Here is a 61180-nt window from a genome sequence, read left to right as displayed (position 1 = left end):
GGTTTTCCTCTTTATTTTACCCCAAGAGGAAGGGTTGCCTCCTCCACCAACTTTGCCGTACCAAAGGTCTCCTTCTCTGCCTCAGTTGCCGTTAAGGACTTCATCAGAGCCCCGTTAGCCGATACTTTTCAGGGTTCCTGTAAGGCCTTCGCGGCTACCGTAGCGGTTCTGGGCCACACACGGTCCCCGCTGTACTTCACCCTTACAGGCTATCCCCAACTTCATACCGTTACCCGTCCCCCACGGCGTAGACGAGGGGTTGGACTTATGGGTGACATTATTATTATTACAGCCTGTATACAGCCTAGTGCACACCCACCGTATCACAGGATATAAATGGCAAGTTTTGAGAAATTTGAATAAACTATTTTCCTGTGATGTCGCTGCGTGCACACAAAAATTGAACTCAACCTACGTTCGACTTTAGTACATCTAATCTGAGAAACAAAGTAGGTATGGGTTAAAAGTTTGAAGTGTAAAGACAAAATTGTAGTTTTATTTATATTTAACTTATATCATACATTCTGACAGAAGTTATCCATCATTTGCTCCTGAATTTTTACAAATTTGATGATGGTGCGGGTACAGTTTGTTAATAGAGTGCGAAGATGTAGGTCAAGGAATTAATTCTCTTCTAATCAATTAGTTTACCTAGTCGTCTTCTCAGCAACAAAAATTACCAGGATGTCTGCAACAAAGGAAAGAAGTTGAAATTAGAGGTACATTTCAATATTATTGTTATTAACACATGCATCTGAAGAAGGTGTAAATAAAATAATGTAGGAAAAAGGACGGATATGGTGATGTGAACCAAAGACAAAGAACATGAACTATTTGCAGGTAGGGAACGGTGAAGTTCGATTGTCATTACGAAGCTCTCCTCCACTATCAATCAATCAATCAATACTGATCTGCATTTAGGGCAGTCGCCCAGGTGGCAGATTCCCTATCTGTTGCTTTCCTAGCCTTTTCCAAAATGATTTCAAAGAAATTGGAAATTTATTGAACATCTCCCTTGGTAAGTTATTCCAATCCCTAACTCCCCTTCCTATAAATGAATATTTGCCCCAGTTTGTCCTCTTGAATTCCAACTTTATCTTCATATTGTGATCTTTCCTACTTTTATAGACGCCATTCAAACCCATTCGTCTACTAATGTCATTCCACGCCATCTCTCCGCTGACAGCTCGGAACATACCACTTAATACCAATATAAATGGTCCGTTATTGGACATTATAAATTTTCCAGCTAACTCATTCCTGGTTGCCAGCGTTTCGCCCTCGTGTGCTAGGCTGGGCTCATCAGTTGGTACCTAGCACACCTACCAAGACGCTGGCTAGTGCATACCGTGGAGGCCACTGCGTAGGCTGATTGTAGCCACCGGCAGTGCCAATGCACTATGAGACACTTCGTCTCATTATCAAAAATTGATGCCTGCTTGGCCATCAGATGATATAGATCTTAATTCCCATAGGGAATCTGAAATATTTGTTCCAAATGAGTAAATTTATAATACCAATATATAACTGATGACCCCAGCCTAGCACACGAGGGCGAAACGCTGGCAACCAGGAATGAGTTAGCTGGAAAATTTATAATGTCCAATAACTGACCATTTATATTGGTATTATAAATTTACTCATTCGGAACAAATATTTCAGATTCCCTATGGGAATTAAGATCTATATCATCTGATGGCCAAGCAGGCATCAATTTTTGATAATGAGACGAAGTGTCTCATAGTGCATTGGCACTGCCGGTGGCTACAATTAGCCTACGCAGTGGCCTCCACGGTATGCACTAGCCAGCGTCTTGGTAGGTGTGCTAGGTACCAACTGATGAGCCCAGCCTAGCACACGAGGGCGAAACGCTGGCAACCAGGAATGAGTTAGCTGGAAAATTTATAATGTCCAATAACGGACCATTTATATTGGTATTATAAATTTACTCATTCAGAACAAATATTTCAGATTCCCTATGGGAATTAAGATCTATATCATCTGATGGCCAAGCAGGCATCAATTTTTGATAATGAGACGAAGTGTCTCATAGTGCATTGGCACTGCCGGTGGCTACAATTAGCCTACGCAGTGGCCTCCACGGTATGCACTAGCCAGCGTCTTGGTAGGTGTGCTAGGTACCAACTGATGAGCCCAGCCTAGCACACGAGGGCGAAACGCTGGCAACCAGGAATGAGTTAGCTGGAAAATTTATAATGTCCAATAACGGACCATTTATATTGGTATTATAAATTTACTCATTCGGAACAAATATTTCAGACTCCCTATGGGAATTAAGATCTATATCACATACCACTTAGTCGAGCAGCTCTTCTTCTTTCTCTCAATTCTTCCCAACCCAAACATTGCAACATTTTTGTAACGCTACTCTTTTGTCGGAAATCACCCAGAACAAATCGAGCTGCTTTTCTTTGGATTTTTTCCAGTTCTTGAATCAGGTAATCCTGGTGAGGGTCCCATACACTAGAACCATACTCTAGTTGGGGTCTTACCAGAGACTTATATGCACTCTCCTTTACATCCTTACTACAACCCCTAAACACCCTCATAACCATGTGCAGAGATCGGTACCCTTTATTTACAATCCCATTTATGTGATTACCCCAGTGAAGATCTTTCCTTATATTAACACCTAGATACTTACAATGATCCCCAAAAGGAACTTTCACCCCATCAACGCAGTAATTAAAACTGAGAGGACTTTTCCTATTTGTGAAACTCACAACCTGACTTTTAGCCCCGTTTATCAACATACCATTGCCTGCTGTCCATCTCACAACATTTTCGAGGTCACGTTGCAGTTGCTCACAATCTTGTAACTTATTTATCACTCTATAGAGAATAACATCATCCGCAAAAAGCCTTACCTCCGATTCCACTCCTTTACTCATATCATTTATATATATAAGAAAACATAAAGGTCCGATAACACTGCCCTGAGGAACTCCCCTCTCAACTATTACAGGGTCAGACAAAGCTTCACCTACTCTTAACTCTCTGAGATCTATTTTCTAGAAATATAGCAACCCATTCAGTCACTCTTTTGTCTAGTCCAATTGCACTCATTTTTGCCAGTAGTCTCCCATGATCCACCCTATCAAATGCTTTAGACAGGTCAATAGCAATACAGTCCATTTGACCTCCAGAATCCAAGATATCTGCTATATCTTGCTGGAATCCTACAAGTTGAGCTTCAGTGGAATAACCTTTCCTAAAACCGAATTGCCTTCTATCGAACCAGTTATTAATTTCACAAACATGTCTAATATAATCAGAAAGAATGCCTTCCCAAAGCTTACATACAATGCATGTCAAACTTACTGGCCTGTAATTTTCAGCTTTATGTCTATCACCCTTTCCTTTATACACAGGGGCTACTATAGCAACTCTCCATTCATCTGGTATAGCTCCTTCGGCCAAACAATAATCAAATAAGTACTTCAGATATGGTACTATATCCCAACCCATTGTCTTTAGTATATCCCCAGAAATCTGATCAATTCCAGCCACTTTTCTAGTTTTCAACTTTTGTATCTTATTGTAAATGTCATTGTTATCATATATAAATTTTATTACTTCTTTGGCCTTAGTCTCTTCCTCTATCTCGACATTACCCTTGTAACCAACAATCTTTACATACTGCTGACTAAATACTTCTGCCTTTTGAAGATCCTCACATACACACTCCCCTTGTTCATTAATTATTCCTGGAATGTCCTTCTTGGAACCTGTTTCTGCCTTAAAATACCTATACATACCCTTCCATTTTTCACTAAAATTTGTATGACTGCCAATTATGCTTGCCATCATGTTATCCTTAGCTGCCTTCTTTGCTAGATTCAATTTTCTAGTAAGTTCCTTTAATTTCTCCTTACTTCCACAGCCATTTCTAACTCTATTTCTTTCCAGTCTGCACCTCCTTCTTAGTCTCTTTATTCCTCTATTATAATAAGGTGGGTCTTTACCATTCCTTACCACCCTTAAAGGTACAAACCTGTTTTCGCATTCCTCAACAATTTCTTTAAACCCATCCCAGAGTCTGTTAACATTTTTATTTACCGTTTTCCACCGATCATAGTTACTTTTCAGAAACTGCCTCATACCTGCTTTATCAGCCATATGGTACTGCCTAACAGTCCTACTTTTAAGACCTTCCTTTCTATCACATTTATTTTTAACTACCACAAAAACAGCTTCATGATCACTAATACCATCTATTACTTCAGTTTCCCTATAGAGCTCATCTGGTTTTATCAGCACCACATCCAGGATATTTTTCCCTCTGGTTGGTTCCATCACTTTCTGAATCAGCTGTCCTTCCCATATTAACTTATTTGCCATTTGTTGGTCATGCTTCCTGTCGTTCGCATTTCCTTCCCAATTGACATCTGGCAAATTCAGATCTCCCGCTACAATCACATTTCTTTCCATGTCGTTTCCCACATAGCTGGCTATCCTATCAAATAATTCCGAATCCGCATCAGTGCTACCCTTTCCCGATCTGTACACTCCAAATATATCAAGTTGCCTATTATCTTTAGAAATGAGCCTTACACCTAGAATTTCATGTGTCTCATCTTTAACTTTTTCGTAGCTTACAAATTCTTCTTTCACCAGAATTTCACCAGAATTTTGGCTGATGGAAGGTATTTCAAATACGTATGCTCCTGCAGCATTTTAAGTTCCTCCAAAATTGGCTTTACCAGCAGTAATAAGTCTATTTTTTTAAATTTACTTTACGTTGCACCGATACAGATAGGTCTTATGGCGATGATGGTATAGGAAAGGGCTAGGAATGGGAAGGAATCAGTCGTGGACTTAATTAAGGTACAGCCCCAGCATTTTCCTGGTGTGAAAATGGGAAACCATGGAAAACCATCTTCAAGGCTGCTGACAGTGGGGTTTGAACCAACTATCTCCAGGATACAAGCTCACAGTTCTGCAACCCTAACCGCATAGCCAACTCGCCCGGTCCATAAAAAGTCAAACCTTCAAATAAAGGAGAGAATTGTGCCATGATTCCGCTGCTAATATTCCCTCCGTAACATATTTTTAATTTTGGACATGACAATGTCAGGATTAGGTTGGAAGTTTCAACACAGAACATTGTGGTCGTCTGATGAGAAGTCGCGTACATGCAAGGCAAGGGGTGCGGAGGGTAAGCATGGCTGCTGCGCATGTGCCAGTCTCAAGTCCTGACAATAACATCAGTTCCATCCACAGTGGTTCTTGTGAAACTAAGGTGCTGCTATGAAGTTTCAAATTGGTAGTGCAACTGTGCTTTAGTTACACATTTACTATAAATACTGCATAATGAACAGTTTAATAATGAACACGCATGTCTTTCAGAGAGCTCGCACAGTTTATCACGACTAATGTTTGTAGCTTAGTGTAGTATCTGTTACTCATGCCGTGCCTACAAGCTACCGCGACTTCTTGTGAGACGCAGATAGTACGTACCCTGCAATAGATATTGTCGTAATAATGTATCTAGGCAGTATGGGTTTAAAATTACATTGTTGGCATTTTATTTCTCAAATTCATATTTGCACATAAAGTCGAAGTACAATGTGTCTGCGCAATGTTATGTGAAGTAACATACAGTACGTTATGCGTAAAGAGATCAACATCAAAATTGCAGGCGAAAGTTATATATACTCATCGCACTTTTTACTTATAAGTGTCCTGCACATGCTAATGGTGAATGGGCTGCCTAATAACTGATATTCACAGGGGTTTTACTGCCTGCAGGTTAGTTACATCAGAATGTGAAGAGATAACAAACAGACGACCACTCACTGCATGTTCCTCAGTGCTACCCGTCAAATGCGCCCCCTCGTTTTCAAACGCTCCATAGTAGGCTGGTGTTTGGTACGGTGGCACTACAGTTGCTGTCAACATATCGACAATGATGACAATGATGTTCTGTTTACTCTCTTGACTGCGATCATTGTGTTTTGGACATTAACTGAATTACTACGATAATAATCAATGTTAATTTTTTGCCTGTGTTCAATGTATTAGTTATTTTAAGATCTTTATATCTTGCCCTATTTTACTATTTGGCTGATGATGACACTTGTAATGTGTCAAAACCAGTCCCAATAAACAAGTTGTGACTTCTTTTTAGTTCAACTTACTACGGAGTATTGAAAGGTGGATCCTTCTAATATTGTATATCTTCTTAATGGCTGATGTGTTCAACAATGATGAATACACAGCCATAATTTTAATCTATGGAGAATATGGTCGGAATGCAACCAAAGCTCGCAGATTGTTTGCACAGGAGTTTCCATATAGCTACCTGCCTTTCTGTACACTCATTTTACTGAACAGAGTTGCAATAAAGAGCTAATGGATCATTCAAGGCACATATAAGGAACTTTTTGGTAGAGTGGAATGTCTGTACATGTATAAAAATGAGTTATTAAATTTTATTTTTGCCTCTTTAACGATTTTACAAATGCACCCTCTTACAGAAAGTGTGTAGTAAAATGACTGCTAATCCAAAATACAGCACATTGTAGTGCTCCTTTATAAATCAGCGATTAGGCATTCCATTTATCATTAGTGTGTGTAGAACACATAAAAGTAGAAAGGATGAGGATGGAGGGCCAGCTGGTATATCCGAGCAGTGCGTCTTGAGAGAAATTTGAGCTCTGCATTTGGTAGCTGGATGAGTTGGCCTCACAGCCGGCTGTCCTGAGAACGGTTTTCTGTGGTTTTCCATTCTCACTATTAGGTAAATGCCAGGACAGTTCCTATTACAGCCCACAGCCAATCCTTTCCCATCATTCACCACACCTCAAATCAGCGCCACACATCTCCTGGCCAAAGAGAGGGCATTGTCTTCTAAGTGACCCACTGTACCTCTTCAGGGTACCAAATTAAAATTTTACAAACAAAACAAAAATCTATATTTGTACCACAAACAATCATCGGAGCTTCAAAGGCTGTACAGAGCCTCTTCGTAATCACCAGGATGACCAGTATTTACATTTATGAGTTCTAAAACGTTTTTCACCACTGCAGGAGTAGATTTGCTCGCCTGGAGATCCAGTAGCACAGAACTCTCCTCACATCGCTCAGTTGCCTTAACTTTGAGGTGCTCCCGATAAGCCATTTGACGCTCGTTATTGGAACCTGAAAAGCTGCTCTATCCTCTCAAATGCAGTTTCTACAATTTTGAAGCCATTTATTGTCCATATGTAGTGACATTTTACGAAAGGAAAACAATGTTCACACTTCTTCACAGCAAAAGTTTTGCAAATGTTTGCTATACCATTGTAGAGTCCAGAGCTACACTAACCGTTAGCCGCGCAGCTCGGTGCACTTCTACATCACTCGATGACGTCATATCAGGATCGGACTCTTGTTGATAGGTACATTGTTCCTCTCTCTCTTTACTGTCAGATATTGAACACTGCCCTCTCTTGTCTAGAAATTTTTTCAATTTAAAAAATTTCATTTTTCTGTAAAGCTCAATGACCCAAATGCAGTTTCAAAATTATAGGCAAATAAACTTAACCATAATAGGTATTTGTATTTGTTCCTGTTCTGACTTGTCTGAAGCTATTAAAAATTATTTAAATTACTGAAGTATTTTAAAAGTTTTGTCCACCTTGTCAATACACTTTTATCATTGAAAATCATTTATTCAAACTGATAAGTGGAATGTATTATGTTCCCAAAATACATTTCAATAAATAATTTTCAATGATAAAAATGTATTGACAAGGTGGACTAAGCATATACTATTTTAAATAGTTTTGTAATAGCATTGCAGATAAATTCAATATCAAAGTGGGATTTGGACGTAAAGGTCAAAGAATCAGAGATACAGAGATAAGAAAGGATTGGGAATTACGTATGTGTGTATTTATGAGCAGCATCTGTGAATGGATAGGACAAACTGGATGCGGCTCATACACACCCGCATGGCTTGCTGGAGTGAAGAAATGATGATGAAGATGATGATGATGTACTTAAGAACAGATGGTTACAATGCGCAGTCATGTCACAATAATGTCAGAAAGTTAACAAGTGATGTAATGGAAGGATTTCCAGAAGGGAAAAGATCTCCAGGAAGTTCGAGAATGGTACTGGAAAATTATCTTGGTGAACTAGATGTAAATGTGGACTGTTTAAGATAGCAAGGAATGGTAACAGATGGAGACATGCTTGTAGGGGAGCGTCAGATCTCCATGGTCAGAGCCCGCCTGGTGACCATAATGACACCTGCAGTCTACTGACTTTCCTAATAACAATGTTCATCAGTTGCCCGTTTTCAATAACTATCGCTTTTGGTTCAGAAATATTCAGTGTAAGCTTGGGAAAGGCACTGGCTTGCTGTATCAATCATAAGCGCTGCTGATATTTTACCTTTAGGTGTTAACGTAATAGATGCCCGCCTGGTGGCCATGTTTGTTAAGGCATTGAGTCTAAATGATCTGACACCATGATCAGCCAGTTCGAGACCCGGTGGTGGGAAAGAAATCTCCACCAGAATGTTGGCCAGCAGGGTAAGAGAGGTGATTGTATACAATTTCTAATCACTATATTGCATACTAAAAGCTTGGATTCAGTTCCAAACCTCTCATCAGTGTTTATATGAAGTGACGACATATGACTCTGTTGATGGTGATGCGTCGTTGAGATGGGGTACGTTAAGCCTTGAGCACACTCCTTGGTGTTATTCGATAGGAGAGGTTATGTGCCGAGAAATGATTGGTGATTTGTGTACATGCTCTCTCTCTATTATCATTAGTGCAAACTCTTATGTTATTTTACATTGGTACTGAGTTTACTGTGATCCTTAAGAGAGGTATTTTTCATGTTTTTCTAAGAATGAAATGTGCTTGTTGCCTTTTTAAGTTATTATGGCAATTTTATTTTGTACAACCTATTTTGCTTACATGGTTGTTACGAAACAATGAGGTTGAGGTTCATAAAATTACTATTTTCTAAATTAATAAGTTCCCTTTATTAAATTTATCTTTTGGATTGCTTTTTTTGAGTTATTTATTTCATTCCTTTTTTGGAAGTTCTGGGTTCTGTAGTCTCAGTTTAAAATTTGAATGCTATGTACATGAATGTTTGGTATGTAATCTCACACTAACGATGGACAGAAGGGATACTGACTTGTCCCAGGCTGATTGCACCCTGTCTAAAGGAATATTAAAAATATTCCTAGTTTGCGTATACACTTATTGAAGTCGCATTGAGACAAATTAACACCTGAAAATATAGTTAATAATGCTAACCACACTGATTCATTCCTACCATCAACATCATGTTTGGACACAGGAGTTAATTCTAAACTGGGGAAATATTATCGCCTTAATTATAGAGAATGTGATTTGGGAATTTTTCTGCCAATAATTCATTTGAACAGCAAAATATAATGATAATCTGGGATTATGTTCCGCAAAGCATACTATCTTGTTATTTAAATCGGAGATCCAAATGTAATGAGTAACTGGCATCCAATAAAAATTTATCCTATTTTAAGAAGGCTCATTGAAAGAAGTCTGGGGAGAAAAAATAGACTTTTTATCGATTTGTCAACCCAAACAAGAGGTTTTATGTCTACACCAGGTATATTCATAAATTCATATGTGGTCAACATTTGTCTTCAAGACGCGAAACTAAGGAAAAACAATTGTTGCATCCCTTTTCTAGATGCATCCAAAACATTCGATAATATTGGTCGTAACCATCTGGATTATGCACTAAATTCGACATCTGTTCCCAATAAGCCGAAGTATTTAATAATATATCTTTTCAGGAATAACTCGATTCATGTGGAAATAGACACGACCAATTGAACTCAGTAGCGGCGATTAGGGGGGGCGAGGGGGGGCAGTCGTCCCCCTACTTTGTGGAGAAAACTTTGCATTTGTATTCCATTTTAGCTGGATGAAACAAGGAATGATAGGAATTATTAAAACAAGCAATTTGTACAAGCCTTGTTGTTTTATCAGCTAATTATTTGCTTTAATTAATTAATAAGGAAATTATTAGTGGAAATACGCAACAAAGTCGTTCACGCGGTTAACCGATTTGTATAGCGCCAGTGGGGACTTTTTATGTGCTGTGAGGAAGGGTACGCGCGCATTCGTTAGTCTGGCAGTCTCTTTAGTGTCTGTTAGTTTTTTTAGTTTTTAGTCAACTACTAAATGATTTTTAATTATATAATCACGCCGTATGTCTATTTAATTGTAATACATATGTAATATTGTTCCTCTCGTGAAAGTATTATTGTATAGTATTGAATCAAAATCTCAAATAAATATTATCAACTCATTCCATTTAGTAGCTTTCTTTTCCAGTTTTAACGTATATACACCCACCCCCCCACCCACCCCCGCTATATCCCACAAACTCGGGTACTTTGTTGTCTTTACATTTTTGCCCCCCTACTTCTAATTCCCAATCGCCGCTACTGATTGAACTAAGGAAATTCAAGTTTGTAGGGGAGTAGCTCAAGGATTGCCTCTATCGCTCTTGTGTTCAACCAAGGAATTAATTAAGGGATTTCTTTTCTATTTGCTTACATCACACCGATGCAGATAGGTCTTATGGCGATGATGGGATTTACCTGCTGTGAAAATTGGAAACCATGGAAAACCATCTTCAGGGCTGCTGATAGTGGGGGTTTTAACCCACTATCTCCTGGATGCAAGCTCACAGCTGCGCGTCCCTAACCACATGACCAACTCGCCCAGTTTAAGGGAATTAAAAGACTTACAACATGCTACTCAATTCAGTTACAATCTTGTTGTAAGATCTCGACAACATGGCAGCAGTAGGGTTTGCTGATGATATTGCGTTAATACGTTTGTTTGTTTGTCCAGCCCTCGTTCCGTTTCTCTGTGGGTTCGGGCATGAGGTGAGATGAATCTCTCATGCAGGATTTTATGACTCAATGCCCTTCCTGACATCAACCTCATCAGAGGAGTTAATGAGATGAAATGAATGATGTGACTTATTATAGTAGGAAGGGAGAGAATGAAACCCAGTGCCGGCACATAGCCTACTCCTGGCATATAGCACACACGGGTCTACTCAAGGCTTAACATCCCCATCCAATGGACGAATCACCATCATCAGTGGCATATGCCCTCACTCCATATGAGCACTGCAGAGAGGTTTAGAATTTAATCCAGGCTTTTGGCGTGCAATCTAGTGATTAGAAATTGTATACCACTGCCTCTCCTACCCTACCGACCAACATTCTGATGGTGAAATGTTTTCAACCAACGAGACTTGAACTAGCTAACCATGGTGTCAGACCATTCAGGCTTCTGTGCCTTAACAACCATGGCCACCAGGCAGGCATCTATTGCCTTAATACCTAAAGGTGAAATATCAGCAGTGCTTATGGTTGATACAGCAAGCCAGTGCCTTTCCCAAGATTACACTGAATATTTATCAAAAGCGATACTTATTGAAAATGGGCAACTGATGAACGTTGTTATTAGGAAAGTCTGTGGACTGCAGGTGTCATCTATAGGTAAGTAGGAAAACATTAAATATTTGGTTGTGTTGCCTTTGCTGGTGAGACCAAGTGTTTAGAGTGCACTATGTCTTCTGGTTTGGGCTAGAGTAATTTTGTTACTTTCATTGATCTGTCTCAGTCGTATCTTTGGCTTTGACAATATGAAAGTGACTGAGGTATGGGTGATGTTAGTGATGTCGTTCCTTATGCAGCCAGTCCCGGCTATGATTCGTTTGGAAATGTTGTTCATAGGGTTGGTTGGAACATGCATTTCAGTGGGCTTGGCAGACTGATTTGTGATAGCAACTTCTGGCTCAGTAAACAAAGCAACAGGAAACTAGTTTACTCTTCATTTCCCTAGTATGCTTCTTCATTGATGCCTAGGCCATCCATGTCAGCTAATTGTGGAGCTGTTGACGATCCAACCAGCCGGTTTTCTCTTTTTTTGAGGAAGACAGAGATGTCTTCAAAAATAGCAAGTCCAAGAGAGCATGCAATTTTCTTTTTAAACGCCATGTAATGCAAACTAAACTGAGAAGTTGAGTTACTGTTTATTATCAAAGTGGAATAGAAACCACTTTATGGAACCTTGCACAGAAATAGTGGGATGGACACAGCAAGGTATGCATAGACCGCGTACCGTGCATCTTTTCTTAGCTCTAAACCAAATAAAAGCTTTTACTAGCATTGGTGAATATGGACCTAAGACCTATATATAGCGACTCCCATATTTTCTCTGCAATTACTTAGAAAACACCAATTCCTTACTGCTGCATGAGTTGATGAATGGCGGTGTGTGACGGCCCATTCGAACGGCAACCCAGAGGTGGCCACACACACAAGAATTATAAAGAAGGTACATACTTGTCAGTTGTTATTGAAGCACTCCTGTATCGCTTTGGCAATGAGGCAGGAATCATTCGTACTTCTCGCTGCTCTACCTGCAAATAAAAAGAAAATCTTGCACTTAGAACAGGGATGCCTAAACTATGGCCCGCAGACAAAATAATACATTAATAATACGGGTGAGGACAGATGAGGAAATGCCTGCTGGTATTTTTTTAGAACTACATGGGATACAAGTTTAACTTTGGTAAAATGGATGGCACAGTACCGGCTGCGCTAGACTATAACACAGTTGGTAGACACACCGGGGCAAGCAGCGGGCACATCAGTGGACCGATTAGCCATCACATGTTGCTTGCATTACCGACAGGACAAAATGGATTTTAAGCAGTGGCGGCTGGTGGTATCTGAAGCTGGGTGTTGCACCAAAATTTTCAGTGTCACATTTTTATAGCGTACAGAAATAACAAGAGAGTCTATTATCATTAAGTAATGAACTACATTCCTACTAAAACTGAAATATATCTGGCAATTTTAACCTAGGAAATAAGAGGTTAATTATATCCTGTAACTACAGTTACTCTCATTAATAATATTTTCTGTGCTACGTCCCACCAACAACCTTTTTGTAGTTTTTGAAGGCACCAAGGTGCCAGAATTTAATCCCACAGGAGTTCTTTTACATGCCAGTAAATCTACTGACACAAGGTTGACGTACCACCTTCAAATACCACGGACTGAGCCAGGATCGAACCTGCCATGTTGGGGTCAGAAGGCCAGCGCTTGAACCGTCTGAGCCACTTAGCCTGGCACAGTTACTTTTGACTAACTTGAATTGAAAATTTGCCCTAAGCAAGATGTTGGTAATATTGTGGGTGGTCCGGTATGGCGTGGAAAATAAATTACCCAGCAAGTTGATCGCACGGTTAACGTCGCCTAGCTATGAGCTTACATTCGGGGGATAGTGGGTTCGAACACCACTGTCGGAAGCCCTGAAGATGGTTTTCTGTGGTTTCCCATTTTCACACCAAGCAAATGCTGTGGTTGTGCCTTAATTGAAGCCACGGTCGCTTCCTTCCAACTCCTAGCACTTTTCAAATCATATCAAATCAAAATCACTTTATTTGCAAATGAGGTGTCTACCCTGGTGGCAAATGGTACACTAAAATACATTATTATCCAGCACTAAATTTTAAATTAACAAGAGAAGAAGACATTGTCCTAGAATACAGTATTATACAATTTGCACTAACATTTTTTTTTATGAAGTATACAGCTCGTCCTTAATAATTTTATATTGTTTACAAAATTCTACTTATAATATCTTCTATACTTACTTTTCTATCCCATCCTTGCTGTAAGACCTATCTGCGTCAGTGCAACGTAAAGCAAAAATTGTAAATTGAAAAAATGGAAATTAACTCTGTGAGAGAATAGATAGTAGGAATGAAGTAATCTCCACAGAGTGGTGCTATCTAATGGGGACATTTGGAACTGCTAGTCTCGTGCAACTCCCTGAGACCAATGCCGGCAAGGATGCTACCTGATGCCCTAGGAGAGCACACCCCGTAAGTTTGAATCAAAGCCAGCGGCGTTTAATGGTCCGTTACAAAGCATTAGTACAGCGAACAATCAAAGATGGCTGATTTTAACATGTTTTTTAATATATGTTAGGTTTATTAAACTAAAACAATAGAAGAAAAGACAATAAAATTAAGTGTAAAATTATCGGGAGTTCCGCAACACTGCAACAATACCATGCACCGCCCCTGATTTTAAGAGAATTATTTGTGAGTGCCACAAATGGAAAACCAATTGTGTGAACTCAGAATGGAATGTGTGTTGATCGTGGAAGGTCTAGTGACTTTGTAATCATAGGTGGAAAAAGAACATTAGAGTGAAGTATCACAAAGGACGGACTGACTGACTAAATAAGCAGTCACAGATTTAGCTTGCTACTGTACCTGGCGGCAGTGCACCATACGTAAACAAGCAGTAATTCCTGGCATTGCCGAGTGCAATTGTATTTTAAACATGTGATACTAGTGTCATTAAGTTGCACAAAATTAATTATGACTCTTTCATTCACTCCCTACTGATCTGCATTTACTACTGCCGCCCATGTGGCAGATTCCCTATCAGTTGTTTACCTAGTGTGTTCTGTAAAGGTTTTCAAAGAATTTGGAAATGTATCAAAAATCTCCCTTGGTAAATTATTCCAATCACCAATTCTGCTTCCTATAAACGAATATTAGCCTCAATCTGTCCTCTTGAATTCCAATATTATCTTCTTATGATCTTTCCTATTTAAAAACTACATTCAAGCTTAATCATTTATTAATGTCATCCCATGCCATCTCTCCACCGACAGTTGGGAACCTACCACTTAGTCGAGCAGCTGGTCTCCTTACTCTTAACCCAAAGTTTGCAATGCTTTTGTAACACAGTACTTTAGTATGATTTAAGAACTTCATCGTATAGATGCATATTGATACAGTTAAACTAAGAAACAAGTTAGGTTTTGGTCCACCCAATCAATACACATCACTTTACAAGTGAAAAACTATTTAATTAAAAAACATATTAAATATTAGGGACATGTTTCATCTCTATTGAGATTTCATCAGCCATAAAATCACGTGGTAGATAGCAAAACATTATTCAGAAATTGAAACAAATGGAAGAACCCAATACCTTTTTAAGGATTATTTGAGAAACGCAAAAGATATATAAGGGGCTGCCTGGCCGAGGCGGTAAAGGCGTGCTTGGTTTGCCCAGAAGGACGTGGGTTCGAATCCCCGCCAGGAAGTCGTAAAATTTAAGAAACGAGATATCCACTTCTGGAGGTGCATATGGCCCTGAGGTTCACTCAGCCTACACCAAAAATGAGTACCAGGTTAATTCCTGGGGGTACAGATGGCCGGGCGTAGAGCTAACCACTCCACCCCATCACGTGCCGAGGTTACGAATGGTGGAATCCTTTACCTTCCACCCCTCCAAGGGCCTTCATGGCCTGTACGGAGATGACTTTGCTTTGCTTTAAAAATATATACATTACTTACACATTTTACATTATTTACATGATTTATTTGCAAGAAGTGTGTAAATAACGTATATATATTTATATATCTTTTGTGTTTCTCAAATAATCCTTAAAAAGGCAATGGGTTCTTCCATTTGTTTCAATTTCTGAACAATGAGCTTTGTAATCTACCAGGTGATTTTATGTCTGATCAAGTCTCAAATAGAGATTAAACATGTCCCTAATATTTAATATGTTTTTTAATTAAATAGTTTTTCACTTGTAAAGTGATGTATTGATTGGGTGGACCAAAACCTAACATTGTTTCTTAGTTATACAGTAGTTTTGTTAAAAATTGCCCAGAACAAATTGTGCTGCTTTCTTTTGGAACCTTTCCACTTCTCAAATCAAGAAATCATAGTGAGGGTCCCATATAGTGTAACCATACTCTGAATGGGGTCTTAACAGTGATTTACATGCCCTGTCCATTACCTCCTTACTATCACCCCTAAATACCCTCACAACTGTATGGAGGGATCTGTAACCTTTATTTACAACCTCATTAATGTGTTTACCCCAATGAGGATCTTTCTTTAAATTAACACCTAGGTACTTACAGTGGTTTCCATGAGGTACTTCCAATCCATCAACACAATAATTGAAACTAAGTTGACTTCTCCTCTTGGTAAAACATGCAACCTGATTTTTCAACCCCCACCATCATACCATTGTCTGCTGTCCATCTCACAACTTGTCGAGGAGCCAGGCTAAGTGGCTCATATGGTTGAGCGCTGGCCTTCTGACCACAACAGGGCAGGTTCGATCCTGGCTCAGTCAGGTGGTATTTGAAGGTGCTCAAATACGACAGCCACGTGTCGGTAGATTTACTGACATGTAAAAGAACTCCCAAAGGACTAAATTCTGGCACATTGGTGTCTCCAAAAACCATAAAAGTAGTTAATGGGATGTAAAACAAATAATATTATTACCTTGTTGAGATCCTGTTGAAATCGTTCACAACCCTGTAACTTAGTTATTACTCTGTACAATACATTATCTGCAAGAAGTCTTATTTGTGATTTCAGTTCTTTATTCATATCATTTACTAGCAGTTACCCGCAGCTTCACTCGAACGGATTTCGTAATTTGATAAAAGTAATTGTTCCTCGGTACTGTGCTAAGATATTAAAAATCCCTAAAGTATAAAAACTCGCCAAAAAATTGTGTTTCGTGTATCCCAGAAACTCTTTGTAAACCATGTTTGTGGTACAGCCTTTTCAGGCTAAGATGACCATGAGACATAGACCTATACATGTGAGAAACAGCCTTCTCTCAATTGAAGAAAAAACATGTTATTTTTCTTTTTAAAGGAGATTCCAAACACCTATTTCCACGTCTGTAACATCTTCAATCTTTGAGATATAAGTATCCCCATAAAAAGAATTCAACCCCTTTATCAGGCCTTCCCCCTGCCCCACGCCCATCTTAATGGATTTACCGAAAACAAAAAAATGCATATTTCTTTATTTTTAAAGGAGACTCCAAATACCAATTGCCATGTCTGTAACGTCTTCACTTTTTGAGATACAAGTATCCTTATAAAAAAATAATTCAAATCTTTTCTCACTTCTTTTCATCCCCGTTATGTACCTTTTCCAAAAGGAAAGTACAGTACATGGTCCTGTATTTTTAAAGGACTTTCCAAATACCAAGTTTCTTGTCTGTAACATGATAAGTTTTTGACATATACTGTAGATATACCAGTACTCATTTTAAAAATTTGCCTGCTTTTTCAATTCCTTTCAGCCCCTTGAGTGGGTTTTCCAAAAACAAAAAATACATGTTTCTTTATTTTTAAAGGAGATACAAAATACCAATACATCTTCAGTTTTTGAGATAAAAGTATCCTCGTAAGAAGAATTCAACTCCTTTCTCACCCCTGCACCCCCGCCCCTCAAGTTGATTTTCCCCCCAAAATGCTGTTTCTTTATTTTTTAAAGGTGATTCCAAAAACCAGTTCTCACGTCTGTAACATCTTTAGTTTTTTTTAGATAGATGTATTCTCATACAAATAATTCAAGTAGTTTTTCACTTCCTTCATCCCTCCCCCCCCCCCCCCAATCCCCCAAGTGGATTTTCCAAACAAAAGAATACCTATGTGTTTCTTCATTTTTGAAGGAGATTCCAAATACTAATATTCACGCCTGCAACATTGTTAGTTTTTGTGAAATAAGTATCCTCATACAAAGGATTCAACTAATTTTTTTAATTCTTCCACCCCCTTAAGTTAATTTTTTACAAAAATTAAAAATATGTATTTGTTTATTTTTAAAGGAGACTCCAAATACCAATTCACATCGGTAACATATTCAGTTTTGAGATATCAGTATCCTAATAAAAATAATTCAACCCTCTTTTCAGTACATTCTACCCCCTCTGAAGTGTTTTTATTTTTTCAAAATAAAAAATAAATATTTATTTATAAAAGAGATTCCAAATACTTATTTTTACGTCTGTACAATGTTACATTTCTGAGATATACTGTAGATATAGTCTTTTCTTTAATTCACCCCCTTTGTCACTCCTGTTGACATAGTTGGTTTAATTGGATTTTCCAAGAAAAATGCATGTTTCTTTAGTTTAAAACAAGATTCCAGATACCAATTTTCATATCTGTAACATCATCTGTTTTTGCGATATACTCATTTAAACAATTCACACTCTTAGTTTCAAACGTCTCTTCTGTATAGTACTGATGAAACTATCTATGTAAGTATAGAGGTCTGCAATTCCCCTTTTGATTCAAATTCTGTTTTCTTGTATGGGGCTGACAATTTTTCTAAGAATTTTACATTCTTGTTTTTCAATATCTGCAATTTTAGAATGAGCTCCTAAAGTTAAGGTTTCTGGTGCATATAGAGCTTTCAGTAGAATAACTGTTTTGTAATGTTTCAGTTTAGCATTATTATTATTATTATTATTATTATTATTATTATTATTATTATTATTATTATTACTACTATTATTATTATTTATTATTGCGCTATATTACTACATATAGCATGATACACAGTATGTCATTTTGGTACTATCACAACACTGTATTAGACTATTTCAGAATACTGGATATACGCTCCTTATACTTATTTTTATCATAAATCTCTATACAGTACTTCACAACACTAAGTTTTCTTCCACAGATCAAACAAAGAAACCGTTTTCCTCTTTTTTCTAATGGTGTTTTTCTGAATGAAATCCGGAGCTGAGTACATCAGTTCAAGAATAGTGGAATACTTATATGTAATGACAAATGGCTTTACGTCAAAAAAAAAAAAAAAAAAAAAAAAAAAAACTGAACCTGTTTTTGGGTTTGAATCTAGTTTCAATCTTCATCTTAATGCTCATATCCTTCCGTCTCCTCCTCTCCTTAGCCCTTTCTCACTTCTAGAAGAGCTGTAGTTGATTCAAAAATGCAGTGTGTCGTTCAGTTGTTCATCATTTTGAATGAAGTTCTCTCCCTTGCAGTGAACGTTTCTTGCTGGATGCAAGTTGAATATCTACTGACGTGTTTTCAAGCGCTCCATTCCTTCCACCATCTGTATTATCCCACTCTCCAAACACAAACATCAGTTTGTCCAAACAATGACATCGATCATACCAGCACTACAAATGCACAAATATTGTATGTAGGACTTCATCAGTTCCTAAAAAGTATTTTCCGCATTGTACAAGTAGATTTTAAAGAATACCTTAATATTTCATTTCCTTTTCTGTGTTGAGGAGATTCCGGATTATACAAAAGTAAGAATATTATAACACCCTAAGCGTTGCCAGGACCAAGAAAATATTCTGTACTTTTTAAGTTTCCTCAAGTTCTGCTTTGAACATGTTTTTTACTGTATATGAATGTACAAACTAGATGTTAAAACATAGAGCTGATGATGATCGGGTAGAAGTATCATTCTGTCCACTTACCTGCATTGAGACACTCTAGTACTATTTGTGCTCCCCTCTGGAGTCTCTCCTCATCCCCCTCATGGACTGCTTCATAAAACGGAAGCACATGATCCACGTTATTCACCTGTCGCCAGTTTTGGATGTCATAGTAGTGGTATGTACAGTACTGGAAACACTGTAAAGAATAAAGTAAGAATACAAATTAGAAGGGCAGGTTGTAGCCTTACATGACTGTTCATCATAATCTATATGTTTCATTTCCATATTGATTATAATATTCACAAATATGAAGTTTTGAAGCTTCCACCTAATCAATATATATATTTAGCCTATATATTATTGTTCCACAGCACCGGTTTCAACCTTGTGTAGGTCATCTTCAGCTGACAATCATAACACAATAAGAATGTCACATGATATGGGTAAAACATTGCCATTACGAATGTTCTAGTTTAAATAATCGTCTACATTAACTGACATAATGATTTAAACTTAACATTACTATATGTACATGAATGATATATGTTAAAATACATTTTTCTTAGATTTTAAAGGGGTCACATAGTGTGGGTAAAATTTTCATCAGTTTGCAAATGTTTTTCGTCTTATTTTCGTTTATGTTAATCGGTATGAGAGTTAAAACTTTGCAATACTATTATGTATGTAGATGATATACGTTGAATATACAATATTCCTAAATTGTGAAGTGTCCACTGTTCTACATGAAAACTTATGACTAGATGAATAAAACATTTTGAAGTACAGATTAATTCTTGTGGCGTGTTGTATATGCGATTATGTTATGATATATGATCAGCCATGTTCGTCTACTGGTGGTGTAATACAAAGAGTTTCTTAAGGTAATATGGACACTTATGTTGAAATCAAGGTAGTTGTCCGGTGTTTAGTGTGGCACTTCGTCTATCTATACACAAAGCTTACAGTTTATGTTAAGACTGGTTGACCATAAAATTTGATGGGATACAGTATAAAAATGTAGATAAGTTGTTGTTCTAGTGACGTGCTTCCTTTATGTTATTTGATTTTGTCAAATGTCAATATGTATTACTTGATTTCAACATATCTTATGTTTTATGGTTAGTGTGAAAGCTTCTTTCTTCACTTTGTGTTGTTGGACGTATTTGTATCTGTAAATAGAAATAAAGTGTAAGAAATTTTGTGTCTGCCAAGTTGGAATGTTTGTTAAATATTGGAATGGGTGTGCATGTACTTACTGTAGATGTTGACACTTTGATGTGTGCTATTCGGGAGCACGTCAGGCACTGTTCCGTGTTTGTCTGAAGTTGCTGCTTATGGCTGCAGAGGGGAAGTTTGGAGGGGTAGGAGGAGCAGCTATCGAGCAAGTACGAGTGGAACGGGAGATGTCTTCTGGCAGTTCTTTTATGTGTATTGGGTCTTGTTTTTTGATCCTTTTTAGGTATTTGTTTTTTAGGAAAGGGATAACTGCATCGAAAAGAATATTAACTTTATCTATAATTTCATTTAAATTGAAGTTTGGATTGACATATTGATCTAGGATGATATAAAATTCTTCCATTATATTGAGTAAGGGGCTCTTGAGGTTAGTGTTAGAATTTGCATTCGTTTTCAATGTTTGTAAATTTATGTTTGAAGTTTTCAATGTGTTGTTGGCCTATGGCTGAGAAATGACTGCGTTTTATTGCGTTGATATGTTCGTTGTAACGTATCTGAAAGTTCCTTCCAGTACGTCCGATGTAACTGGCTTCACAGTTGTTGCACTTCATACGATATACTCCTGAATGGTTGTATTTATTATTATTGTTGATTGATTTGGAGTTGTGTAGAATATTGGTCTCATTATATGTAGTTCTATAGGCTATTTTTAGATTTCATTTCTTGAAAATATTGGTTGTAGGATATACGTGGGTGTTGTTGAAAGTGAATAGTACATAGTCTTAGTTTTGTTTGTTCTGATTAGTTTTGATTTGGATTGATTTTTTGTTTTGTATATGGTTTTATTGATCATTTCTCTTTTGTATCCATTTTGTCTGGCCATTTCAGGAATCAGGTTCAGTTCTTTGTTTAGTTCTTCTTGTGTTAGTGGTATATTAAAAGCTCTACCGGTATATATCATACTCTGGTATGCTGCTTTCTTGTGTGCGTTAAGGTGGATGGAGTCTATTTTTATTGTGTTGGACGTAGCTGTGGGCTTCCTATATATTTTATATGTTAAATGATTTTCGTGCCTGGTTATAGATATGTCTAGGTAATTTATAGTATGGTTGTTTTCTGTTTCCATCGTGAATTTTATGTGCGGATCTATTTCATTTAATTGTTCTAATATTTTGGTTTCATTGGTATATCTATTGTCTATTATGTCAAAGATATCATCTACAAATCTACACCAGAAAAAGATATTGTCTATTTTGTTGATTTCTTGGTATTCTAAGTAATGTATGTAGATTTCGGCTAGTATGCCTGATGTTGGAGATTCCATTGGTAAACCTTGTTGTTGATATATGGTATCATGAAATTTGAAGTAATTATTGTTGACAGCGAAATGAAGTAATTTTATAAACTCTTCTATTTCAAGGATACTGAGTTTACTGTGGTTTTTAAGATTAGATTCTATTATTTTTATGGTTTTTTGTGTGGGTATGTTTGGGTGCATGTTTAATATATTGTATGATGCTAATCTGTGGTATTGTTTGATTTTTATTTCTTTTGTGATATTATAGAAGTCTATTGAATTTTGTATTGTTTTTTTTTTTTTTTTTTTTTTTTTTGGGCTAAAAATACATAGTGTCTTTTAAGGAATCTTTGAATGAATTGTGACAGTTTGTAAGTTGGACTTGGTCTGTAGTTTATTATTGGTCTCATTGGTATGTTGTCTTTGTGAATTTTTGGGTAGGCTTTAGTGGTCGGTAATCTGGGGTTCATTGCGATGAGTTTTGCAGTTTCTTGCTCATTTAGAAGAAAGTGAGTGTTTTTTAGCAATGTTTTAAGATTTCTTTTGATACTGTTAGTTGGGTCTTTATTTTTGATTTGAAAGGTGTTAACGAGAAAGCAAAGTTTGGTTTTGGCTATGTATTCGATTTTGTCCATGATGACAGTAGTATTGCCTTTATCTGCTTTAGTAATTAGTAAATTGTTCTGTTTAATTTTGTTTTGGAGTTTCTTTATTTGTATGTTGTTCATAGTGCTATTGTTGCTATTGTCGTTACTGATTCTGTTGATGTATTGTGGTAATCTTTTTCTAATTTCATATCTATCTTCATCACGCTGTTCGTAAGGATTTTTATTTATGGCATGCTTGGTTTCCGTAATGATGGTAGTGATATTCTGGAAGGCTGAAGTGTTTCCCCAATTATGTTTTGGTCTCTTACTCAGTATAATGCATTCTGTTTTGTCGAAGATCATATCTGTTAGATTTTTCATTGGTGGATGGAATGTCTGTTGGTTGCTGTTATTAGGTCTAATAGGGGAGTTGTTGTTAGGAACATTATTTTGTGTATTGTGACTTTGTGATTGGTTTTGTGCATTTCATTTCTTATTTTATGTATTCTGTTTTTGAATGGCTATATTTGCTAATTTTTCATTGGTAATTTGTTGAAAATTGTTCCAATAACTGTCTGGTAGGTCATGGGAAGCTTTTAGATGTTTTTCATAAAGTTGTATGTTAAGGTGTTGTATTTTCTTATATAAGAATTTTATTTCTTCTTTCAGCCTCATTTTATTCGTCTAATCTTAAAAACCACAGTAAACTCAGTATTCTTGAAATAGAAGAGTTTGTAAAATTACTCCATTTCGCTGTCAACAATAATTACTTCAAATTTCATGATACCATATATCAACAACAAGGTTTACCTATGGGATCCCCAACATCAGGCATACTAGCCGAAATCTACATACATTACTTAGAATACCAAGAAATCAACAAAATAGACAATATCTTTTTCTGGTGTAGATTTGTAGATGATATCCTTGTCATAATAGACAATAGATATACCAATGAAACCAAAATATTAGAACAATTAAATGAAATAGATCCACACATTAAAAAAAAACATGAAAACAGGAAACAACCATACTATAAATTACCTAGACATATCTCTAACCAGGAACAAAAGTCATTTAACATATAAAATATAAAGGAAGCCCACAGCTACGTCCAACACAATAAAAATAGACTCCATCCACCTTAACGCACACAAGAAAGCAGCATACCAGAGTATGATATATACCGGTAGAGCTTTTAATATACCACTAACACAAGAAGAACTAAACAAAGAACTGAACCTGATTCCTGAAATAGCCAGACAAAATGGATACAAAAAGGAAATGATCAATAAAATCATATGCAAAATAAAAAATCAATCCAAATCAAAACTAATCAGAACAAACAAAACTAAGAAAGACTATGTACTATTCACTTTCAATAACACCCACATATATCCTATAACCAATATTTTCAAGAAATGAAATCTAAAAATAGCCTATAGAACTACATATAACAAGGCCAATATTCTACACAACTCCAAATCAATCAACAATAATAATAAATACAACCATTCAGGAGTATATCATATGAAGTGCAACAACTGTGAAGCCAGTTTCATTGGACACACTGGAAGGAATTTTCTGATTCGTTACAAGGAACATATCAACGCAATAAAACACAGTCATTTCTCAGCCATAGGCCAACACATTGAAGACTTCAAACATAAATTTACAAACATTGAAAACGAATGCAAATTCTAACACTAACCTCAAGAGCCCCTTACTCAATATAATGGAAGAATTTTATATCATCCTAGATCAATACGTCAATCCAAACTTCAATTTAAATGAAATTATAGATAAAGTTAATATTCTTTTCGATGCAGTTATCCCTTTCCTAAAAAACAAATACCTAAAAAGGATCAAAAAACAAGACCCAATACACATAAAAGAACCGCCAGAAGACATCTCCCGTTCCACTCATACTTGCTCAATAGCTGCTCCTCCTACCCCTCCAAACTTCCCCTCTGCAGCCATAAGCAGCAACTTCAGACAAACACGGAACAGTGCCTGACGTGCTCCCGAATAGCACACATCAAAGTGTCAACATCTACAGTAAGTACATGCACACCCATTCCAACGTTTAACAAACATTCCAATTTGGCAGACACAAAATTTCTTACACTTTATTTCTATTTACAGATACAAATACGTCCAACAACACAAAGTGAAGAAAGAAGCTTTCATGCTAACCATAAAACATAAGATATGTTGAAATCAAGTAATACATATTGACATTTAACAAAATCAAATAACATAAAGGAAGCACATCGCTAGAACAACAACATATCTACATTTTTATACCGTATCCCATCAAATTTTATGGTCAACCAGTCTTGTAAGCTTTGTGTATAGATCGACGAAGTGCCGCACTAAACACCGGACAACTACCTTGATTTCAACATAAGTGTCCATATTACCTTAAGAAACTCTTTGTATTACACCACCAGTAGACGAACACGGCTGATCATATATCATAACATAGTCGCATATACAACACGCCACAAGAAAAAATCTGTACTTCAAAATGTTTTATTCATCTAGTCATAAGTTTTCATGTAGAACAGTGGACACTTCACAATTTAGGAATATTGTATATTCAACATATATCATCTATGCACATAATAGTATTGCAAAGTTTTAACTCTCATACCGATTAACATAGACGAAAATAAGAAGAAAAACATTTGCAAACTAATAAAATTTTTACCCACACTATGTGACACCTTTACAATCTTAAAGAAAAATGTATTTTAACATATATCATTCATGTACATATAGTAATGTTAAGTTTTAATCATTATATCAGTTAATGTAGACGATTATTTAAACTAGAACATTCGTAATGGCAATGTTTTACCCTATCATGTGACATTCTTATTGTGATGTTTTAATTGTTTGTTACGATTGTCAGCTGAAGATAACCTTTACAAGGTTGAATTTGTGAATTACATGACTGTTTACATAGCGATCGTGGACAGGGGACTGCAAGATATAGGCCAACGTGGAATCCAAACCACGCCTCCATAGAAATGACAACGATAAAAGAAAGAATGAGAATAATAATAACAACAATCAAGTAAGAATGGAATAAAAGCAAGAGAATGAATAGAAAAATAATAAGAATGAGAAAAAAGGATAAAAACAGAATAAGAATGTTATAACAATTGTAGAATCGCGGGTGCAAAATGTGTCGCACTATGGATATAGCCCTGTTTTACGTCGAGATGCCCTTTCTGATGCCAACCCTATTTGGAGCGATGTATTCAATATTAGCTAGTTGCGGCTAGATGTGAAGGGGGGGGGGGGCACAAAAATGAGACAGCACAAAGTACTCAGGTTTAAGGGCTATAGGAGGGATAGAATTACACAGACACATTTATTGAGCGAGACTGCCAGAATGACAAATTAGCGTGGCAAGAGGGTGAATTGGTTAGCCGCAACAAACAATATTTTCTGAGTATTTCTACCAAGTTTGTCTTAATAGGTAATTAAAGAAATTAAATGAACGAATTAGCTGAAAAAACAATATGGACTGTACAAATTTCCTTTTTATCATTTCTAGTTTCAGGCAATTTTTTAAATTTTTAAATAACTCTTAGGTAGTTCAATCTATCGAAACTTAGTCGTGTGGCTAAAAGGGAATAAAAATGTTTTGTTTCGCCACAAAGTGGGCGGGGGGGCAATTGCCCCTACCTTGGCCCCCTTAGTCGCCGCTACTGGTATTATCTGCAACTGTGGTAGTTGGTAGCGAGTTGTGTTATGTGTGAATAAAGAGATGCGGTTTTAAAGGAACCCAATCCCTAAGCCAGAAGAACTTAGCACGCTCACTTAAAATCCATAGCATAGCCAATAATCGAACACATGGCCAGAATGCTAGTCATTAAGCCAATGAGCCGGACAACAATGGAATTAAGCTGAATAGTTCGAAACCGAGCAAGTGGCTGTGCGGTTTGGGTCACGTAACTATCAGCCTGTGTTCGAGAGATGGTGTACCATGCAGTTTGGGGTGTGCAGCTGTGAGCTTGCATCTGAGAGGTAGTGGGTTCGAGCCTCACTATCGGCAGCCCTGATGATGGTTTTCCGTGGTTTCCCATTTTCACAGCAGGCAAATGCTGGGGCTGTATCTTAATTAAGGCTACAGCCGCTTCCTTCCCACTCCTATTCCTTTCCTCTCCCATCGTCGCCATAAGACCCATCTGTGTCGGTGTGACGTAAAACAAATTGTTGAGAGATAATATGTTTGAACCCCACTGTCGGCAGCCCTGAAAATAGTTTTTCGAGGCTTTCCATTTTCATACTAGGCAAATGCTGAGGTTGTACCTTAATTAAGGCCATGGTTGCACCCTTCCCACTTCCAGCCTTTTCCTATTCCATCGACACCATAAGACTTATCTGTGTTGGTGTGATGTAAAAAAAAAATGGAAATGATGACAACGAAGTGGCAGTGTCTATTGCCTCGCATCGCAAAGGTCGTGGTTCAAATCAATGAAAATGTGTGTGAGATTTTTGAAGAAGAAAGTCATATATTCCTGTTTTTCATATTTCGCATAAAATTGCTATGATCACACAAAGCTATAAACTTGGTTTTCTTGCTAAATGTTTGAAATATTCTCAGTTGTTATACATTTTTAAAGAAAATTGTATTCCTCTTAAAGAAGTATTTAGGAAGTGCTGTTGCTGTTGATAGCAATGCTCAGGCCGAAGTCCATGCCTGTGTTGGGAAAGCACCGAGTGAGTGGCTGCATTGTCAGGTTGCATTCAGGAGATAGTGGGTTCGAACCCCACTATTAGCAGCTCTGAATATGTTTCTCCATAGCCTCCTGTGCCATCACCACCATAAGACCTATCTGTGCTGGTGTGATATAAAGCAAATTGTAAATATAAAAAATAGGTTATCCATTACTGGGAGTGAAAAGTTACCATGGTTTCCCATTTTCACACCAGGTTGTACCTTAATTAAGGCCACGACCGCTTCCTTCCAACTCCTAGGCCTTTCCTATCCCGTTGTCGCCATAAGACCTATCTGTGTCGGTGCAACGTAAAGCTACTAGCAAAAAAACATTGTGTACCATGATCACCTGACGGTGAACGTCTATCATTGTTCTCAAGCCGATTAGTGTAATCTGGAACAAGGCAAAATTCCTCATGGGTGATCTCTCCAACCTACGTAAATAACAGCATGAAGGACTTTATTAAGAAAATAAATTTGCTCACTTTGAACATTGACATAGCAATTAGAAATATGTTTTAGAATAGTTTCTTTTAGGGCATAGCATTGTATGGAAGTAAAATATAACAATAACTAGCTCAGAGGAAGATAGAAGCTTCTGTAATGTGGTGTTGCATAACAATGGTGAAGGTGAGATGGTAGACCGAATCACGAATGAAAATATACTGAATCAAATTGGTGAGAGGAGAACGATTCGGTAAAATTGATCAGAATAAGAGACAGAATGATAGGACACATCTTAAGATACCCAGGACTTGTTCAGTTGATTTTTGATGGAAGTGTATGCAGTAGTGACAGTAGGGATAGACCAAACCATGAATATAATAAACAGATTAATGTAGGATGTAGCTAGTTACATGGAAATGAAAAGGCTAGCACAGGATAGGGTGGCATGGACAACTGTATCAAACCAGTCTATGGACTAATAATCCAAACAAAAACAGGCTTTATAGAATATCCTTGTAGATGGCATTAGTTGCTCGTGATGCGTGTACACTTCACTTCACGACATAAGATCCCTGCTCTCATACTTACCACTACTATAGTGTAACAGGTACTGTACTCTTAGAGAAAAAGTTTCCTACTGTTGTCACGTTTATTTTGCTGTCCCTTTCTTTCTCTTGAGTTGCTCCTTTGTCAGATGAATTGACGTAACATGCTTTTACATTATTATTATCATCATCATAGCATCTTGAAGCACAGGTATTCCTTAAATGGTTCTAAAGGTCTTCAATTGGGTTGATCGGCTGTTCACGTCACCCACATCTGGCGAGACAAATTGGAAACTCTTTTAAGCAAAGATGAGCTACACGAAGATTTGTCCTGAAATTTTCAGGAACATCTCGGGTGAATTCAAATGGGCTTTGTGAGGTGATGTTGCTGAATCTGCACTTAGCTTAAGACTGGCTTGAGGGCCATGCCAAGAAATCAGTTTCAAACACCAACAATCCGTGAGTTTCAGCAGGTATCACCGTAGCGCAATTGCTCTGGCACGATCCTGTCAGCTCGGAGGTCTGTGTTCAAATCCCTCGCTTTTTCTTCGATTGGTGTCCTCGAGCCTGTCTAAAGCCACGTTTGGATTTACAACACCGCCTCTCAAGGCCCATATGAATTCACCCGCGAAGCGATCTGATTGGATAAGTTCAATAGCTGATAAAACTACAACAGCATGAGATATCAGGTTATTTTTATCAAATTATTTATGAATATCACTTTCAGCCCCATGTGTCAATTTGATACATGGCAAGTTATGAGCTCAGCCCCATGTGTATCAAATTGATACACCGTTAAACCCAGCCAGAAAGTTGGTAAATTCACCCACAGCCCAAGACTTACTATTGCATGAACTCGTTATTCTGGTGGCCTACAGGTGTTTTAAAACAAATAAAAACATTTTCTCATCTTGAACTCTCCTAAATAAGGTGTGAGTCAATAAGATGCACATGGGCTCTGAGTAATTTATGTATGCACTTTTTGTGTGCGTCATTTTAATACATGCACAAAAATGGTTTAAAAATATTATTTATTAATTTATTTTTATTTCAAACACTTCCATACAGATTTGGATATTGTTTTATGTTACCAGGGTTAGGTTAAATTACGTTAGAATGGACTAGGTTAGATTAGGTGACAAGAATTTGAAATTTAAAAAATGGACACAGGAATCAGCATTAGGCGTAAATACATACAAAACTCAGTAGATTCCTTCAACTGATTTTTTTTTTACATTTTACTAAGAGCAACATTTTACTTTCTGTTACGTCGCTACATATCTATGTTTCTTGAAAAAACAGTCCATACACATGTACTTGAATTCTGGGCAACCAAAGCACATTGTTCTTACTTGACAGCATCTCTTAGCAGCTATTTTCCTCCCCTCACGTGCTGATAAAAGTTGGTAGCAAGAAGTGCATCTACCTCTGGGCCTATCTTCAATAGTTTTGAGTTTGTGGTTCTTCGGTAGGTCATCTTTGTCATTGTTGTGAAGACGTTCCAAAAGCAGGTAAGTTACAAGTTCTTCTCGGAATGATACAATGTCTTTTGGCGCAAAAACAGTAGACTTGTAAACTGTGTGTGCATTAACAACAGCTGTATTAGTCAAGAGCTCAAACATAATTTTTCTGTACCATTTTACACCTCGACGTACAGATGTACCATAAGATGCTAGTTGATCTGAAACATCAATGAATGACTTTCCTCCATTGTATTGCAACACTGTGGATGGTTTCCTTGTAACGCCTTGTTTGGTAGTAGTTTCAGCCAGTTCAGGAACATGTTTCGTTGTTAAGAACATCACGTCCCTTTTGTCTTTCCATTTTCCCATTATTACTCCTGTGTTGCTTTCCCTGACAATCATCTGTCCTCTGTGGAGTGTACTTTTCTCGACTGTTTTAGAGTTCATTTTTCTTTTTTTACAAAGTGTTCCAACTAGATGTGTCTGTTTATCATTTAGCTGGTGGGCCAGTGGGACACTCGTATAAAAATTGTCAGTGTATAAAGTACGTCCTTCTCCTAACAATGGACGCACTAATTCCATAACTGTATTAGCAGAAGCTAACTGACCGCGTGGGATGTTTTCTTTTCCAGCATATACTTTCAAGTGCCAGGTGTACCCACCTTTCAGACATAACTTGTATAACTTCATCCCATACCTATGCCTTTTGTTTGGGATGTATTGGCGAAATTTGACCCTACCACGAAACGGAATCATTGACTCATCAATACATAACTCCTCCTGTGGGTTCATTGCATATTGAAATTTAACATTTAGTGCACTGACCAGCGGTCTTATTTTTGCCAATCGGTCATTTGGTTGGGCAATCTCGTTGTTGGAAATGTGTAAGTAACTAAGAGTCATTTCAAATCTATTACGACTCATAGCTTTGGATAATTTACTGTTGTAAATTGCATTTTTGGACCAATAGTTCCTTAGTTTAGGTTTTTTATCTAGACCCATCCATAACACTAAACCTAAAAATGTTAGCATGTCATCCCTTGTAACATCATACCATTTTTCTAAAACAGAACTTTTTTTCCCCTTCAATATGGCATCAACAATAATTTGCTCAGCATACCTATTAGTTTCATTGAACAACAGATCTAAAATGTCATTATCAACAAACAGAGAATAAAATTCAAAAGACGAATTTGTGGACAGTTTATTATTAGCTGTCTCGGATACACCTGGTGGCTCTCTAGGAGTGAAATCGAAGGTATTCAAGTTACCTTCAACGTTCTGCCAAATTATGACTTCACCTTCTTTTGTTATCAATCTTTCGTCATCATCACTTTTCAAAACGCAAGTCTGATTCTGTTCCTCCTCTTTTAATACTTCCACGTCGTTGAGGTTAGGTTCGTCCATCACAATATTATTACTATCACTACTGTCAAAATCAAGGTCTGACAAGTGCACTGTCGGATCTTCTGAGTCACTCATATTTCTAAAAATACTAAGTTCACTACCACTACTGTCTGAATACATTTCTATTTTGTCTCTTATCTCATCAGAATCCATATTCCTGCAATAACACACCAGCACTGGATGTAAACAATATTATTTGGAGGCAAGACTGGCAGACAAGGAAAGGCTATGCAATGCTGCCAACCCTTGACCAATATACGACCCACAGCCCCAGGGAGAAGAAGACACTATGCTATTTCAATGTACGTGTGAATCTGAAAGCCTCACACTTTGAAGAACAAGGCCATGTCACGTGTGTCAATATGATGCACACGGGGCTGAGCGCCTAACTTGGTGTGTATCAGAATGATTCACACGGGGCTGAGCACGTGTTAACTGAAACATCGTGGGCTGGCAGGAAATGTGCCTTCCATACCTCTGGGGCTGAAAGTGATATGACCAAAGCTCCAACGCCCATATATCCAGTTCACGTTGTTTCCGATCACCCTGTATATGTAGAGATAGATCCCCTCTTGAGTCATGACTGAATGAGTTGGTCGTGAAGTTAGGGTCACGCAGGTGTAAGTTAGCATTCAGGAGGTACTGCGTTGGTATTCCACTGTCGGCACCCTGAAAATGGTTTTCCGTGGTTTGCTATTTTCAAACGAAGCAAATGCTGAGTCTGTACCTTAATTAAAGTCATGGCCACTTCCTTCCCACTCCTAGTCCTTTCCCATCCCATCGTCACCATAAGACCTATTTGTGTTGGTGCGATGGAAAACAAAATTTTCTTTAAAAAAACCTCTCTTGACATGAGCGCAAGAATATATCAATTACATTTAGTCCCTTGTGGCGTTTCTTTGATACATCTGATACTTACCGCTTGTGTGTACGTTTCTAGAGGCTTGTGCATGGCTACATTTTCCACATCTCCTGAAAAGAAAAAAGAGAAACAATATTTATTTTCATTAAATGAAATAGTTTACTTTTCATGAAAATGCTGCTGTCAGAGAGTGGTTAAAAGTGGTATGAACAAGAACAAGAAATCCATCACAAAGTGTAGGCACTACCTTCTTCGTTATTTTAAGCTGATTTGGCATTGTACCAAAGAGTTCTGATAAGGGAACATAAATGTATGCATACATACATACACACACAAACATACGAAGTGTATTTTTTAAGTAAGGTCTGTTTTGTTGTAGACACTAGTAGTTCACGCGCATATCGCAACGAGCATGTGCGTAGTGTACCGGCATGCCTGGGGAACAACTGTGCTCAGTTTCAGCTCTGTAGCTAACCTGTACGGTTCTGTTCTGTGGTTTCAAAATGTTTTTTAAGACTATCAACTCACCCGTCACGTGTGAAGTTCGGTCAGTGATACGGTTTTTGTCAGCAAGGAACCTGTCTGCTGCAGAAATTCATCGACAGATTTGCGAAATGTACGGTGATACTGTTATGAGTGAAAGCAAAGTGCATAAGTGGGTATGACAATTCAAAGATGGCCATGACAACGTCCATGATGAGGACCGCTCCGGTCGCCCTTCTTTGATTACAGACGATTTGGTGGTTACAGTTGAAGCGAAGATTCGTGAGAACAGGTGCTTCACAATAACAGGTCTCTCAAACGAATTTCCCGACGTGTCGAGATCAGTGCTTTACAACATTGTTTCTGAACACCTGAAGTTTAGGAAACTGTGCTCCCATTGGGTCCCGAAACTCCTAACAGAGGACCACAAAAACCAAAGATTTGAGTGTGTGATGAAATTCTTGACTCGTTATGACGAAGAAGGTGACGGCTTCTTGAGTCAGATCGTAACTGGAGATGAAACATGGGTTTCGCATATCGCGCCCGAATCGAAGCAACAGAGCATGGAATGGATACATACACACTCGCCTGTAAAGGTGAAGGCTAAACAGACTCTGTGCCGGTGCAAAATCATGGTGTCGGTGTTTTAGGATAGGCATGGTGTTTTGTTGGTCGACTTCATGCAATGAGGAACCGCTATCAATGTAGAAGCATACTGCCAAACCCTGAGAAAGCTACACAGAGCGATTCAAAACAAAAGGCGCGGCATGCTGACAAAGGGAATTGTCCTTCTCCATGACTATGCAAGACCTCACACTGCAGGTCAGACCCGCCATTTATTGGACAGTTTTGGCTGGGAAGTTTTAGACCACCCACCCTACAGTCCTGATCTTGCGCTGAGCGATTACCATCTGTTCCTCCACCTCAAACATCGCCTCAGTGGCAACCATTACAATGATGATGACGACGTGAAAACGGCAGTGAATACTTGGTTATCGGAGCAGGTGGTAAGTTTCTATGAAGAGGGTATTTTAAAATTGGTTACAAAGTATGATAAGTGTTTGAACAAACTTGGCAAATATGTCAAAAAATAGAGTGAAGTATGTACTTTCTGAAAATAAATTTACTTTTTTGAAATAATCTTTCGTTGTGTACTTATTTTCAAACAGACCTTACTTAAAAAACACGCCTCGTACATACTTATATACATACTGTCAGACAGATGTTGCGTTTTATACACACATAAAGAAAAAGTTATATATCACCCACCAAAGAAACGTTCTAAGGCATTCTGTGCAATGTTGAAGTGGTAATTCGAAAGTAATGCATCTTCCAGTGTATTGACAACCAAAACAAAACAAATCACTTTGACTATAAGCTAAACAAATAACTTCGACAATAAGTTAACAGAAAAGCAAATAACTTTTCTTGAGGTAAACCCATTTTGTAGCAACCTCATTTAATACAGAATAACATGTCCCCTTGCATGAATGCTTCCTGCACCCTATATGGCATGCTACCCACGAGTTCCTTTAACCACTGCTAGTCTAATTTATCCCATTCTTCAGTCGCAATTCTGCATAACTGCCATAGATTTCATGGTGGGGCATGACGTGTTCTTACAGCTCTTTTCAATCTATCCCAAGTATGTTCCATGGGATTCATATCAGGGAAACATGATGGCCAATCCAGTTGAGCAATATTGGCACATTTGATTAATGCATTGACAATGCCTGCACAATGGATGCAGGAGTTGTCATCTATAAACTTGAATTCTTAATAAATAATTAATGAATTAATCTTATTTGCTTTACGCCCCACTAACTAATTTTATGGCTTTCGGAGACACCATAGTGCCAGAATTTAGCCCCGTAAAGGTCCTTTTACGTGCCAGTAAATCTACTGACACAATGCTGTCGTATTTGAGCACCTTCAAATACCACCGGACTAAGCCAGGATCGAACCTGCCAAGTTGGAGTCAGAAGGCCAGTGCCTCAACTGTCTCCACTCAGTATCTTTGAAGGCATCTAAAGTCCTTAGTTTCTCATCGCTCTCATGTCCGACTCGTTGGCTGAACGGTCAGCGTACTGGCCTTCGGTTCAGAGGGTCCCGGGTTCGATTCCCGGCCGGGTCGGGGATTTTAACCTTCATTGGTTAATTCCAATGGCCCAGGGGCTGGGTGTTTGTGCTGTCCCCAACATCCCTGCAACTCACACACCACACATAACACTATCCTCCACCACAATAACACGCAGTTCCCTACACATGGCAGATGCCGCCCACCCTCATCGGAGGGTCTGCCTTACAAGGGCTGCACTCGGCTAGAAATAGCCACACGAAATTATTATTATTATATCGCTCTCATGATTCCTATTGAATTTGAATTACAATATTCTTTTCAGCAAAGCAGTATTCTTGAGAAGTGATCTCTCCATATTTGCTCTCATTTCTTGGACAAAGACAGTTCTGTACAAGTCTCAAAATCCAAGCTTTCAGCCTTACAATCTTGTTATAACTTAAACATTGTTTGTAATACCAATCCCGCTCATGTTCCCTCTGGGTTAAGAGGCAAGTAGTTTTCATCTTCTCTTTCAACAAAGCTTGTTCGTCATAAACAGGACAGTCTGGCGATGAACACGGCCAAGCTTCTATAGGTTCTCTCATCGAAGCAGGTCCCTCCCACCATTTTTCAGCAGCAAGTTGCTTCACACCACAGCCTCTTGAAGGTAGATCTTCTGGATTTTCTTCTTCAGATACATGGCCCCACGTCACTGGAAGAGAAAGTGTTCTTTTTTCATGTATCCTATTTCTAACAAAGACGGACCACTTTTCAAGTACTGTTATAGAGTTGCTCCAAAAATATATTTTTATACCACTCCACAAAAGTCCTTCTATTACAGAATTAGCCAAACGTGCACCTATTAATGCAGTGAGAAGTTCCATGCGTGGTACCGGTATGGTGATGTTTTTCAGAGGAGCTACACACAATCTGGCTGCAAGAAGACTTACCACAACATCAATATCTGTGTCTATTCTGAGGTATGTAACAGCGGCATAAGCTTTTCAGCTCGCATCACAGAAATTGTGGATAGTACAGATTTTCATGTTGTAAACACTTGTACATAAACATCTCGGAATTTTTATTTTGGACAAGAAATGGAGTTCATCAAACCATCTTAAACATTCTTCTTTAAGTTTGTCAATGACCTCAGTATCCCAGTTTATTGCCAATTGCCAGGTTCTTTGCAACAGTATCTTGGGACATACCATCACAGGGGAGGTAGCACAAACAGGGTTGAAAAGTCTGTGGACTATCGACAGTATTGTCCTTTTCGTGACAGACTTCACGCTAACCATCTTAATCCATGATAAATTAAGCTGCAGGCTATCACTTTCTTTGTCCCATTCGAGTCCTAGAACAGGAGAAGGAGCTCCATATTTTCCACTGAAAGAAGTCTCCCACCCTCTTAATTCAAAACATCCTTTTTGTCATAAGTTCAGTGGTTTCTGAAACAAACTGTCGTAACTCATCCTCAGAGTCTTTTCTTGTTATCAGATTATCTACACAGAAACTCCTCACGAGTTGTTGCATCCCAACATCATCTAAATCAGAAGTTCCTCTAATATGGTACTCAATGATGGCTCCTAACAAGAAAGGGCTACAAGTGACCCCAAACACTACCCTGGTGTGACAAAATATCTTTATCGAATTCCAGCCTTTATCCCACCAGAGAAAACATAAGAAATTCCTATCTACCTTATTCAAGCTTATCTGAAGGAATGCCTTTTCTATGACTGCTATTACTCCAAACTTATTTTCCCTAAACCTCAACAAGACATCAGGGATCAACTCGATCAGGTTTGGACTGCTATCAAGGCATTGATTTAGCAGGTAATGATTATGAGATTTAGCATAAGCATCAAACACAGGTCAGATCCGGGTCGTACAGCTACACTCTTTTACTACAGGTTGGTGTGGTAGAAAATATATATTAATTGCTTCCTCTATAGGAACTGCCACAATAATCCCTTCACTCAGCCAATGTTGTAGATCATCATACTCTCTAAAGAGATTATCTGACTCGAGCTTCGTTGAATTTTTTTGGTAGTCTTTTCATTGCAAGATCCTTTTTTTGCTAGTTGTTTTTTACGTCGCACCGACACACACAGGTCTTACGGCGACGATGGGACAGGAAAGGACTAAGAGTGGGAAGGAAGTGGCCGTGGCCTTAATTTGCAAGATCCTTATTGTCGGGAAGAGGTAGGTGTCCTTCAAGCCAAAGTAAACAAACTTCATATCGTTCCTACTCATCGATTTTTACAGTTTCCAAAAAATGCTGCCTAGTCGAAAATTCTTGTTCAGACCTAGACTTCTTTTCTGCTGCTTCAGTGATTCCAATCAAATCCAGCCTCAACAGATCTGAAATATCAGCTTCCTTGATGAACAATGATGTCACAGTCATGGCCATGTTGGGATCATTAATCTCACTCTGAGGGACTTTTCCTATTAGAGTCCAACCCAAGCAGGTTACAGGTGCAACAAGTCCTGATGCTAACTCTTCATGACAGCCTGTTAATAACCTTCCTGCAACATCTGCTCCTATCAGGATAACTATCGGCTCATCGGTGCGGCAAACAACCGCCATTGAAATATTTTTCTTCTTCAGTTCTGTCATCCAAAGTCCATTTTCAATTGAGGAAATCCCTTGACATATAACATGCTGATCTAGAACCATAGAATTACAAAAAAAGCTTCCATCAAGGTTACCTAACCTTATCTTATATCAATGATGTTTGCAACCTTTGGTGTTTATACTCCCGAACAAGGAATGGATTACCGTTTCTTCAGACTGAGGTACATACTTCACTTTTTCTGCAATATCTTTCAAGATCTTCTGAGATCCTGTGTCAATGAGAACCCTTATACAAGCTACCAATCTGACTTTGTAGTTGTGTCATGAGGAGATTTCAGTTCTTCACACATTAAGGTCACATGATGTTTCCCACAAACACAACATCTTAAGACTGTTCGACATTTCTTCGTTATATATCCTGGTTTCAAACAAAAGAAACAGCAACCTCTCTGTCTCAGCAATTTCTGCTTCTCTGCTATGTCCACGCCTTGTGCAGCAAAATAGTCAGAACTTTTAAGAGACTTGTCGCAAAAAACACAATTCTTCTTAGCCTCTTTAACCTCTGCAGTTGACAATAACCCTGCCACTGAGGGGAAGTTCTCTTTGCTGGTAGTTTGATATTTGTTGGTTAATTTCTTCTTAATGCCAGCATTTACTTCACTGCTTCCTAAATGAAAACCAGTGAGAGCAATCGTAATTCTTTCTTCACCGTCTACCTTGGTTTTCAGAAACTCCATCAAATTACTAAGCCGTTCCTTAGAATCCTTCATTTCTGCACTGTTGGCACTTCTATGCCATGCTTTCAGAAACTCTTCAGGTAAGCATGACTCTGTTCAAGGAAGCTAAAGCTATTGATTCTCTCCAATTACTTTCAACATGTAGGGTTTCTGAGATACTGTGTCAATGAGAACCCTTAGGCCTACACAAGCTTTCTGACTATCATAATGCTGCCTTTACTTTCAGAGTTTCTAGGGTAGAAGATGGTATTGTACTCAAACATTTTTTTAAAAGTACCCCTAATTAGTGTAGGAGAAAGTATATCACAAAAGTTCACTTCAAAGTTATTTACTTGACGAGATCCACCATCTTAACTGAGAACAAGAAAAAGACATTCAAAATGCTAAAAACACAACATTCTCAATAGACCTTCCCAGGCAGCTTTACACTGATTATCCACTGCAGTTGTTGCTCTAGGGCGACCAGTACGGGGCAAGTCATGAACTCTACCTGTGTTTTGAAAACGATTCCAGGTCCGTACCACATCGCTCTGGCTATTCGCATCGCAAGTCTCTCGTTGACACTCCTTGTTGACATAATATAACAATCAGTGGCGATCAAATGTTGATATCCGTCGTTAGTGAGGAAGTTACTTCTGTACCTTTGTTCAGACAACAGTCAAAACGCACTGGATACTCCTCTTTGCTAACTAGAAAGTCAACACAGCTGTGATTTCTCCAGGTCGCCTTTCCCTCCAAGGCTGTGCAATGTATGTCAATGTGTCTCGAGGTCAATGCACGTGACATGAAGACGAGCTCTGAGTACAGGCGAAATCGATTCATCAGATCATGAAATGTGTGATATGATTTTAATTTATGGTGAGGCAAGATGTAATAGAGCAAGGGTGGGATGAATATATTGAGAACATTTTCCCAGCTGAAGACACACGATGGTCTGGTTTTGTCGCCGTATTTCAGAGACTTCCACATAGGGCCTGATTCTCAAAGTTTTTATGGCCATTATTACGTCATACTACTGGACCAAATGTCCCAGTTATTTTTGTAATATTACAGCAGCAACAACAACACAACAGCAATTTGTTTATGTAGAGATTTTACAAGACTAGAATTACTATTCTCTTACGAACTGACTTTGCTCTCGTCACCCCTGCCAACAGGCAAAGTTGTGCTTGGGTTACATAGCAACTTTCCTTTGCCAACCTCGCCGAATCCCCTCTAGGTACAGCAGACTTAATTTGTCACTGCTGCCTGAAGAGTTACTGAAAACCTTAACATTGACTTGTTAATATTTAATTTTAAATTGAAAGGTAGTCGACAATTTCTTTGCATAAATTGGAAAGGATAGTATCTTCTATCACTTGTTAGGTGGATGTGTCTTATTTCATTATAACTATCAGATTTGTGTTCATAAATATATCTGAAATTAATATTATTATTGGTTTATAACATCATTCTGTTTAAACTGTGCTAATGTGATTGGTGCTTCCGACATGACTATGTCTATGGCTTGAGCATTTTAATGAATTGTCTCCTTTCAGTTGTGTGTTTATGAATGTTCTAAGAATAAGGAGAACACACCCGCAATCCATCAAGGTATGGCAAAAGCTGTTGAAGAAGATGAACAACAACAAAAACAACAACAATATTTTCTCCAAGCAGTATTTCATTTACTTTTTCAGTCATTTCAATCACAGTAATTGTAATACGTTGGTAAAATTCGCAGCAGACCAAGTAATTCGATAGCATGGTATCTCTAACACCACAGTAATCCATGAATTCATTGCCAATAACACTGCAAATAATACTAATTGAAAGTAGTTATGAATGTGGTAGAAGATTCACCTTAAAGAAGGCTGTCTTCTGACCACATTAAACTGGATAAGTACCGAAGTTCCTTAATGCTACCATCAAAAGGATTCACTGCACAATTTACAACCTTAATGATCAGAGTACAAGATATTTAGAGGATGTAACAAGCCAATCAGGTCTTCTGTCGGCAGGGTAAAGCCTCATTAAGTCGTATTTCAGTTATATACTGCAGAGTTATTGGTAATGCCAACAAGCTAGAATAACATAGAGAGGCGGAAGCGCTGCCTGGGTGAGGCTAATACAACAGACGTCCGCCATGTTTCCAGTGGTCACACAAACAAGGGGGCATGGCCCTTGAATGATGAAAAGTGTAGAAAATGCGCATTTTAGAATCACTGGGAGAAAATCAAAGACCGTTGGTTTAAATCTTAAGCATTAAAAATCATAGACTGGGAATACCGCCACTTCATCATATTGCGGCATGAGGCCAACATCTCGGTCAGTCGATTGTAGAGTAGTTCAAAATCATCGCACAATGACATATGAATAGGCCTCAAAATCGGAACAAGAGCATTACCCGGCTTGGCTGTTGTGGTTAAGAGTAAATTACAATAAAAACCATGGACATAAATATTAATGACAGAAAGCTTTAAAATAATAGGGACCTACAATATGTTACAACCTCATTCTGATTATATTTATAAAAGTATTGCATCCCCATGCGTACTGTCTTTCTTTCTTAATCTGTTTACCATCCAGGGTTGGTTTTCCCATGGACTCAGTAAGGGATCCTACCTCTACCACCTCAAGGGCAGTGTTCTGGAGCATGAGACTTTGGGTCTGGGGATACAACTAGGAAGGAGGGCCAGTGCCTCGCCCTGACGGCCACACCTGCTGTGCTTGACAGAGGCCTTGAGGGGAATGAGAAGATTGGAAGGGATAGACAAGGAAGAGGGAAGGAAGCGGCCGTGGCCTTAAGTTAGGTACCATCCCGGCATTTGCCTAGAGGAGAAGAGGGGACCACTTCGAGGTTGGCTAAGGTGGGAGTCGAACCCACCTCTATTCAGTTGACCTCCCGAGGCTGAGTGGACCTCTTTCCAGCCCTCGTACCTCTTTTCAAATTTCGTGGCAGAGCCAGAAATCGAACCCCGGCTTTCAGGGGTGGCAGCTACTCATGCTAACTACTACAACACAAAGGCGGCCCATGAGTACTGTACCAATATAATTGTTTAATGTTATTATTATTTTTATAATATAGGGGGCATATCCCATTACCATATCATACTAGGATTACTAGCTAAAAGGTAACTTTGAAAGTTGAAACTGACATCTGCAATAAAAGCTGCATAAATTTCACAAATAGCAGTAAAATACTTTATTTACCGTACTTGGTGTATGTATGATTTTTCGTGGTTGCATTTCCTTGGTGGTGGGCGCTCCATTGTCTTTGTAAATGTGAATGAAAATTAAATAAGGTTGGAATGGCATTTGCCAGTAATCGCTGTTGGTCATTTGTTTCATACATGCACTTATCTTCGAAATGTACAGAGCATAAGTGACTGTATTAATTGGGATACCATTTATCCCTTTTCATCCTCACAATGCAATTGTTCTGTTAATTCCTTGTTCTTTAAAGGAAATATGAAACAAAATCCGACAAATAATTACCGTGGCTATCCGTACTTTTGCTGTGTAAACAATAGAATGGGTTCAATTACAAACAGAAATTACAAAAATTAATCTCGGCTATCACTCAGTAAGACTTATTTAAAATATGATATAACATTTGTTTTATTACTCCAGTTAGTACAACTGTACGCTGAGCATACGGCTGGCATTCTGGAAAGCGAGAATCTATCTTTTCACTTCTTAAAACTTACGAAACTTGCGCTAATTCGGTTTGTTTTGACAACCATTAACATGGCTGCACCTTATCAACTTGCTTCCGCAGGGAGTGCTGATGGTGGCTCGTTGGGTACTGCAGATTTAACCGAGCCTCCCTCATATTACAACTAGCTTCCTTAGTTGACACATGACCATCAACACAGACACCAGAAAAAAGTATTGAGTATCACCCGCATTATCATAATTTATTATGATACCTTTGGTAGCTCCAGTACTGTTAGCGCAGTTATCAGCAGCTCGCAGCACTAGCTCCTTGTATTTCTCTGTGTACTGCCCAACAACCTGGAACAAAAAGAGCAATATAGATATAGAACATGTTTCATCATCATGAAATATCTACAGTAAGCTATTATGTGTGAGTGTAAGTTCTTTAACAACTGTTGAAAGGCTCGTCTTAGGTATACCTATTTTTGTATGGGGGAAGTATTTCCCAGAGAGTTCTAAAGCCCTTACATACTTACATCCCATATTGCACATTAAGGGTAAAGAAAAAGTTGGCAGTTGTGTCACTGACTGACACAATCATAGGATTTTGGCATGATAACGTCAAATGAAAGCTAGTACTGTTGAGCAGAAACTGTTGCATCCACCAGTACAGCATGCACAATGTCCACATCAGGTGGGAAATTAGAAATAAATGGTGTGTGTGTGGGGAATGATCATAGGGCTTAACTACTAGTGTATATTTCAGGTAGAACCGGGTGGGGGAGGGGGTATATAATTGCCCTGTAAGTAAATTACCCCTTCCCCAGAAAAACGTACATTTTAAATCATTTTGTTCGAATTCTGTTCTTATAACAAGAATTATAAACATTGGAAAGTTACTTCCCGGTTTCAGATGGACTTGCTCAAGGGCTGTCAGTCATTCTATTATACACTAGAGGACCCTGCTGCCCCGCATTCGTTACGAACAGCAGTTACATTATCGAACCCTAGCGAAACTGTCTGGTTCTCTTAAATGTTGGGCAGCGGTGGGTTTATAAGGTTTGCCCGTTAAATTGTGGGCAGAAGATAATGACACATTAGTTTGTACGGCAATACACAAGAGGAATTTTATTGGAGGAAAGGGTCCATGGGAAGATCATGCTAAGTCCATTTTTCATTTTTTCTGATATTACAGCCATCTTTTGGCTCTAAGAATGTAGTTTCAATCCTCTGTCCAATAAAGGGAAGGAACCTATTAAGTTCTTAGATTTGAGCCATTTTTAAAATCATACACCGGTGAAGAACATGGAGTTATACAGTTTTAATAATGCTCTCCTGTAAAATTAGTAAAGTGTTCTTTCCCTGGACCCTTGGTTCTTTCTAAGAGAGCTCCTATTTCATCAAGATTTTTCTCTGTTAAAACAGTTTGTCTCCTGCATGTTTTTCTCTAAATTAGGTATCGTATTCCTATGGAGAGGGAGGATGGAAGGAAATATTAAAATAAATCGAAAGCGGCATTCTAACAATACTTCATAGCACAACACGACGGATACACGCTGCTCTACTGTACTGTATAAGTCACTCATTAAACTCACAATAACTCTTGTATTTATACAGAAACTATGCTATTTTAAAAGTAATATACCATTGGAAAGTTTGGCGGCCACCACCACCACCCACCCCTGGGAGAGGCTTCAACATCATGGAATGTACTGAGAGACAGTGCATGTTTAATCTCATGTGACCTCACTTGAAAAGTAGGGTGGTTGGCTAAGAGCGTGCTCTTAACCTCACATGACCTTACGTGTCTAGGCTTAACCTTGAAGACCAGGCCTAAGGGCGTTAACCTTACAGACCATAGTTCGATGCCGAGGATAACTGCATGACAGCGCAGGCTTAAGCTTACATGATGTTAATGGCTATGGGTGTAGGCTTAGCCTCATGTTGACCAGGCGTTAAATTAACCGGTTGACCTTCCCTACACCCTGGCTAAAAGTGCAGACTTAACCTTACGCTGACCAGGCGTTAACTTAACCGGTTGACCTTCCCTACATCCTGGCTAAAAGTGCAGGCTTAACCTTACGCTGACAAGGCGTTAACTTAACCGGTTGCCCTTCCCTATACCCTCGATAAAAGTGCAGGCTTAACCTTATGCTGACCAGGCTTCAACCTAACCAGTTGCCCTTCCCTACAGCCTGCCTAAAAGTGCAGGCTAAACCTAACTAGACAAAATGAGGCATGATCCATGGTTTTTGGAACTGCACTTGGAACAAGATGGCAGCTACACACATTGTATTGATAGGGCTAGGGAGATGGCGTAAGGCTTTATACATGTGCTTTATTCAGAGGGCCGTAACGTTGGAAGCTGAAATCGGAACAAGGTGGCGGCTACACATAGAACTAGGGATATGGTGTAATCCTTAATACATCTGCTTTATTCATATTTTTAGTGTCTGGAACTTGCACTTTGACCCAAAGTGGAGATCGAGGTTGGGACTCCATTGAACTCACTGCGGGACTAAATTCTGGCACTTCGGCATGTCTAAAACATAGTTAGTAGGACGTAAGGCCAATATCATAATTCATATTTGACCCACAACGGAGATCAAGTCTGGGACTCCCTTGAACAAAAATAACATTAGTCAAAATATTTAACCTACATAGAGATCAAGTCCAAGACTCTCCTCTTGAACAAAAGAATAATATATATCATACTTGGAACTCTATTAGACTGAAGCTCAACATAACCAGGAAATCGAATACTAGATTTTCTCTTGGACTGAAGACTAGTGTAAGCTAACAGCTCAATCAACTACAGAAAAAGGAATGCTGGAAAGGTGTTATGAAGCGAATAATGTAATGTCTCAGTAGAATTGCTTCTGCAAGCAGCAAGGGTTACTAACCTAGCAAAAATTTGTGAATTAGCTCTTTGTACATTTAGCCAGGTGCTTATATATGTCATCACCCTGGTCTGCATGTGAAACAATATGCATACGTTTGAACTTTGACCGATTGTCCTTCCCTACACCAGCTCGGACATAATTTTACACCTTAGCTAATTGTGCAGGCTTAACCGCACGCTGTCCGTGCGTTAACCTAAGTGCTTGCCATTCCCTATACAAGCTTAGCCGTTACGCATTGTACTAATAGGACTAGGGAGATGGTGTAAGACCTAATACATATGCTTTATTCATAGGGGCATAAAGTTCGAAGGCATCCTCAGGGAGTATGGAGCTGAACTTGGAAGAAGATGGCGGCACGGGACTAGGGAGACTGTGTATGACTTAGTACATATGCGTTATTCATAGGGTGTAACATTGGAAGACAACCACAGGGGCTTGGAGCTGAACTTGGAACAAGATGGCGGCACGGGAGTAGGGTGATGGTGTAAGACTTAATACATATGTTTTATTCATAGGGGCGTAACATTGGAAGGCACCCTCAGGAGGCTTGGAACTGAACTTGGAATCTTGAACAAGATAGTGACTACACGTTGAACTAATAGGACTAGGGAGATGGTGTAAGACTTAATACATCTGCTTTATTCATAGGGGCGTAATGTTGGAAGGTACCCTCAGGGGGCTTGGAGCTGAGCTTGGAACAAGATGGCGGCTACACACATTGTACTTATAGGACTAGGGAGATGGCGTAAGGCTTAATAGACGTGCTTTATTCATAGTGGCGTAATGTTGGAAGACACCTTCAGGGGGCTTGGAACTGAGCTTGGAACAAGATGGCGGCTATGCACGTTATACTAATGGGACCAGGAAGATGGTGTAAGGCTTAATACATGTGCTTTATTCATAGGGGCATAACATTGGGAGCTGAACTCGAAACAAGATGGGGCTACACATAGGACTAGGGATATAGTGAACGTTTTAACACAGGTGCTTTATTCATAGGGGCATAACGTTGAAAGCTGAACTTGGAACGAGATGGCGGCTACACATGAGACTAGAGAGATGGTGTAAGGTACAATATATGTATTTTATTCGTAGGAGCCGTAATGCTGAAAGCTGAACTCAGAACAAGGTGGTGGCTACACATGGGACTAGGGAAATGGTGTAAGACTTCATACATATTCTTTATTCATAGTGGCATAACGCTGAAAAGCGACCTTATGTTTCAGAGCTGAGCGACCGCATAAATGATAAAAGGGCTAAATGTCGAAAGGATTAAATGTCTAAAGGACAAACGGGCAGGTGGGCTAAATAGCAAAAGGGCTAAATGGAATAAACTATGATCTAGGGCTTAGAACTGAACTTGGAAGAGTATGGTGACACGGGACTAAGAAGATGGCGTAAGGTGCAATGTGATGTGCTTTATTCATAGGGATGTAACTTGAGAAAAGTCCGACTCGTTGACTGAATGGTCAGCGTACTGGCCTTCGGTTCAGAGGGTCCCGGGTTCGATTCCCGGCTGGGTCGTGGATTTAACCTTCATTGGTTAATTCCAATGGCCCGGGGGCTGGGTGTTTGTGCTGTCCCTAACATCCCTGCATCTCACACACCACACACAACACTATCCTCCACCACAATAACACGCAGTTTCCTACACATGGCAGATGACGCCCACCCTCATCGGACGGTCTGCCTTACAAGGGCTGCACTCGGCTAGAAATAGCCACACGAAATTATTATAACTTTAGAAAGCTACTTCAAGGTTTTGAAGTTGAGCGGCTGCAGAGTCAAAGACGCTAGCAGCTGAGTTGATGCGTAACGCGTTGTTGGTTTTTAGTGTCTGGAGCACTGAATTTTTGATTTTAACATTTCGAGGTTATAGACCTGAAATCTAGAGACTTATATCAGCTTAAAATATTGTTTACATCACTTAGAGATTAAAACTTTGCGTTCAGAATCGAAAAAGGTTCGCGTTACATATGACTGGGTATGGAACTCAGGGCTTTTCCCTTTGGACTGCTGAGTATCAGTCTCGTGGGCCCTACTTTAAGTAAATGACTGCGCATTGAAAGCGTGCGTTTAATTCAAAGCACCTAACGTTTTGGCTGAGATAAATTAGAAAACCACCCCACCCCGACTGGGAATCGAACTCCGCACTCTTTCCCTTGGACTGCAGGCTATCATACTAATTAAATGATTGTGCGTTAAAATCAAAATCCCTAAAATTTGAGCTGCGATAAATTTAAAAAATCGCCGACTCGATTATGAATCGATCCTGTGGCTCCTTTATTCGGGCAGCAAACAAGCCTGACTCTGCGTTAAAATCTTATGTGTTTACTTGAAACACCCGGCTTTACGCCACAAGAATTGAAGTAAAAAATCACCGACCGAACTAGGATTCGAACTTGGACTCAAAGCTGAAGTGCTATTCATATATCTAATCTGAAAATTCAAACATCTAACTCTCAGCAAAGAAAAAAATCACTGACTCAGGGTTTCGAACCTGGAGCTTACTTGGACTCAAGACTAAAGAGTTTAAGTGTATAAGAAGAAAAATCTTCAACCCAACCTGAAATCAGTGGCGAGCTTTTCTTTCACTGAAGGCTAAGTGTGAACTGTTACTTCAAAGTACATTAACTGAATACGGAGAGAGAATGCAGCAAATAAAAGCGAGGTCGTGACAGTGTGTGCATCTTAGCAAAAAAAATTGACTGCACGAGCAAGTTGATTAGACTTGGAAGTATTTGCTGGGACATGCAATACCAAGTTCGTTGTTTTTCATTTAGGCTAGTATGCACATTTCAAAAAAAAAAAAAAAAATTGGTGATACAAGCATGTTGACTAGACTTGGAAGTAACAGGGAATACAAAGTTCATTGTCTCCGCATTCATCTCTGAGCTGTAGATTTGAACCCTGGAGACTTGTAATTGCCTGCTGTAATGTTTACATCACTTAGCACCTAACGTTTGAGCTGCGAAAAATTAAAAAATCCCTAGCCCGATTGGGAATCGAACTCGGCACTCTTTCCCTTGGACTGCTGACTATCATAGTAACTAAATGATTATGCGTTAAACTCAAAAACACTCAACCTCCGAGATAAAAGAAATTAAAAATAAATTCGCCGACTCGACTAAGATTCGAACCGGTGGCTCCTTTACTCGGACAGCAAACAAGCACGCTAACTGCTGTAATTACTGTACATCAAAAGCCTGTGTGTTTAATTGAAACACCTCATGACGTACTTCAACACTCTTTGCAACTATATAGGAGTCGATTGTTCCATGACAGACGAATTTCTAATAACACAACTCTCACATTATTGAAAATATGAATCTCTATCTTGGGTCTCCTTCTGTTGGACTGTAGACAATTATGCTGACTAAATCGCTGTGCATTAAAAACTCGCGCTTAATTCAAACACCCGGCCATCGAGCTCGTAAAGTCAGTTTTCTGCTGAGAATATTGTCAGGACACCGCTCGATAATACATTTCGTATAATCGCGTTAGCAGCGGCTCCATCGAAAAATGCGACATAACAAATGCTGTAGAAAATTACGTTTCTAATAATTTTATATGAACATGTTTTTCCGTTATAAGTTATGAGTTGTGAGAATTTTTTGAACAGAATGTAGTTTCCATGTAGAGTTATATAGATATGTCGACTCGATGAGAAATCACGTAAAACAATCCTCAGAGTGCGGGTTCACACTTACTGTCTCTTGTGTACAAGTTAACGGCCAGTAGGATTTAAAATTTATGTAGCTAACTTGCTCTCTATAAAAAGAAATGGCGCTTGACTCTGATTCCGAGATGCAGATAGCTTATGTGCGATCTCCTGATGAACAACCTAGCTTTGAAACGTCGACTTCGTCGTGCTATGCAAGGTTAGAAAGAGCGATAGCGTAAGTCACGGAACTTAGCTAACACACTATAAGTATCACGGCTGTTAAATCCACTGGTGTCCAGTTGGACAGTTTTGTTCTGTACTAAATATATCTTCAACACCTACTAATTGTACATAACACGACCTAACAGGTTGAAAGTTAATTTTGATTAAACTATTGCGTTGAAGACGCGGGACTTATATCTTAATCGTTACTGCATTAGATCACATTAGTCCGACATGAAGCAATATAATCTCTCAGCAAATGAGTTACCCGGTCGTGCCACGTTGAAATAAAAATGCTAATGACGAAGGAAAGAGCAAATACAATTGCAATGAAAATGTATGCCAATATTTACTTGTAAAGTTCATGCACCTCATAAACTATTAAGCAGGACACATTATTGTATTAATGCTGTTTATAATAACATGCAATAAGTTGCCTCGTTACGTGTAAGGACATCTCGATCAAGGTATGTTGGACTCGTATTGGCAAATAATAGGCAATGAGTTGCCTACTGTAGTTGCATGGCTTCCTATCAAGAAAGGTACTTCATAAAACATGACGGCTTGCATCCTTCTATATGCAGCAGAAACTCCTAGCAAGAATGGTACTTCATAAAATATGGTGGCGTGTTCACATCCTGCTATATACAGCATTACTTACCGGACTATCATAATACAAAGTTAGTTGTTGTTGCCTAGCGACAACCTGTCCATCAACGTCTATCCAATATTGGCCTGCGTTCCAGGACATCCCAGATATGCTCGATAGGGTTCATATCGGGGCTCCTTGGTAGCCATGGCAGTCGTTGGACCTCCGCTGCATGTTCCTGGAACCATTCCCGGGCGACGTGGGAGCGATGTGGCGGCGCGTTATCATCTTGAAACACCGCAGAACCGTCTGGGCGTTGGAAGGCCAGAAATGGGTGGAGATGGTCTCCGAGCACCTCAACATAGCGCGTACCATTCAAAGTCTCTTCCAGAACAACTAGGGGGCCCATTCCATACCAGGAAAATGCACTCCAGACCATAACAAAGACACCAGCGCCCTGGACCACACCTTCGAGGCAGGCAGGATCCATCTTTTCATGTGGTCTGCGCCATACACGGTACCTCCCATCGGCATGGTGCAGTTGAAATCGTGATTCGTCCGACCATATCACGTTTCGCCATTGTTCCAGTGTCCATCCCTGGTGACTGGCGACAAATGCGCGTCGTTGTGCCCGATGGCGTTGGGTTAACAGTGGCACCGGGCTCCCATACCCCATAGAACCCATGTTCCTACGGATTGTCCACTGGGAGTGCATAGGCCTTACATGATCTTTTCAAGTTTTGTGAATTTGTTTTCATTTGTGATTCATTAGTTTCTTTAGTAAGGTACTACATTTTAGGAGGGCTGTGTGCCGTGGTCGTATTGCATCAGCTGTTCTAGCAGCTGCAGAACAATGGCATATGGTTTGCGAACTGTCGATTTAGAGGAAAAGCTGTGCTTAGTATAGCCGATTTGGCTCGATCGACCGTAACAGAGGTAGTCGATTGCACGGTGATCGCGCTCGCTTCTCCGCGCGCCGCATTCTGGCATTCTCAGGACCTCTGCTTTTAATTAACATGAGTGACACCTTTGTGGATGCACGGTGAGATCTTCTCTGTTGATCAGCCATTTGGACATGCGAGCAGTAAAAGGGTCGACAGAATTAAGCATTATTGCTCGACGTCAATAATTAGCTGGTTGTGGTGGCCGGGTTTATAGGAAGAACCGAGATAGAGACGGGGAAAAAATGTAAGTGCTCACACACGGAAGGATATTTTCCTCAGTTCTTGAATTACAAAGGGGCACTATCGAGTGAAAACCGGTATCAACTAGTCGGGCGATAAAAGCTTCGAACTATCGACTGAATAGTCCAATGTTCTGCATATCGCAAGTAGTCAGCCGTTCCATGACAAAGCATTCGAAGGTTTCTTGTCTGTCTCCGTAGCAAGGGTGGACAGTGGTTCATTTACGATTTACTTTTTTAAACATAATTGAGAAATAATTAGATATCACTAGTATAGACATTCATTATAACAAAATAACTTACAAATTTATTCAATGGGACCCATAATCGTAGTCGAGAAGATTGAACAGTTGAAAGTATTTATTTATTTATTTATTTATTTATTTATTTATTTATTTATTTATTTATTTATTTATTTATTTATTTATTTATTTAATTTTTGCCCTTATGAACAGTGTTTGAACTCGAATATCTCATGATTCTTCTCATTTACTATAAATTTTATATTCCTAATTTTGTTTCTGAATTCTTTTCTGTCTCCCATCATTTGTCTGTTGATCCCCACCTGCCATAAGTCTTCCTCTATTTCATGATACCAATTTGCTTCCTTGCTTGAACTGTTTACTACATCAATATTTTCTACGTAAGTCTGTTGTTGCCCATTGTCTGTATGTGCCCATAGAAAGTTAGTCTGCGATTTCTGGTCATGTCAGTAAGTTTGTTAGAATTGTGGTCGTTTCTGACGCATACAATACTTCTGGTAATACGACTGTTTTGTAGTGTCTAAGTTTGGTCTGTCTTGAGATGCTTCTCTTATTATAATGTGACCATGTGAGTTTGTATGCTTTCTGGAGTGTTGTTCCTCCTATTTGTATTTATTTATTTATTTATTTATTTATTTATTTATTTATTTATTTATTTATTTATTTATTTATTTATTTATTTATTTATTTATTTATTTATTTATTTATTTATTTATTTATTTATTTATTTATTTGCTAGCGAATATCGAAGGTTTTCGACGACGGAACGATGGGAAAGTAGTGGCGGATCACAACATAATTTTCAGGGGGTTCACAACAACACTTTTGTTCATGTCTCAAATGTACCAAAGTATAACGCAAATCAGTACAAAATATAACATAAATTCTTTGTACGGTTCCTTCTCTACTCATAATATGGTAGAACCCTTGTGACCGAGGAACCATTTTATTCGAAACTAATCTCTGAGCGTACAACAAAACTCAAATTACGTCTACCACTACTACTACGACGACGACGGCGCTTTCATTCCATACCCTAATGAGATACGGTGGGCCTCCTCTCAGGCCAGGAGATGTGTTGCGGTGATTTGAGATGCGGTGAAGGTGAGAGGGAAGCGGCCGTGGTCTGCGAAAGGAACTGTTCTGGCATTCGCCTTGGTGAGGAAGATGGAAAACCACAGGAAACCATTCTCAAGGCAGACGTCGGTGCGACTAACTCACCATCTCCCGAATACAGAGCTGGAAAAGCGACAATAAAGCCGTGACCTCTATTAGCCGAAGGAATGTTCACAGTAGCTTTGTTACAATGCTGTACTGTAGCGAACATTAAAAGATGAGCACTATTCCTGGTTTTCGCATAGCACGAAGTTCATCTATGTATGATAAGGAGCATAAAAATAATGCGTAGGCCTACTACGTTTATCGGTACTCAAATTCATTTCACTTAAAACGATTCTCCACCAGCAACGTAAAGCAAACTTCTTTCCGTGATTACAAACGCCTGTTCAAAATTAATAGCGAAATCTACCGGCAATGTAATGCAATATTAACATCCGCGAGGCTATGGCCAATGGTAACAGTGTTGGTGGCGGACCCTTGTGGTCAGCTGTAATGCTATCCTTGTCTTTATATCTGATGTAGACGGAAAGGCACATACATACCTTACCGTGCTCCTCGCTTATGGGCATCTCTGAGCATAGACCATGACGTCATCTACGTGCGCATGCGTGTAGTCTTCAGGCTCGTAGCACAAGATCCAGTGTGCTCCCTGTATTGTCAGTCAAAACGAACAGCCGTCAGTGTAACGAAACTCCGACATAAGTCGAATGCTTTCGATCGATTGATGAAATCAGGTCGAAGTTCGAAGCAAAAGAAACCATTTTCAATATCCATGAATGCGTGAATATGCTTTAGAACCGGGCGTTCACCTGGTAATGTGCTCCTGTGAGCCCACCGCCACTGTTGGAAAGGGCTAGGATTGGGAAGATAATGCTAATGACCGTCGCCTTAATTAAGGTGCAGCCCCAGCGTTTGCCTGGTATGAAAATAGGAAACCACGAAAAAATCTCCAGGGCTGCTGACGATGTTATTCGAACCTACTATCTCTGGAATGCAAGCTCACAGCTGCGCGCCCTACCCACACGGCCAACCCGCTTGGTCGAAAGAATTCGTTGCACAACGTAAGTAGTCAGAGGTTCAATGACTGAACATTCGAATGTTTCTGGTCGAACCTCTCCGGATCAAAAGTGGACAGTGGTACTTTTACAAATATATTTTTGAAAGTGTATTGATCAATAATCAGAAATCACTCTTTGGAACAAAGTAGATTTTATATTGAGCGACTTACAAATTCATTGAAAGGAACACCTTTTGTAGCCGAGAAGTCAACTCCAATCCACACTGGGAATAGGAAGGTGCACTACCAGGGGATTCAAGTTTCGTATCCCGTCTCTGACAGCGACTATCCTTAGTGTAGTACCAGCTTCAGTACTTGCCGTTGACGGGACAAACATATAGCATATCTCACTCCCCAGTTACTTTCCGCCAATATTCAGGCATGCTGTTTTACTAGGGAAGCAGCAGTAATCCCATCTATCGGAGTTGAGTGGCAGCAGAAGAGACAAAATCACATCCCAACTATGATCAATGTAATGTTATTGTTGATCAGTTTTATGGGCTTTCGATATTGTAGGCCTTCACATTCAGTTTCCTTCCGGCTCTGTGATATTAGGGCATCTAATGTAGAGGGAGTCCCTCCTTCTTCCATGACTCCCTATTGTCGTATTCTTAAAGCAATCATTCTTTTACGACCTTTTCTCATATTTCATAATCATATTCACATTGTTCCTTGTCGATACGGACTGATGACCACGCAGTTTTACACCTTTAGGGGACCAATGACTGAAGTTTCGTGATTTCTGTATTAAAAATCGATTTTCGGAATTATTGCTAAAAAGCAACTCCAACCCTTCTATTATCAGAAAATATCATAAAATTTCAAGCCCCGCATTTTAAAGGCCACGCCCACCTCACATTAATGGCACTTTATCGCATATTTTGGCAGTATTTTAGCGTACCTGTTTGAATTTGGCTCCAAGGTTTAACAAATGACAGTGGTATGGTGTCAGTGCTTTACGATGTTCCACTGTTTATCTCATAATACTTAAAAAATAACAGATGCATTCAAAACTATAGATGCCTTTTCCTCACCTTTCATTTTTTTCAGTGCTTTGCTTCATGCGAAAAGCTCCATGTGCTGCAGTTCTTGTCTGATTGATATGAAACTTTCTAGAGTTAGCCTATAGCGATATCTACAACTAACAAAACATACTTATAAATAATTTTATTTGTTGATTGGAAGCAACGTTACATGCTTTATGGACTTAGCAACAAAAATCGACATTCACGAATATCTCTGTATCATAAATGATACGCGTAAAAATGTATAAAACATAAATGATCGGAATTTTTAATTCTATGTAACTTTAGTTATGTAGTATTTATCGATAGGACCATCAATGACATAAATATTTGAGATTTTTAAAAAACAAGTTGCTTATGCGACTGCAGCTATCGAGCTCGGCCAGAATTAAATTTAGGACTTCCTCTAAACTACCATATCACTCAGAGTGAATAAAATAATTATTTATAGCCTAGATTGTAGTGCATCATTCCCCAACTTTACATACCGATTTTCATTAAATTCCCTTCAGCCATTTTCTCGTGATACCCGTACATACATACAAAAATACATACGTACGTACACACATACATACATACATACAGACAGACAGACAGACAGACAGACAGACAGACAGACAGACAGACAGACAGACAGACAGACAGACAGACAGACAGACAGACAGACAGACAGACAGACAGACAGACAGACAGAAATGACGGAAAATTAAAAAGTGCATTTCCTTGTTAACGTGGACAGGTCCGATACAGAATACGATTCTTTTACAATTCTGAGCAATGCACAGACAAAACTCTTATTTTATATATACACTCATGTTCATAAAAGACAGAACACTTTGAAAGACTACAGATAGAAAGTTCATAATCGCAGGATACGTTCATTAGTATGTTCTGTAGAAATGAGTCACCTAGGTTCAGCATGTGTCCTGTTGCCTAGTAGGCACTGATAATTTGTTCCACGCGTGATGCCATCGATGCGTATAAGGCGCGAATGGCGTCGTGGGGTATAGCCATCCATCTTGCATTCACCTGGTTCCACAGTTCATCTTTGGTGGTTGGCATTGGGTCACAACGCCGCACCGGTCGTTTCACCACATCCCACGCATATTCGATTGGCGACAAGTCCGGTGATCGGGCGGGCCAGGGCAACAGTCTGACATCCTATGGCAAGAAGAAGGCACTTGTTTGTGCAGCAACATGTGATTGCACATTGTCCTGATGAAATATGGCATCTGGGGTGTCATGAGCCTCTCACCCTGTCTTCGGCCAACCAAAATACGGCCATCATTTTCAAAGAAACAGAACCTGATTCGTCCGAAAACACTATCTGCTGCCATTCCTGTCCGCAGTGATGTCGTTCTATACACCATTGCAGTCTAGCATTTTTATGCATATTAGTCAAAGCTAGGTGGAGAAGTGGACGACGCGGATCGTAATAAACGGCGACGGACTGTCACTCCTGATAGTGTACGATGTGTTACACTGTTCCACTGCTGTGTCAGAGCCGAAGAGGACGCAGATCTATCCTGCAATGCCATTCGGATGAGGTGTCAATCTTCTTGGGGGTTGATCTAGGTGGTGCGACCAGACCCATCTCGTCGTATTCTACAGCCTTTCGTGAACCATTCTGTACACACCCGTTGCACTGCCGACACACTTCGTCCCAATTGAGCAGCAATTTCCCGGATGGATGCATCACGTTCTCTCATACCAATTACGTCAATAGACGAAGCAGCATGTCCCATCTTGATAGAGAAACCTGCTCTGCTACCAAGAGCTCTGACGTTACAAGAGAAGAGAAAGGATATCTATCTAAATTCGAGGGATCGATACTGGTGAACTCTGGTGCCCAAATTACGGACATTTCAGGTTATTATAATTGAAGCGCTCAGAATAATAACTCCAGATTCCAAATGACATCATTTTTTTTAGATTAAATGAGAGTAGGACTGTACACTCCTACTATCTATCTTTCATATTTACAGAGACCAGTTAAAGGTTAAACGGTTTTATAACACTTAATTCTAATAGAATTACGACTTTCTTAGCCAGTCTGGATAAATTTAATACTTAACACTTACCAACGTTATGCAGACCGAGGCAAAGACGAGAGCACTTACTTTGAAGTTCATGGTTAACAACTGGTAATAGCTTTTCTGGGATTACCAATTGGCTTTATATACAACTCTATCTGGTGGTCATATCTTGCAGTTTAACCGGTACTTATCGGGGGAATACTGCAAAGCATATGCAAGGAAAACCCAGTTATTTTCTTTAACAGTCCAACCTCGACGAGTAGAAGATATATATATCGCACCCATGCGGCGATAATTGGCACATGCCAGAAAATGACAGTCAAGTAATCTCTCACGGTGACCTTGCCGTACAGTAGGGGATGCAAAGACATGCTACGATTTACCACAAGACTTACAGTTAGGGTTGCCATAAGGTTCAGGATGAAATTCAGGACACCAACATCGACAAGTTCCAACCATAGGCACCGACTCCACAGGAGCACTTGCTCCCATGTAGCCTATATAGTGTGGTACGGGGACGCAATCGTGTTTTTGCTCCCGTAAGAATATTTGATATTGTCATCCTTGGCCCCGTGCTCAAGACCAAAAGTCGGCGCCTATGGTTCCAACGAGCGTATATGGATGATTCCATATGAACTGTCCCGTCCGTTACGAAAAGACACACTTGATATATAATGTTAATGTTAAAAATCAAATAGAGAAATAATAAGAAATCATGCTTTATGTAAAACACCTACCGGTACTTTATAAACCACTCCAAAATGATATACATAATATACAATGTTATTTGCATAGAGTTTTAAGTAACAGATGAGAAAACTCACGTTGAATTACTCATTTCTCAATAACACGGATAAGTGAAAACTAAAAACAACATTTATTTACCTTTGCTTAAAGATATTTATGACACAAGAGTGTCCTGAAGCTGATACCAATAATACTTTAACAAATTTGACACAACTCATAATTTTTTAAATGTAAACATGAAAATCCTGCCAAGATATTTCTTTAAAATTATATTGCAGCAATAATATTGATTTAACAGACTCTACTTTCAGTCTATTTCTGTCATCTGTCCATTGTGAATTCATTAAAGAAAAACTTATTTCCACATGTGGATTATGGTCAGGTAAAAAGAAATAGAAATGAGCCAATGTAAGCAATTCAGAATATTGCTCACTGAATTCACAATGCTTTTAAAAACTGAACCCATTTATTACTTATTAACATGGATACAAAATAGTTGTCTTCGCTAGTATGATCAACCAAAAAATTCCATTCCCTTTTAAAAACATTTGAGCAAAATTTTAAATAATTTTCTCTGATTTTTAAAATTCAGGACATTAAGGGATTTTTAAAAATTCAGTCAGGACGTCGGGACACATGCTCAAATTCAGGACAATCCCACTTCTTCAGGACGTATGGCAACCCTACTTACAGTACAATATGAGTAAGATAGGAGTAAGGAGAAACATTGTTTATTTATTTATTTATTTATTTATTTATTTATTTATTTATTTGTTTATTTATTTATTTCTTCTTCTTCTTCTTCTTGCGTTCCGGCCTTCTAAGGACCACGTTACAATTTCAATTGTTCCTCCTTAGTTGTTCTTTCCTTTTCTTCCAGTATTCTTTCATTGTTTCACTGTGTTTCTTTTTCCTGTCTTCAGTCCACTTTGTGCCTGTTTTCTTTTCCTTCCTCCCTTGGAATCCTTCCATTTGTAAGACTTTCTTCCTAAAAATCTTTCTTTCCAATAATTCTTTTTCTCGTATGTTGTTCCTTTCCAGGTCTTTCTTGACTTCTTGAATCCAGGTGGTAGTTGATTTCTTTTCCCAAAGGTACTTGAAGATTCGTTTAGTTAGTCTATTGTCATCCATTCTGTAAATGTGTCCAAGAAATAGCAATCTCCTTTGTCTTATTGTTTCTGATATGTTTTCTACGTTCTGGTAAATTTCATTGTTACTTCTTAATTTCCAAAACTCTGCAATTCTTAGAGGACCTAATATTTTCCTTATAATTCTTCTTTCTAATATTTCTAATTTATCAAGCTTGTAGTTCAGTGCTAGACATTCGCTGGCATAAAGGCATTCTGGTTTCACTACTGTGTTGTAGTGCTTTATTTTAAGTTTTCTTGATAAGCACTTTTTGTTGAAAGTATTCTTAGTTATACCGTACGCTCTTTCCATCTTTTGTATCCTCTCTTCTATAGCGGATTTTTCTAAACCATTTTCTTGAATTGTCTCACCCAAATATTTGAATTTCTTTACCTTTTCTATTTGTCCAAAATCCGTTGCTAAAACTTTGGGGCACTTTTTATATTCGTCAAAAATTTTGTTTTCTCGGCAGAGATTCTCAAGCCTGTCATGTTGGCTGTCTTTTCAAGGAGATTGACTTGCATTGCTGCATCTGTAAGGCTTTCTGAAAGTATGGCAAAGTCATCTGCAAATGCTAGGCAATTTATTGCAACGCCTTTGTTCTTATTCCCCAGCATGAGTGGCAATATTTTAGATTCTTTCAGTTTTTCATTCCAAATTCTTATAATTTTCTCCATGACACAATTGAAAAGGAGTGGAGATAGACCACCGCCCTGCCTGACACCTGTATTTATTTTGAAAGGTCGAGATACTTCACCCATAAATTTTACTTTCGAGATAGTGTCCGTAAGTGTTTCACGAATTAGGTTTGCCAATTTAGTTTTAACTCCAAATTCACGGATTACTTTATCTAGGGTTTCCCTATCAACAGAGTCAAAGGCTTTTTTAAAGTCAATAAATGTTACAACTATGTCTTTGGAGTTTATTAATCTGTGTCGAACTATAGATTTCAGGTTGAAAATCTGTTCGGATCAAGATCTTCCTTCTCTAAATCCATCTTGATATTCACCCAATTGACTGTCCAGTGTCTATTTTACTCTATGTAGTAGTATTGTTGAGAATATCTTGTAAGCAACTGCCAAGAGAGATATACCTCTGTAGTTGTTGACATCCTGCTTGTTACCCTTCTTGTGTAATGGGTGTATTAGAGCCACTTTCCAATCCTCTGGGATCTTTTCTGTTTCCCAAATTTCTTCAAAGATTATTTGTAGATCTTCTATAATTATTGGTTCAGCCCATTTTATAAGTTCAGCTGTTATGGAGTCTTCCCCACTAGCTTTGTTATTTTTAAGATTTTTTATTGCTTCCTTTATTTCTTCCGCTGTTGGAGGTGAATCAGCTTCTAGATTTTCCTGAATTTCTGAAAATTCTAATTTATGATTTGGCTCAGGGCAGTTCAGCAGGTGTTCGAAGTGTTTTGCCAGAATCTCACAATTCTCGGCATTGTTAAGGCCAATATTACCATTTGCATCTCTGAAGCACATGCTCCGGGACTGATAACCTTTCAGGTTATTCTTAAAGGTCTGATATAAATTTCGGGAGTTATTTCTTACAAAATTATTCTCAATTTTTACTAGGTGCGATTTTTCAAGAGATCTTTTAACCTGCCTTATTATTCTTGTTGTTTCCTTTCTTTGTTGTTTAAATAGCTCATAGTGTTCATTCTTTCCGGAACATTTCCATTTTTCCACTTTTTCGTTCTTTCCATAAGTGCTTCCTCACATACGTTATTGCACCATACTTTCCTTTTAGTTTTAACTGATCCAAATACTTTCTTCGCTGCACTATTAATCTGTTTAGATAATTCTGGCCATTTGCCATGCTGAGTTATTTTAATTTCTTCCTGAAAGTTTTCTATAGTTGCTTGTGTAATGTTGAGCCTCTCTATGTTGTATTTCAATAATTTTTTCGCCCTTCTTTGATTCCTGCGAGGTAGAAGCTTTAGCTTAATTTTAGAGAGGTAATGATCGGAGTCAAACTCCCCACTTCTTATTACTTTAACATTCATAATTTCCTTAATACTTTCTTGAGAAATAGCTACAGGGTCCAAATGAAACTCACCTAACATCGGATTTGGGGACACCCATGTTTTAGTCTTTCTTGGAAGTTTCTTAAAGAAGGTCGACATTAATTTTAGGTGAAAGGATTTGTAGAGATTAATTAGTCTCATGCCATTTTTGTTTGTTCATTTGTGTGCCGGATATGCCCCTACTGTTTTGCTGAAAACGTTTTCTTTGCCTACCTGTGCATTAAAATCACCTATTGTCGCGGCCACCAAATTAGACGGGTGAGGAAAACTGCGCTGTCGTCAGATATGGGAACGGCGAAGCGACAGATGGTCGAGAGTCGCTTACCCCCGGGCACGAATTGGCAACGCTGATCGTGCAGTGCTGTCAAACTGAAGCCCATCCGCTCCAGGCCACCTTACCCGAGTCATTCCCTGTCAAGCAGCTGTTGAGCTCGCATCGTAAGTTCAGTTAAAGATGGATAGTGTATGTGAATTGATTTGGGCTCAAGTCAAGAGAGAAGTGCCAGAGAGGAACAAAACATTCAAAATAAAGGGCGTAGAAAAACTCACGTCAGAAGCCATCGGCCGTGTGACTGCTGCAGATTGGGAAAAGTGTTTCAATCGCGCGGAAAATGTTCAGACGGACGATTGGGCCAAGGAAATAGTATATAAGAGACGAAAGAATGGAGCCATTCATCATCAGCGTAAAAGACGAATCGACAGATAGTGAGATGAGTGATAACAGTGACTAAGGCTGCCTTGAAGGCAGAAACCGATTTTTACTTCATTGTAAATTAATGTAAACCTATTCTTTAAAGTAGTTCTTTTTCTATATTACAGTATTCAAATATTTAAAGTTATAATGTAATAAAACTGATATGTATTAATATGCAATTCGAAAGTATTTACGGGTTCCTGCAGCCTGTGCTGGTGCGCGCGCCCCGAACTGCCTCAGCTTGCGACATTTACATGATCGCTTTCTGGGCCATTTTCCAGGAAAATTACAAGACTCACGGAAATATGTTTCAGATAAAAATATAAGTCAGGCGATTTTTTACATTTTTCCCGCAGACAAAATTTTATTGGCTGAAGAAATAAAAACTTGGTCGCTTACTGAAATTTTCAATACATGATTCTACGGATTTAAACTTACTCGTTCAAGATTTTATTTTTCATAATTATTTAAGTGGTTTATATGGAAAATAGTTATACCACTGGAATCAGCAGTCTTTTCTGAAGCTTGTAGTATAATTTGTTTTGAAGCATTGTATGAAGTAACATCAGGAACTTGAGAGAGAATAACTTGCCTCGCGCTCCGAAATGATGTGTTCAGTTAGACATTTCTTCGCCAGTTGCTACATAACCTTGGCAACAGCGTAATTTCTCTGACCCGCCTAATTTCGTGGCCGCGACTATAGTAGAATAATAACATTCGATTTTGGAATTTTTGAAATTTCATCATCTAGAAGACTCCAGAATTCTTCAGTTTTACTCGGGTTCTTGCTATTATCTTCATTTATTGGTGCATGGCAGTTAACAAATGTATACTTTTTGTTCTTGCATTCAAGTGTGAGAAGAGAGAACCTTTCAGAACTAGATTTGAATTCCATAGCATTATCAACTATTGCTTTATGGACATAAAAGGCGGTACCTAGTAGTGGCATTCCTTTCATAATTTTGATTGCTGGTTTACCTTTAAAGATTCCATAATTTTTGGTTTCTGTTACATTCTCATCCATAAACCGTGTCTCTTGAACTGCTTGAATTTCATGTCTATCTAAGAAAATTTCCAGTTCTTTCTGTTTGCCGGTTTTTAGCAAGGAATTTACATTAAGAGTGCCTGCAAAGAATTTTCTCTTAAATTTAAGTCTGAAAGGATTCCAAGGATGCTCCGACTCA

General features: G+C 38.7%; 1 protein-coding gene across 1 annotated transcript; it reads right to left on the bottom strand.

The window, feature by feature from the left end:
• Positions 1 to 476: 476 nt before the first annotated feature.
• LOC136874646 (general odorant-binding protein 19d) lies at positions 477 to 55522 on the bottom strand. Its single transcript, XM_067148271.2, has 6 exons — positions 55444 to 55522; positions 41610 to 41694; positions 31902 to 31954; positions 19365 to 19521; positions 12386 to 12462; positions 477 to 688 (listed from the first exon to the last, which is right to left on the bottom strand). The coding sequence occupies exons 1-5, from the start codon at positions 55492 to 55494 to the stop codon at positions 12389 to 12391; spliced, it is 420 nt and encodes a 139-aa protein (XP_067004372.1). The 5' UTR covers positions 55495 to 55522; the 3' UTR covers positions 477 to 688; positions 12386 to 12388.
• Between the last annotated feature and the right edge of the window lie 5658 nt (positions 55523 to 61180).

The sequence above is a fragment of the Anabrus simplex genome, chromosome 5 (genome assembly GCF_040414725.1).
Source record: "Anabrus simplex isolate iqAnaSimp1 chromosome 5, ASM4041472v1, whole genome shotgun sequence".
Classification (NCBI taxonomy): domain Eukaryota; kingdom Metazoa; phylum Arthropoda; class Insecta; order Orthoptera; family Tettigoniidae; genus Anabrus; species Anabrus simplex.
The sequence above is the reverse complement of the archived record's forward strand: the minus strand, read 5'-3'. Positions and strand labels throughout refer to the sequence as shown.

Excerpts from the sequence above, each read along its gene's own strand:
- LOC136874646 (XM_067148271.2), bottom strand. The coding sequence starts at position 55,494 with ATGAACTTCAAAGTAAGTGCTCTCGTCTTTGCCTCGGTCTGCATAACG. Across the intron at positions 31,955-41,609 it reads CAGTACTGGAGCTACCAAAG|GAGATGTGGAAAATGTAGCC; the intron begins GTATCATAATAA and ends TTTTCTTTTCAG. Across the intron at positions 19,522-31,901 it reads TAGAAACGTACACACAAGCG|TGTTTCCAGTACTGTACATA; the intron begins GTAAGTATCAGA and ends TATTCTTTACAG.